This window comes from Diceros bicornis, chromosome 32 (genome assembly GCF_020826845.1).
Source record: "Diceros bicornis minor isolate mBicDic1 chromosome 32, mDicBic1.mat.cur, whole genome shotgun sequence".
NCBI lineage: Eukaryota > Metazoa > Chordata > Mammalia > Perissodactyla > Rhinocerotidae > Diceros > Diceros bicornis.
Window position 1 is genome coordinate 36,279,549 of NC_080771.1, and position 60,948 is coordinate 36,340,496.

The window sequence follows — 60,948 nt, forward strand, 5'->3', positions numbered from 1 at the left end:
CCTCGTCCCTCACCAGATGCCGATGTTTTGTGGTAACACATCTGGGCCCAGCGTGGCCATGCTGGCCTCAAATGCCCACCCAGCTGTGGTGCTGGGGGGCCTTGGGCAAGTGACCAGGACTCTCTGAGTCTCCATTTCCTCCGTGTAATAATAACAATAGAGCACTAACATGATGCCCGCCGCACCGCAGCAAAGACCCTCTCCTTGACCAAACTCTAGTCAGGCTCTTCTGACCACTTTTTCAACTAGGCCTCATCCTTAGGCCTTGTGCTAAAGAACCCAGTTTTAGCCAGAACCCTGCTGAATCAGTTTAGCCGGACCCCCACATTCACTATCTGGTTACCCTTGATATGGATCGGGTCCTCATCCCCCACTGCCCCCAGCTGGTGTCTGCCCACCTGGCCTGCCTGCAGCTAGAGTCCTGTCAGGTCGGGTAGGCCAGGACCCTCCCTCACCCCTGAGGTTTCTTCCTATTAATTTTCCACCCAGGGACCCCCACCTGCTCCTTGACTGTCAAGTCCGCGTGCCCATGTTGTATTCAGAGTCGAGCCCAGTCTCTCTCCCCTCCCGCAAAATCTCACTGCAGTGGTCCCCTCACCCGTGGTGAGGTCCTGAATAAAGTAGGCCTCACCATCTCTCACGAGTGTGAGGAATAGTGTTTTCACAGCTGTAGTTCACTCAGGTGCAAGTGAAGGGGAGCAGCACGTGGTGCCCCCACGTGGTGCCCACGCAGGACGGGAGGAAGCGGGGCTTCTGTCCCTCCTTTCTTAGGAGGATAAATGTCCTGACTTTTGAGGGGGGATGACTGTGTTCTGGACACCTGAGAAGGTGCTTCTCACCCGGCCCGGGGGTCCTCTCAGCAGACCTCTGAGAAGACCACGATGAACCAGCCTGGCCTTGAAGCTCTGTCTTCACACTGGACGAGTCGGGTGTGGCTTCCCTGGCTCCTGTGGACATGTTGGCAGGAGCCCTTCCCAGGATCCCGACCCAGAGGAGGGCAGCAGCAGCTGAGGTAGAGGCCCACCACCCCCAAAGAGGCCAAGAAACCTCAGGGCACAGGGAGCTGTGGGCGTGGCGGGCGGAGTCAGAGCAGGAGGCTGGAGGGACAGGAGGCTCAGCTGGCGGAAGGAGGAAGAACCGTTTCTGGGAATCCGCTCAGCTCAGGGCCCCAGGGCTGGTACTCAGCGCTCAGCACGGGTCAATTGTGCCCCCCAGGGGACACTGGCCGTGTTCGGTGACATTTTTGGTTCTCAATACTGGGGTGGAGTGTGCGATGGCATTTAGTGGTGACCAGGGATGCTGCTCAACATCCTCCGATGCCCAAGACAGCCCCCACAGAGAATTACTTGGCCTGAATGTTGTTTGTGTTGGGAACAAACCCCTGTGACAAAGGGGCACAGCTTCCTGACTCCTGCCCATCACCTTTCCTCTTCATTCTAGCGATGTGACACCAAGGGTAGCAGACGTGCACCAGGCCCCCAAAGGTGCCCCCTGCCACGAATAGCTAAGTAAAGACGTGTGTGTGCCCCGCAAACGCAGCTGCGAGGCCACTCACCCTGGGTCCCTTTTTCTGCAGCCAGGATGCTACCTACGTCACTCTTCCCGAAAGCCCCCAGTGCATTCCAGGGCCTCTGCGCCTCGCCCGGAGTCCCTGGAACAAATCTCTGGCACTCAGCCCTGCCGAGGAATAAGATGGCGTTTCTGTTCCTCTGGGGGTAGTTTCCCCAGGCCTCCCCACCCCCGCTCAGACAGGGTCTTCTGTCTTGGGAGATGCATGTATGGTCACTCCTATTTCTCCTCTGTGAGGGCTCCAGGGGAGGGAGGGACCCATTTCTGTGGGTCTCTTTCAAGTTCCTCTTCCTTGGCCTCTGAACGAGCAGCCTGCACTGGCGGTGGCGGGGATCTCACTCACACTTCCCACTTGAATTGCAGCCCCGGGGAAGGGTGCAATCCTGCAGCCTCTTACATCAGCCGACAGCCTCTGCAAGAGGGGGCAGGGCGGGGCCCCTAGGAGCCTCCACCTGGCTCCTGGGTTCACTGATGTGGGGAAATGGATGTGTCCCCGGGGTTTTCTTTAACAGAACACGCCCCACGTGCTATGCACCGGCTGACCCTCTGCAACTGGAGAGGATGGGTTTATAATGGGCCCAGAGCTGCTCTGACATGCGCCTGCCCTCACCTGGCTCTGTGAGTCACTGCCTCCGTAAGGAAGGGTGGAGGAGGGCAGCGAGCAGGACACTGGGAGACAAGTGCGGCTATCTACACGTTCATAAGATGCCACAGAGGTTCTGGAAGGGTTCACTGTGCTAGAGCTCGAATATGCAAACCAGGACATTCCATACCCAGCAAGGTTGGCAAAGAGGCTCCCCCCGGGCAGCTCTAATCAACTGCTGTGGACTGTCTAGGCCCCTGAGCGGTATTGGGGCTTAGCTCTCATCCAGGGGGACACTTGGCAGTGTCTGGAGACATTTTTGGTTGTCACAACTTGCAAGGGGGTTCTACTGGCATCTAGCAGGTCCAGGTCAGGGATGCTGGACAGCCCCTCCCACCCACCCGTATAAAATGATTTGGCTCCAAATGTCCGTAGCCAAGACTGAGAAACGCCGGCTTAGAGAGAAAGAGTGCTGTAATCCATTGCTTATGTCTGCCATTGGCACAGCAGAGGGAAGTGGCGATGCCCATGCTGTTTAGTTGTAATCCCAGGTCCACCTGGAAAACTGTCCTGAATGAAAGCGATTAATGCAGTTCACCTCCCCCAGTTTCTCTCTGGGACCTGTACACTTACAGTCTCTTTGTGCTGCAGATCCTGGAGGGGCCCAGGTTAAGGAGAGGAGTTTGGCCCTGGGCCACCATTTGCACAACTGCAGGGGTTCAAAACACGGTGGCCTTATGTGGCTGTTTTCCTGGGGACGGTTTTTATATGGGCCAGAAGTTGAGATCTCAGATGACTCAAGGGGCCATACCTGGAAGAGAAATGAGTTGAGTGGGCAAGGGGAGGCAATGATTAAAGGCCAGGGCACACTGTGACAAAGGGGCCACTGCTGGTCAGCTCCAGCCACTTCTAGTCCCTGGGGACTGGGAGCCTTAAACTGTAGATCCTTGATTTTCGTTTTAAGAAAAAGTCAGAAATTTTTTTTTAATACAAAATTTTCCAATTTTTAAATGTTAATGCAAAATATTTGAAAATACTGTGTAGGTCCCCTTCCGCCCCCAGCAGGCCCTGGTGCAGCCTCTGCCGCTCATCAGGCAGGTCCCAGCTCCCTGAGTGACTGCGAATGTGTGCCTGCCCAAATGATAGCAACCCTCACGTGCTCCAGCCCCAGAGGCTGTGAGGGGTTATACCATCCACCGGCTGGTCGACGCACACTCGAGGGCTGGGGACAGGACAGAGCATGGCGTGCGAGAAGGAGGGATGGCACCCCGGAATAAGTCAACGGTTGGGCTGGTGGATCCTGACCCCAGACCAGCACCCCCCAATGGCGTCGCCACAGCACCCTTCTGGAACCCCTTAAACTACGGACCCCTGGCCTCCACCTAAGACCTGCCAAACCAGAATTGTGCTGGTGTGACCAGGCATCTGCTTTCTAAAAACCTTCTCAGTGATGTTCTATAACGTGATGGGGGTGGGTTACCGAGTGTATGTGTGGGTCCAAATTCATCGGGTGACGCACTGAAGATAACGCACTTGGTTGTATGTGATTTTATAAAAAGAAGAAAGAAGGAAAGGAAGGAAGAGAGAGAGAGCCCTGAGGCAATGTCTAAACACAAGTAGGGCCTGAGTCCCCTGCTTCCTGGTCCAATGGGACTGATTTCCTGGGGGTCCCCAAACCCCAGTCATCCTGTGACTCATCGACCATCTTCCCTTCTCCCTACCACTTGTCCGCTTACTGGCTTCACATTTTTCTGTAGATCAACTCATTTTATGTACTTACATGGAAAACCAACCATAAATAGAAAGTAACTGTAAAAGCAGATACAATGTAAACAGGACGTTGACGTTAGATTCTAGGTTTTGGCTGTTTGCCAAAGGATGGGCCCCCGAGGTCTGCTAGAAAGGAAAATCCCAAGTGTCGAGATGGGTTCAAGGCCCGTTGGCACCTTCCTGGGACTTTCTTGATGCCACCAGAAGGGCTGGGATGATAAGGGCAGAGGTCCTCACAATAGGATTCAGTGTTGTTTCACACAGCGTCCTCAGGCCCCTGAGTCACTCTGGGAACGGCCTCCGGGGCACTGGCCCTGCTTTGGGGAAAATGCCCTGCACCCTGACACCTGGCTCAGCTGGCTGAAGTGTGTGAATGAGGCCCCCTTCCTCTCCACGCCAGGCGGCCAAGGGCTCTTGAGGGGCTCAGGGTAAGCTGGCACTGAGAGCGGGGCCAGAACCTCCGGCCGGAGCAGAGGACGGTCAGGTGACCTGGCGATTCCACTCCCAGGAATGCACCCTGAAGAAATGAGAGCAGCTGTTCCAATCTTTGGACACGCCTGTTCACAGCAGCGTTACTCACGATAGCCCAAAGGTGGAAGCCACCCAAATGTCCATCCACTGATGATGGATCAACAACATGCGGCAAATCCGAATGGCGGAAAGGGATGCAGCCGTCAAAAGGAGTGAAGTGCTGACACGGGCTACAGCACGGATGGACCTTGACAGCGTGATGCTCAGCAGGAGAAAGGACCACATAGTACATGACTCCATGTATACAAAACGTCCAGAATAGGCGAATCCATAGAGACGGAATGTGGATGCTTGTTTACCAGGGGCTGAAAGGAGAGGGGGACGGGAGGTGACTGTTAACGGCTGTGAGGTTCCCTTTAGGGGATGAAAATGTTCTGGGCTGCACAGAGTGGGTGGTTGCACAACACTGTGACTGAATTGCCAACTCTATAATGGTTGACTTTATGTTACGTAGATTACACCTCAATAAAAAAATCCTTTAAAAATAAATTTAAGAAAAAAAGAGAACTCTGGGAAAGAAGGACTGAGATGGTTTAACGCCCAAGGCTGAACTCAGAAAACTGAGCCACATGCAGCTGAAACTGAGCAGTGGGCACCCTGAACCCCTTCCCTGGGCCCTGTGCTGCCCGGGAGGACACAGGGAGTGGGCACAAACAGGAGACAAGTGGACCCTGAGGCCCAAGGCCCTGCATTTGGTGGAGAATACCCCTTCTGCATCCCCACTTGCCCTGCCCCCGTCCCCCACACCCTGGGGAGATGAGTGAGGGCCCCAGGACCAGGAAATCTCTGCACCTTCCCACCTTTTCCTACTCTGGGCAGAGGTCAGCGAGTCTCCAGCTGAGACAGGGATGTGTCTGCCACCAGCAACTCTCTACAGAGACTCCTGGACGCCTGCTAAACCCGCTGGATATCAGCGAAGCGATGTGCCGTCTGCTGTCTCATCAGAATACAGGAGCACACTTAATCCTCCTGCGGATGGGAATATTATCCCCATGAGAAAAAGTCACCCGCACAGAAATGAGGAGGAGGCCAGGCCCCAGGAGGTCAGGGGCTGCCCTACTCCAAGGCTGGCTTCTGGCAGGGCGGTGCTCTCCAGGCTGACCTGGTGTTCCCCAGCAAGCTGTCGGGACCACCTACACCAGGCATGCCAGGAGCTGGTTACAAATGTGAGTTGTAGCGCCCTTTTGTAGGTGGAACAGTGACCCCCCAAAATTCATCTCCACCCGGAGATGTGACCTCATTTAGAAATAGGGTCTTTGCAGATGTAACTAGTTTAGAAGTGGTCATTCTGAATTAGGGTGGCCCTAAATCCAATGACTGTTGTCCTTATATTTGAGTCACAGACACAGACACAGAGAAGAAGGCCATGTGAGGACAGAGGCAGAGATTGGAGTCATGTGGCCACAGCCAAGGGACGCCTGGGGCCATCAAAAGCTGGAAGAGGCAGGAAGGATCCCACCCTAGAGCCTCCAGAGGGAGCGTGGCCCTGCTGACACCTGGATTTCAGACTCCTGGCCTCCAGAACTGTGAGGGAATGAATTGCTGTTGTCCTAAGCCCCCCAGGAAGGCTGATGCTGAGGCCTGCTCCATGCTCACCCACAGCTCTCTCATTTCCCCAAGGGAGCAACAGGTGCTGTCTCCATCCCACAGTGGCCACAGCCCGGCGCGCACATGGCTTCACTGAACAGTGACTCACGGAGCTGGTTGACTCGGGGAGAAACATCCTTTTTACACCACAGAGGCAGCTGGAGCTCTCCTAAGGCCACACAGCCGTGATGGGGACAACCCTTGGGAACAGCTAAGCACAGCACCTCACAGGAGACCCAGGGTACACGTCCCCTCGCAGAGCAGTTAGAGCATGGACAGGGTCCAGGGGACTGGGGAGGGGCAGGGAGGCACCCTCCAACCCGCAGGGATGCTGCGGCCAGTGGGGAGACAGTTTTCCAGAAGCTGGTGAGAGGCGTGGTAGGAGTGTCCTGGGGCCGCTGTAACAAAGGACCAAGACTGGGAGGCGTAAACAACAGAAATTTGTCCTCTCCCAGTTCTGGAGGCCAAAGTCTGGAATCAAGGCGTCGCAGGGCCAGGTTCCCTCCAGAGGCCTAGAGGAGGATCCTTCCCACCTCTTCCAGCTTCTGGTGGCCCTAGGCATCCCTTGGCTGTGGCCATATCCCTCCATCTCTGCCTCTGTCATCACATAGCTTCTCCTCTGTGTTTACATCTAAATTCTTCTTTTCTTATAAGGACACCGGTCATTGGATTCAGGGCCCATCCTAGTCTAGCATGAGGTCATCTGAACCTGATGATGTCAGCAAGGACCCTATTTCCAGACAAGGCCACATCCACAGGTATCGGGGGTTAGGACGTGGACATATCTTTTGGGGGACACAATTCAGCCCACAGTAGCTACAGGGGAGCGCAGCCAGTCCCAAAGCTGTGGGCAGGGCAGTGGGATTGGAACTGCACCCATTTCTCTTCCTCCTATGCAGCCTCCCATCAGCAGCCTCTCCCGGAAGCCCCACATCAGCCCCCAGGCCAAGAGATGGCCAGGCAGGACCTGGACGGGCAAACAGAGCCACGGGCCAGGCCCGACGGCCCTGAGGGAAGGGGGCAGCCACAGCCCCTCGCACCAGCCCCCCACTGGAGCCAGGATGAATCAGCTCTCTCCTCCAATACTGGGCCCTCGAAGCAGCTGGACGCGGGTGACTCCCACCACAGACTAGCTGCCTGGAGGGTCCCTGGAGACGGGACTTCTTCTCCGAGCCAAGCCCTCAGCTCCGCCTGGCCCAGCCATGGCAAAGGGTCCGAATGTCCCAATGGACTGAATCCTTGGAGAGGAAGCTGCCCGAAGTGGGAAGTGGTTCTTCCGGGTGCCAGGCACCTGGGCCCAGACAAACCAGGACAGAGCAACAGGTATGGCTGGATGGCCCCTGCATCGTCAGGGGTGAACCCCAGGCTCAGAACTCATCGGTGTGACTTCGAATCACCCCAGAACTCTTGTGTTGCTGGAGAGAGTTGGGTCCATCCGCTCCACACCACCATGCACTAGCGCCCTTCCAGCGCTGGGTGTAAATGAGGAAACAGCGCAAGGCGCGCCTCCTTTGATGGAACTCTGTACTCTAGTGTTTATTCTAGAGACAAAACAAGGAAACTACCTGCACGAGATAATCTTGCTCGGTGACAAAAGTGGTGAGGACGATTCACCGGGATTAGAAAGTGGTCTGGAAAGGCCTCGCTGAGCATGTGATGTGTGACCATCCCCGAGTGGCCAGGAGGTGGCAGACACAGGCAGATTTGGGGCCAAGCCCCCAGCTGAGCCTGCTCTGCCCGCACCTGCTGGGAGCTCACAGGACGGGGAAGCAGGGACTTGGAGAATGAGCGGGGCACGGAGGGGCAGACCACCTAGGCCATTTATTAAATGTGACAGGAATCAGCAGTGTCCTTATAAGGAAAAGGACCGCTCGCAGAGACACAGTGACACAAGAGAGAGGCCATGTGAGGACGAGGCAGAGGCTGGAGCGATGTGGCCTCAAGCCAAGGGTTGCCAGAGCCACCACAGCTGAAAGTGGCAGGAAGGACCTTCTCCTAGGGCTTCTGAAGGGGGCGCGGCCTCCTGACACCTGGATTTCAGACTTCTGCCTCCAGAACCGGAGAGGAGAAACGTCTGTTGCGTAAGCCGCATCTGTGGTCCTTTTTACGGCGGCCCCACGACACCCATACAGAGACCTTTGGAGCCTATATGCTTTCTTCACTGAGAGCAGAAAAAGCATCTTAAGATGGTCTTACTGATCGGCCTGATCACATTAAGAAAACCCTGAACGTAACTCCTGAAGGGAACAAAGTATTTTGTGGGCAAGGGTTTGTCTGCCGAGCTTCTCCCTGGAGGGCCCATTGCACAGGAGGAAAACGCCACCCCCGGGGGCTCCCCTTTCAAGCAAAGAGTCTGTTTACGATGGATTCATTTGCCAGCGTTTTCCAGCAGGCCGACTTCACCCACCACTGTGATGAGGGGGAGGCCCGGACCTCCTGGGTCAAGATGTGTCCAAGGCCCCATTCCAATGAAGGGAGTTATTTATGAGGTGATAATACTGACTGTTCTTGCTGTCACATCCAACTCACATTATCTTCACATTTTGCACAGAGAATGTTTAAACGTTTTGCAGTCACTTGAATCCAAACTCACAGCTTCCATCAGTGCCTGCGCTTCATGCTCTAACATCACCTGAGTGTCCCTCGGCCCTGTCCAGGCGTGAGCAGACGTCCCACGAGCTCCTGCAGAGGCTGCTCTCTGGCCCTGTGCACACACCCACTGGGCAGTGGGGCCAGTGCTGACTGACTAACCATCCACGCGAAGGCCTCGAGGGAGAAAGTGATGGATCAGCCACTGACATTTTGCTGGAGCCTTCAGAGCAAGATCTGGCAGAAACCGGGTGATGAGTGAGTTGGGGAAACACCGATGTGTCTAAGAGGAATTTGCTTCCTGGAGGACAGCTCAACACGTTGGGCCTAAGGTGCTAAAAAGAGTGTCTCTTTACCAAGAGTCCTGATGACACAGCCGTGGTGGCGTATCCCCTGCGACCTGAGGGCAGCTGCCAGACATCTGTTAGGGTGGGAGGCACTGAGTCCCTGTTGAAGGCCGGCTTGAGCCGTGTTGGTGGAGAAGTCAGGGGCCCAGAGAGTTTTCTAGAACTTGAGACCTCAAATAGCATGCTAATCTATCTCTCTTTTCACTGGATCCTGGACTCCCAGGCTGCAGAGCTGTGCAGACATCTAATCAAAACTCCTGGCTGCACCGAACGTTTGAATCTGTTCTGCAATTGTCACCAAGTGCCATGCTCCGTCCAGTGTTTAAAGCCCCTGAGGGCACGGCCCTTTCAGTCTAACTCGGGGTCATGTGTCCCCACCTCAAGAGCCACCCAGCAGGGAGATAGGTTTGGCTCAGGTGCAGCCCACCTGTCCAGACTCCCCTTCTCTCTCGGGCCTCATGGTAGGTAAGAGGTCAGCAGAATCACAGCCCCCAAGACGTCACCATCTGAATCACCCTAATTCCCAGAACCTGTGACCATGATAGATTACAGGGCAAAAGGGACTTTGCAGATGGGATTAAGCTCAGGATTCTGAGATGGGAGATGATCCTCGAGTACCCAGGTGGGTCCAGTGTCATCATAGGATCCTTACAAGAGGGAGGCAGGAGGCCAGACAGGAGAGAAGACGCCCCACTGTTGGCTTTGCAGATGGAGGGCGGGGCCACAAGCCAAGGAATGCAGGCACCTCTAGAAGCTGGAAAAGGCAAAGAAATGGGTCCTACCCAGAGCCTCCAGAAGGAACCAGCTCTGTGGGCACCCTGATTTTAGCCCCGTGAGACCAGTGTTGGGCTTCTGGCCTCCAGACTGTGAGATAATAAGTCTGTGTTTCAGCCACAAGGTTTGTGGTCATCTGTTACAGCAGCCCCAGGAAACTATATTTTGAATACATATTTGTGGAATGAGCAGATTTGTGTTTTCTTTGAGCTTGATTTTTTGTGACCCTCTTCAATGTCCACTTTTTATTGAATAATGTAACAGACAGACAGTAAAGTGCTCATGTCTAAAGTATCCACAGCTTGAATATTCACAGGGGCCACTGCCACAGAACCAGAGCCAGAACACGGCCAGCACGATGCAGAAGGCCCTCCGGGACTTGGCTGTCACAACCTCCTTCAAGCAGGTCCCGGGTGGAATAGCATCCCCCCCAAATTCACATCCACTTGGAGCCTCAGAGTGGGACCTTGTGTGGAAACAGGGTCTTTGCAGATGTAGCTAAGATGAGGTCATGCTGGGGTAAGGTGGGCCCTAAATCCAATGACTGGCGTCCTTACAAGGAGAGGGAGGTTAGGACCCAGACACACAGAAGAGAGGAGGCTGTGTGAAGACGGAGGCAGAGATGGAGGGATGCGGCCACAAACCCAGGGACACCTGGAGCCCCCAGGAGCTAGAAGAGGCAGGAAGGATCCTTCACTAGAGCCTCCAGAGGGAGCACAGCCCTGCGACACCTGGATTTCAGACTTCTGGCCTCTGGAACTGTGGAGGGGTATATTTCAGATGTGTAAGCCCCCAATTTGAGGTCATTTGTTGCAGCAGCCCCAGGACACTGACACCAAGCACCACTTCCACCCGCCGTGGAGCCCCACTGGTGGTCCCCAGGTTCTGAGACTCCTGGGAACAGGATCACAGGGGCAGCAGCCTCGGTGCAGGTTTTCTCACCCAGCACTGGGTTTGTGGACCTCTTCCACCGGGCCATGCGCGGCTAGTTCATCATCCTTATCACTGTTTGTTGTCCCAATGGGTGACCACACCACAAGTTCTCCTTTCTACGATTTATGGACACCTATGCAGTTCCCGGTTGGGCTGTTATGACCTGAACGCCTGTGAACGTTCTCGCACATGCCCTGGGTGCGTGAGCACACGCCCCTCGGGAGCATGCATACCTCAGGGGTGGAATTGCTGAGTCACAGACTCTTGTAAGTGCTGCCTGCCTAACTGTTTCCAAAAGGGCTGAACTCATGTCCACCCCCTCTCCAAGCAGGGTGTGAAAACTCAGAACTCTGTGTCAATACTGGCCACCTCACATTCTCATCACCAAAAGCAATGAGCATCATTTGGAGAAAAAGGGATGGGAGAGGTGAGGGGACTGAGAAACACAGGGACCTAGGGGGATTTATCCCACTGGACTTTTTGCCACCTAAGGAGTTCTGCAACTGTGTGCAGAGCTGGACTAAGCCGGTCCAGATTGTTGGGATCAAAGAGTTCAGTTCCTCTTAGAAGAATCAATGATCCCCACCGTGCCCTAGCTTGCGGGCCTGCAGGTACTCTCAGGATAAATGTGTCGGGGGTGGGGGGCCAGCCCGGTGGCGTAGTGGTTAAGTTTGCGCACTCTCCTTCGGCAGCCTGGGGTTCGCAGGTTTGGATCCCGGGCGTGGACCTACGCACTGCTCATCAAGCCATGTGTGGCGGCGTCCCATATAAAGTAGAGGAAGATGGGCACAGATGTTAGCTCAGGGCTAATCTTCCTCACCAAAAAAAAAAGTGTCAGGATGTTGGCAGAAGCAGGCTTGACACCTGTGAGGTCTCCCGCGAGGGTCCTGAACAGCTCACAGGTGATGAGAGATACAGATTTTCCCCTTGGAAGGAGCCAAGGAAAGGAAGCAGGCATGGACAGAAATGGCTGAGAGGCCTGAATGCTGTGACTCTCCAGAACTGAGACGGGCCGCGCCCTGAGGCTAGGATGGGACACTCCTGTTTTACCAGCCCCCATGTCCCCTAGGTTTCCCCCGACATCCAATGTGAACCATGGTACAGGTATTCTAGCGAAGACAGAGGGGAGAAGGGCAGGCGGAGAGACCAGTCCTCCTTGCTCCTGAGGTCTCGAGTGAGGCCAGCGTGGCCTCTCTTGGGTGGGCTCCCAGGAGGCACTCTGACATCAAGATGTGATGTGAGGGCTGTGTACTGGGGTGGCCTGGGGGAAGCGGCCACCCAGGGAAGGTGAGGCCCAGTCCTGATGGGGCATCTGGGCCACCCCTGACAGCTTCCATTCCAGCTGCGCTCAGCCATGTCCAGAGAAAGAAAACCATCCCTTCCAGGAGCTTCCCCCAGGAGCCCCCAGCAAACACCCCCAGGTCTCAGAGAGCCACGCACTTGTACTCAGGAAGCAGGCACTGGGAAGAAGGTAGTGCCAATCTGTGCCCCTGGAGTGGCCAGTGAGCTTGGGACCCCAGAAGGCAAGGCAGATCCTGGAGTGATATTGCCTTGGGGAGAGAGGAGGAGGCCACATCTCTTAACCTTCACCCACCTAGGGGAGGGGTATGTCCTCTTACCATACCCACTTCCCAGGTGGGAAGATTGAGGCTTAAACGGGGGAACAACTTGCTCAGATGTTCATAGCTGGAGAGTGGTGAGTCGGGTTCCACACAGAAACAACCCTCTCAGATCCCAGGAGGACTAACAGGATAGCTCATCCCCTATTCTCTGGCTTCCACCTAAATGTTTCCAGGGATCCCCAGCATCCAAAATGTTCTTTTGGATGAGCAAGGAAAAGAAAAGCCAATGGGCCATTCATAACATCACAATAAACCTCTAGGTCCAGAGAAGTACCGTGCTTTCCAGTGCCCAGAGAGGGAGAACAGCCTCGATGCAGGCTGCAGGAGAGGAGGCAAGTGGGAGCTAGCAGGCAAGGAGGCAGGGAAAGAGCAGCTCAATGAGGAAGCAGCATTTGCAAAGGCCCTTGGGTGTGTCCCAGGCATGGAACGTTCTAGCAACTAAAAGAAGGCCATCATGGGCTGGGGTGCAGAGGGAGGGTGGTTCAACAAAGGTTGGAAAAGTTGGCAAGGGGCGGAAGTGCAAGGCCCTGGGAACATTTAAGGAGTTGGGTCATCATCTCAAAAGCAATAGGTGTTGCATTAAGTCCTTCAAATGTTTGCTCCTGGCACCTCGCTCATGTTTGCCCAAGTCAAGGACGGAAATGGTGAACAAACATGGCTCAGGACAAACACTGTGTCCTATCACCAGGTAACCCCCCGAAATGGACAACAATTCGTTTGTCAGCTCCTCTGGGGAGGGACAGTCCTGTGGCTCCCACACCAGCCTGAATGGAAGATCCTGCAGCCGGCCTGTCTGTCTTCGGAGAACAAGGACCCGGGAAACCATCCCACATGCCTTCCTGTAGCCCGTGTGCCTCCCTCCGGCTGCGTTTCTCTGGATCTGCCAATCTAGCACATCCTACCCGCGCCCTAGAAAGATCTAGCGAGCCACTGGCCTCAGTGATCATCACCACACACATTGTCCTTCCATTAATCTGTTTTGGATTTTTCCCTGGCCCGAAACACCCCATGTGGTGGTTTATTTAGCCTCTTCCTTCCCTTTGCAAAGAGCAGCTCCAGTGGCTCCTGGCTAGCTCCTTCCCCCTTCCTAGGGGATGGCATTTCTATTTCTTTCTGTTTGCACCCTAGAATGTAACTTGCCGGAGCCCCGTGCTTAAGCTCATTACAATCATTTCATTATCGTGCCCTCTGTGCTCTGCATCCTCTGAACAGGCCACAGGGACCCTGGGACCCCGGGAAGAGAGCTGGGGATCAGGGCGAGCAGGAACCTGTGGTCTGTGAGCCTTTTGAATGTTGTACCATGTGTCTATGTTACCTATTCAAAAATATATAACTAATGAAAACAATGAGATCATTCTGTCCGATGAAGAAGAGGTCCCAACAGGAGCTCACACATGGCCCTGTGGTATCTCATCCTCTGCTCAAGTACTGCTTACCCCGAACTGAAAGTCTCTCTCTGGGCCTCGCTTTCTCCTTCTGTAGAATGAAGGCCCAGGCCCTGATGACCCCGGTGCAACTGTCTGACTTGCCCAGTTTGCGAGTCTCGTGCATCGTAGCCTGGAGACGCGGCTGATGCCTTGGCATCCCTTCGTCACTGGCAGCGCGTCAAATCCTGTGAGTGAGCCTTCCCAGCACAAGCCTGGTCAGGGCCCAGCGCCACTCAGCAAGAGGGTGGAGGAGTCCAGGCCACTGCCCGGGCAGCGAGGCCGAGCCCTGAAGGCAAACCCAGCGTGGGCTCCAGAACCCTCTCTCGGGGCAGTATGAGGTCCTGAGAGGTCCTGTGAGGCCTCCATCCCAAGGAGGCCTCGTCAAGATGGAAGCAGAGGGACAGAGTCAATGAACCTGGGCTTCAGTGAATTAACGGGTCTGGGCTTGCTGGTATCGCAGAGGCACCCGGTCCCTACAGTGCTCTCACCACTTGTACTCGAGGCTCCAGCCCTGAGAAGGCGGGAAACAGGAAGCGGAATAACTGCCAGGTCCGTGTGAGTGCCCTGCTGCCGCCCCACATTCCCTACCAGCATGGGAGTCTGCCGAGACCAGCGAGTCCCTCTTCCCTCCTCGTTCTGCTACAGCAGGGACTCCTGGGGCTCACATGTAGCTCCTGACGAGCCAGGGCTCCTGGGGCTGGAGAGGAAGGGATGTCAACACCCCCGTCTTCAGATGGGCAGGGTTCTGGGGTCTGCAGGGCACATCCGAAATGCTCAGCAAGATCCAGGTGAAGGCCAGGCAGCAGACCATCAAGGGCACCCTTTAAACACCTGCCTGGGAGAGTGCGCGAGCCTTCCGTGCACGGCACAGCTAACGCCCACCGGCCTAGATCACTCAGGCCAGTGTGCCAGCATCCCAGAGAGCCTGCTGACTTCTGAAACCTAATTTCAAAAGTACTGTTTTTGTGAATGGGTGAACCATCCAAGTGATTCAAAATTCAAAAGGAACAAAAGGGAAGAAGATGAAAATGCTTTTCCTGCCCCATCCCCAGGTAATCCAGGCCCCTACCTGGAGGTACCCGAGGTCACCAGTTTCTGCGAGGCTTTCCCGGAGATCTTCCACACTCAGACAGGGAAATGTTTTGTAGCTCTTTTTTTCCTCTTCTTTAATAAAAATGGTGGCCTGCTATGTCCACCATTCTGCACCTTGCTGTATACACTGTCCATAAGGTGGGTCTTCCCTTTTTCTCTAGTTTTTGGGTAACAGCTTTGTTGAGACATAACTTGCTGTGCAATTCACCCACATCAAGTGTACAAGTCAACGGTTTCCAGTATATTGTGCAACCATCACCACGGTCAATTTTAGAACGTTCTCACACTTCTGTCTATTTTTAGTGCTGCATTCATTCCAGTGTCTAATTTCAAATCTGAACACTCATTACACCAGGAAGCCCCGCACACGCGTGGGAGTATTGGGTGAATATCTGTCTCCCCGACTGGACAGGAAGCTCCAGGCAGAGCAGAGGGGCATCTGTTTCATCTCGCCCTAATCACAGGGTGTGTGGTCAGCAGGAGCTCACAATGAACAGAGGGAAGCAAGGCCAGGATCTCCTGTCTGGAGCCCCAGGAGGGGTGTCGGCAGCAGGTACGACTAGAGGACACTCACGATGCCCCGTCCGCCTGTGACAAGGCCGGACTCAGACCCTCAAATTCCCTCTGTGCCTCTGCAATGATGGGCTGACTGCTCGACCCCACCAACCCATTGGAACAAGATGCTCGTTAGCCAAACTCTGGGTCAGCCTCTCTCCTTCCCCAGACCCCTGACCTTTGCCCCTCACCCTGAGCCAGCAGATAGCCCCCCGGAATATGCAGGACTCGGGGAAAACTTTGTCACCCACTGCCCCACTGGCTACCCTCACACCACACCCACCCCTGGTCCTTTCCCTCAGCTTTGAGGGGGTCTGAAGGAAGACCCCAGGGCCTGTGACATGTGGGTGCAACTGTGCTCTCCCTACAGAAGGGACACCCTTTGCTCGACCCCCGAGACACTGGCACATCTCACGTCAGAGCCAAGATCTCCTGACAGCGATGGCCCAGCCCCTCCAAAATAATTCTTTCCAATAAAGTCTCTCCTTACTCAGTGCAGATTTGGTTTATATGGGACAAGTCCCTCCCTGTGGAATTCGCAGCCCAACTCAAGGGACCAAGCCAAGCCCAGAAATAAAACAGAAGAAGCTTTAATGGAACAAATGGAGTCTCAGGACTCCCACCCCCGTGGTTCTTTGAGAACTTGGCAGAACTGTCCCTGAGGGTGTCAGGAGCCTGGAGAAATGTCACCGCAGCTAGAGGAATGGGGTGGTGGTAGCAGTCATGTCCAGGAACCTGTCCCACACCCCTGGTGGCCCAGGTGGACAGAGTGTGGCCCTGTGGAAATGCAGGGAAAACATTCACTAACTGGAGAAATCAGCTCATAGATTGTGTGAGAAGGTGGGTGTGGCAGAACTCTCATCCAGATGAGAGCAGCCCAGGCTGCACTCTTGGGTGGGGAGACCCAGTACAGCCGTGACCTGCTCCTTGCCCTGGACTTGCCCACACACCTCTCCCCCAACCTCGAGTCTGGAGCTGTCTAAGGGATTAAGGGAGACTCTCTGGGATCAGGGGAGCAGCGGAATTGCCTGGGGCTCCAGCGAACATGGGGTGGCCAGCACCTGTCAGAGCTTGTAGGGGTTGTGAGCTCCAGGTGGGCAGGGCCAGACCCACGCCTCGACTTTGGGCCCCAGAGGCCTCCTTCAAGGGGTAAGAGCCGTTCTCTAGCCAGCCTGCACAGAGGTCAACACGGGAGAGGGAACTTCTGGAATCTTCCATCCTCCTCTTTGACCCAGAGAGGATTTGTTCTCCAGTGAAATGGGTAGAGACTGGTTTTGTGAACAGTCTGTTCACCCAGAGCATTTCGTGTGTGGTTTAAGTGTTTGATGTAATCATACAGCTGAGTTCCTACTTGCAGGATAGAAATTACTCTTTGGCTGGAGGGAAAGAACTGGGTCTTGCCAGAACCGGATTCCAAGAAGTGAAAAGGGCAGCACGCAGCCTGTTTGGTGTGGCCATGTGCAGAGGAGGACTTGAGAAGTTTCTGGCAGGACGGTGGAGGGTGCTCGGGCCCCAAAGGAATGTCAAGCCTGGGACAGCGGGTAGCCCACGTGGGCACAGGAGAGCACCTGTGGAGCCAGGATCTGCCTGCGGTGACAATGACTTGGGCTTAGGGCCCCTCCCACCTTCGCCATCTCTGCAGGAGGCTGTTTGGTGGACGTCGAGGACTTAAGGACTCTCTAGAGGCCAGAGAAATGCCAAGTGTTCAGGACGCACGAAAGGGGTCCTGTCCGGAGGAGGGGGCAGGACCAGAGGGAGCTCGAGGGGGAAGCACCATTTCCTCCCCGGGGTCCTCGAGACATCCTGAGGTTCCCGAGCTTTCCCACTTGGCTTGGAACCCCAGTTCCACTTGCCTGACCCCCATCCCCACATCCTGTCAAAATCCTACACTCTCATGGTGGTCTGGCTAACCACACAGGCAAGGGGGCTGCGATGTCAGAGGTCCTGCCTCGCTGCTGAGGGCAGGACCCCTTTGCCAGTTCCACACACAGACAAGGAGAATCTGGCGAGCCTGGTGGGATTTTCTAGGAATTTGGGGATCACGGGGAGCAGTCTTCTCCTGTAGCAGGTGGCATCCCACTGGCTTCTTGCCTCCTCTCCTCCTCCTCCTTCTCCCTCTCCAAACATAAACGCACTCCTCTCTACGCAAGGCGTTGAGTAACTGTAGGTGGTTGTGTGAATGTATCCCTGGTCCCCCACCCCCATGACCTCTCTCTCTCTCCCTCCCTCCTTTTCCCCCGTCTCTGTCTCAATCTTTCTCTCACCCCACCTTCTCTCTCCCCTTTCCTAAAGGAAGAGCTGGACTGGACAGCTCCGCTCTGACCACACGCGTGGGACAAGTTTGTTTGGGCTGGTTCGAGAGCCGTCCTTTCAAGTGTCAAGATCCTTTTCCATCAGCCACAGTGAATGGAGAGCCCGTCCCTGGACTGGGGTCAGGGCCAGCTGCCGGGGCCAGCGAGGGCCTCGGGACAGCCTTGACGAGGTTCCCAATCTTCACGCCGGCCTCTCTCCACCACGTTTCTCACCTGCATCCACACAGATGGAAGTGGGATCTTAATGCGCCTCTTGATGCATCACAATCTGCGCCTCACACAAAGCTGCCCCTGGAGTAAAAGTTCTAGCAGGAAGTGGAGCCCGGCCAGGAGCGGCAACCACGTGGGCATCTGACTGCTGAGGGCAGGGCAGGAGGGCGTCCAGCTTGGGGTGCGGGCACAGCCAGGCAGGCAAGTGCCGAGTCAGCTTGTGCAGGCAGCCCCTCACCCACTCGGGCTTTGCAATCCTGTCTCCTACCTGTACGCTGCAAACCTCACTACCCCCTCCCAGCCTGCAGGGAGGGGAGAATTCCTCCAACATGTGCTTATTTGGGGGGCCTGTTGGAGCCCCAGCCTGCCTGGCTGTGGGGTCCAGTATGCAGGGATACACTCGTGTAACCAGGATGTGGTGGACCCCGGTGTTTTCACCAGTGGCAGCAGCACAGGGGACCTGGCACTCAGTGGGGCACCTGCCCACTGCGGTGGCTCTGGGCAGCACTCCCTGGCTCCAGCCCGTCTGGGGGTCCTGCTGCCTGTGGGGTGGAGTGGAAGCCCCTTTGGTGAGCACCCGAGGCCCCCAGTCCCAGCCGTTTGGGCCCCCGCGCCCCTGGCCTGGCCTCACCTGGAGCTGCGGTGGATGGTCCTTCTGCCCTCACCGTGGTTCAGGCTGTGGCTGCCCCACACATCCTTCCCATCCTGGCATACCCACAGCCCTCCCGTCCTCAAGGCCCCATTCAGACCCCAGCGTGAGGAATGGAGTTTGCCTGAGCTGAGTGAGTGCTGTCCGTGGCTCTCAGCCCTGCTCTCCCCGCAGCTGTGACGAGATTCTCAGAGACATCGTGGAAATGAGGAGCCGTGCGTGTCCCTTCCCTCCCTCCCCAAGCTGGCACGTGCCTCCTCCCTGATCAGTCGCCTGAAGGCTGGAGTTACTGCTGGCCCCACGAGGCCAAGCTCTTCCCACCTTGGGCCCCGGAACATTTTCTCCACTCTCCCCTTGGTCTCACCTTCAAAGCCCTGCCTGAGAGGTAGATCTGAATTCCCGCTCAGCCCCCTTGACTCCCTTCGGCCTCTTCACCCCTCGAGCGTGTATCCATCCCCAGAGGCAGGGGCTGAGGCCAGCTTGTCTGGCCTCCCACACCTTGAGGAAGCTGTCAGTGAACGAATGAATGAATGAGGCAGGACAAGAGGCACACGATCAACCCCCTCTGGGGGAGGCATCCCCGGGAACATTCCTACACCCCGAAGTCGGCGCTGAAGAAAAGAACACAGCAGACCACAAGCAGTACTTATAATTTGATACTTTTTCTTTAAAAACAAACAAAAAACCCCACAGAAAAAAACAGAAGTCCCCACCTCAACCAGCCAAGTGTAACAGGTTAGCCATTAATAGGACGCTCGAGAGAGACATTGAAGCCACACACGTCATTACACGGTGGAAGCACCCCGTGGGCACTGCCCTCACAGCGCGCAGCACTGATGTGGCACGAACACCCCGGGAAGCGCAGGGCTGGACACAGACCCCGCAAATAAATAACCATGGTGCCGACAGCATCCTTTAAATTAGTGAGATGTTAGGACAAAACAAAACACCAGAACAACTGAACAAACGCTAGCTTGTTGTGCCCTGCAGGGTTTGGTTTAACAAAAAATCTAAACCCCACAAAGTGAACGCTCAGGACACGTCAGTAGAGTGGTCAGAAAAAGCAAGTCTCTGCCTCCCCAGAACGCCGACACAGCAGGGCCGCAGGGCACACGTGGGCAAGCTGCCTGACTCAGCACCGCAGACGCAGCCCCAGGTGGCCCTTTCCTTCTGAGGCGTCCCTGGGCTAGGTGGGAGTCACAGCCCCCAGAATCACAGACCCGGCCCCCGGACCCCCCCTTTACAGCAGAAGTCCCAGCATCTGGGAGAAGTGGAGAGCCACTTCAGAGCTGCCTTTGACCTCTCAGCGCCCCCTCCAGCCCCCAGCCTCAGTTTGAAAAGGGAACCCCAGGACCCCAATCCACCCTGCAGGGGTGACACCGCCCTAGTCCCCCATGATGCACACTGTGGGTCCCCACGCCCATCTACAGGCTGCTGAAGTGGGCCACTGCAGTCTGCACAGGGCCACCAGGCTCCGTGCATCCTGCAAGGCAGTGTCCACCCTCCCAGAGCCAGCCGTTTGAATCACGATGGCTTCCCAAGTATCCTCCCCAGGCCCAGGAGGGAAAAGGCCGACATTCTGCTGAGATGCAGCCACACCCTGTGGACACGCAGGTGGGCAGTGCACGACACCGGGGCTGCAGGTACAGCTGTGGTCATACCAGGTTCAGTCTCCTGGATGTGCACAGGCCCACCGGCAGAAGACCACTGGCTCCTGCCCCCACTGCAGATGAGAAAACGGGGGTCCAGGGCAGGGGTTCTGCCCAGCACAGAGTTTGAAATCAGGTCTTCTCTCAGATATTGGGCCGCACCCCTAGATGAGTGGAATATGGCCCCGGGAGGATTTAGGTGACATGAGGAGACTTTCGTACTAGTCGGTCCTCGCACATCAGGAGCCATAGGGTGGCACAGGTTTCCTGACCAGCCCGCCTCCTCCTCCAGCACAAAGTGGGAAGGATGGACAGCTGGGCCACTCCTTTTCGGCCTCAATGCCCAGCCCAGGCCCCGAAGCTGCTTGTCAGGTTTCTCTGGGCCCCTCGGACCACGTGGGGGTCCCGGAACCCAGGTGGGCGGCGGCAGGCTGGTCTGGCCATTCGGAGCTCAGGCAGCACCCTGCAGATTGCAGCAGATCCTCCGGCCAGAGCTGAGCTGTGAGGCCTGAGGCCCGAGGGCTCAGCTGAACTGCCCCGTTGGTGGTAAGGTCAGCAGTCAGCGGCCACGGGAGAGCCACCAGTCCCTAACACTGGGGCTTGGAGGGAGATGATCTGACCTTAGATGACATTGCTCCTCAAGCTGGCTCCTGGGATGTAGTGACTGCTCAGGAAAGCCAGCGGGTGGCCGGACACGCTGGCCAGGCTTCAGCTGCCTCCCCCGGGGAGAGTGCCATGGGAACCGCAGAAACAAAAGCCTGCTAGCATAGTCTCTCTAGGGAGGGGGGTGGGCGTGCTGCACTGGGCAGCTCTCTCACCGGGAGTCAGACCCCAGGAGAGTCAGGGTGGCCTCCGGAGCAGGTGCGGAGTCAGGCAGTGAAGAAGGCTCCAGCTTCCTGACAGCTGGAATCGAGCCTGGGACAGGCCGAGGAGGTGGCAGAGGAGGAGGTGGTGGTGCCTCGGCCAGAAGCCAGGAGCCTGCCCCAGGCAGTCTGCCGGGGCTGCCGTCCAGCCAGCAAGGCCAATTCTTCAGACCCTGGGAGAGGGCTGCCTGCAGGCCCTAGATGAGAAGCCCATTAGGGGCCGAGGCGTCTGCCTTTCTTGTAGTGTTTGTTTCTAGAAGATTTCAAGTAGAGGACTTTGAAAAAACTAGAACTCGGCTCCCAAACTTGACGCAGATGGGCCAGGCCTGGCATGCTGCCCACCTGCCCGCCTGTAGGAGGTGCCCCATCCTCCTGCCTTTGTGCCTTTGCACAGGCTGACGTCCAGGGTGGGATGTACAAAGTCAGAGCCCAACGGCGTCCTGAGCGACCGAGGTCTAGCCCAGAAGCCCACTCTGCTCTGCACATCCCGGGCAGCAGTGCTGGCCAGAGCTCTGGGATCGCCCAGCTGCCAGTGCGTGACCTCTGCTCAGACTCTGACCTCTGCTAGGATCCTACCCGCCCCCCCGCCCCCCACAAGAGCAGCAGCAGACACTAGGCATAGGAACTGGCTCTCTGCAAAGCCGGCCCAGCATCAGCATCAGCCCCAGTCCTTTGTTCGAAGATGGCCATTTCCTTGAGATTTTCCTTCTCTCCTCTGGGGCCGGGGGAGAGGTCTACCTCGGGTCTTTAAGGCAGAAAGACACAAGCCCCGGGGCTGGTTTTCACTAAAGTCACTACATCTACAACAACAAAATACGAGGGCGCCCAGTGCACGTGGTGGGCCACTATCCGTGGTCAGGGCGAGTCCAAAGTCCACACTGCGAGGCCCAGTCTCAGTAGCTCTGCTGGGGGCTGGCGCATTTGCTCTCAGAATCCCTCTCCTCCCGGGTCATGATGCAGGAATCTGGCCCCAGGAGTCATGCCAGTGACAGGACCTGGTCCCTCTGAGGCACATGGGGCTGTGGGGGTGTCAGGCGAAAAAAGACTCTCCTCCTGTTTCCCTGCACCATTTCTTTAAAAAATAATCATCTTGTGGCGTCGACTTGACCCAAAACTTAAGTTAAAAAAAATAATACAAATATATGAAGGTGGGAAGGGAGAGGGCCCAACTGGCAAAAAGTCCGTGGTCGATTGAAGCCGTGTTGCTTCTTGTGTAGCAGTCACACCTGGCACACTCACGCCTCGCACACTTGCGGAGGTATCGATGGGCATCCGTCTTCTGGGACTACACTCGTACCAGTGTTCACAGTGGCCCCCGCCGCCCGACCTGGTGGAAGGACGGAGCGGGGCGCTCAGCTGAGCTGCCTGGATGATGGGACCGGGGTCGCTTTTCAAGTGGGTGAGTTGTTTTAAAACGATCTTGGTGCATTTCTTTCTGGCAGCGTCTCGGCTCTCCTGGCTATGTCTCCTGGGGGACCACGTACAAGAGCTTCTGGCAGAGGACTGTCGTGGAAACTGAGGGGAGAGGAGAATGGAGTTATCAGGAGTCACGTGCCTGGGGGCCAGGGCACCAGCTAGTGATGTGAGCTTCGGCTCACCCAGCCTCTTATCACACACCTTCCAAAGTTGTAAGAGAAGCCAGAAACCCAGAATTTTATGTAAAACCTCCGGATTTGTGCACTTGTACACTGAGCCCAAGGGCCTCCCTGCTGGTGGGCACCAGCCTCCACTCCTGGTTAGAAGAGAGAAAGGCTGCGTGCCTGCCCAGGACTCTGTAAGTCACCTGGGGGGTGTGGCCGAGGAACCTGGCAACAGGCAGGCGCTGGCTCCACCCCCACCCTGTTTTAGAACCCCGGGATCATTGGGAACAGTAATGGGGTAACGGGTCCTGCTGCTGGAGGACCGTTTGACAGGCTCTTCTCGTGGGTCCACACCTGGACCCGCCTGGCAGACACCCAGGATGGTGGCGAGCGCGCCCACTGCTGGATGCCGGCTGCACGCCTGCGGTCCTGCAGAGGGTTGGAGCAGGTGGGTCTGTGCAAGGGGCCCAGGTGAACACCCATCCTCCACGGTTCTCTGCAAGCACTCCCTCTAGGAGCTGACTTGAGGACTGGAGGGCTCCTGCCCTAGGCCTGGGTATGTTCTGAAAGGGGATGAAAAGGGAGCCTATGGTCTGGGCTGGGGGCAAAGTCCTACCAAGACGACTGAGTTTCCTAGTCACTGGGCAGGTGCCAATGAGAATTTGAGGACAGCCACCCTGGGAATTTTAAAAGCCACCTGGGACAAGGTGATCAGGGTACAGGCCTGCAGAAACTGTTGACTTTTCCAGGAGCCTGTCACATTAACAGTGGTCTCAGTACAGGGTCCTAACTTGGTTTGTAAATTGACCCTGTGACAGAGGTGTGGGCATCCTGTTTTCTCCCTCTCTGCCTTTCTAGGTCAGCTGGCTGTGTTTAAACTGGCGACAGATGGTGGGATTTTGTTACTTGGCAAAAGCAGCCTGGCTTTCTGGAATCCCTTGTTCTGAGATTAGCTGGGGCCAAGCTCAGCATTTTATCCTTAAAATACGTGGGCCAGACGCCACTACCAGACACGCCAAGTGCCCGGACCCTTGGCCAACGCTGTAAACCCCCGCCATTCCTGGCTGGGGGGAGTAGATTAGAGCAGCAGACAGCCCTGTTCTGGGGAGAGGCGCTGGAGGGCCCTGGGGCAGGGAGGGAGGGAGACCCCGGCTGCCGGGCTGCTGGGCTGCGGCCGAGGAGATACTCACAGATGCCCTGGAGAAGCCACTTGGGCTTGTTTTTCCACCAGACCCCAAAGAAGTAGATAGGCAGGCCGCTGAGGATTATGGTGAAGCCAATGCCACACTCCACAGGGGTCTTCCAGAAGGAGACAGCGATCAGGAACAGGCAGGCCAAGATGAAGAACACCGGGAGGACCAGGTTCACCTGGGGATGAAGGGCAGAGTGATGGTCATTGGCCAGGAGCTAATACTGGGCCGTCGGTCATCTATCACCCCTTCCCACATCTCCCATGTCCTGTCAGTCACAATCCCGCCCACTGCTGACAGCACTGCATCCCCACCACCCTTCTGCCCTCACTGCAGTCACCCTCCCCCTCGGGCCCACCTCTGGCCCTGGCTCTGAGCCCACTCCTGCCCCTGCCTGATCCAGGAACGGCGCTGACCTCCTGGGCCGTCACATCGCCTGGCACTCTCCCAGCATTTACCAGGATCTGACCTGCGCTGGTCTTCTCTGAGTCTGCCTCACCCGAGGCCAGGGGCCTTGTGAGAATGGGGACCTCGCCCTGCTCTCCGTTTCCCTCACTCAGCAGTCGGCGTGGGCAATAATTACCCAAAGCACAGACGGTGCTGATGGGTGAACGAGACCACCAGGTTGGTCCCTCGAGGCTTCCCGAGGGAAGGTTGGCCTCTCTGGTTCCCACAACAGACGGCAGAAACCCCGGCCCAGCACGCTACCCGCGGCCACCCAAAGGCGGGGTCGGTGCTTCTGGGAAGACCGTGGCCTCCCACTAATAAGCGAGGAGCACTCGCCTTCTCAGAGAGCCGTTTGTGGACAGGCCGACTATAGTTTGCACAACCACAGGGCAGACAGGCCCACCCGCAGAGTTCAAGGCAGACGAGCCACAGCGGGGCCCACAGCCAGCCCGGGTTGGGCTCCAAGGATGCTCGATCCACTGCTACATCCACTGTGCCTCATGTGGGGCGAGCCTGTCCTCACACAGAACCAACCCTCTGTCTACACACCGGCAAGACACCCCGGGAGATGAAGGATGAGGAAGGATCCCACCTGGTCAGCCCAGACTGCGCACCCCCACCCCACAAGGATATGGCCCACCACGCGCCCAGGCCAACGTGGGGACAGGGCCCACCACGTGCTCAAAATGACAAAGGGACAGAGCCCACAACGTGCTCAAGATGACACAGGGACCGGGCCCACCAAAAGCAGGGAGCAAGGTGGTCCAGGGCACTGAGGTCGCCCTGGGCCCCCCAGGAGACCCTCTCCAAGGCAGAGAGCTGGGCCCCACTATCCTCTGTGCGACCACTGGGTCAGGGAGACACGTGGATGGGTGCTGGCTGTGACAGCCACATGCCACTGGAGACGGGACAAGGGACAGGAGCTGCTGGCCAGCAGCCAACACAGGCTCCACGCTCTCACTCCCCCAATATGAGCGTCGGGGTCACAGCCAACGTGCTCACCAGCCTCTCCAGCAGGAGCGTGACCTTTATCACCCCCTTTTTTCCGAGAAACAAGGTTACCCTCGGGCAGCTGTCCCCCAGTCCTGAGTTGATGAGGAAAGGGCAAGCCCATGTAGGCCAGGCTCGGCCGGCACCTCAGCTTTCTCCAGGCGGGCACAGTCTAGTCCTAGAATGCCTTATTCTCTCAAACAAAGCCAGTCCCTGATGCGCCCACAGGCTCAGACGTCATTCCCACCCCGCCCCACACGCTCCCCTCCCACCCGCACCCCCCCCCCAGAGCACGCAGCCCCTCACCTCTGCCCACGTGCCACCTTCTCATGGCCACCCCGGCTGTCCTGCTCAATGTCCTGCTCACCCTGCCCGCCTGCCCCCACATCTCCCGCCCACCCAGTGCTGCAGGTTTCTTATTTACTGCTTCTCACCTCTTGCTAGAATATAACCTCTAGACAGGCAGGGATCTGGGGAGGTCTATTGTGTCCTTTGATGAACCCCAGCACCTGGAACCACACGCTTGGCACTCAAGAGATTCCCAATACGTAGTCATCAACAGAATCACCAACCCTCCACAGCTAGCTCAGACGCACACTCACATGTGTATCCCACTCAGTTCTCACCAGCACCCTCTGGAGAACCCACCAGAACTCCCCTGGTTTGCAGAAGGGAGACGGTGCTCAGAGAGGGACGGGGGCTTGCCCAAGGCCCATGCTGGAAGGGGCAGAACCAAGAGGCGTGTGGGCATTGGCTCTTGACCTACGGCCCTGAGGGACACCAGGAACCTGTTTCCCAAGCGCGACCCCACGAGCCCCTGACCGCCTGGGCGTGACCACCACTGACCAGGCCCTCACCTTGATGGGCCGCTCCAGGTCGGGCTTCTTGTAGCGGAGCCACAGCATCCCAGTGATGGCCAGGGCCACACAGAGCCAGTTGAAGAAGCTGAAGAAGTTGATGACGGAGAAGAGGTCTCTAGAGAAGGCGTAGAGCAGGGTCATGACACACTGCAAGCAGAGAAACGGGAGCCGGCTGAGCCCTCGGGGGCCGCCTGACGCTGGGGACGTCCGCTGGGGCAGCCGACCACCCTGCTCACTGTTGCTTCAGAGGAAGACCTGGTCTGAGAAAATGCGAGTTCTGGGAGAGCAGAGGCAAGTGCAAATGGGAAAATGGTGAAGGCAGCCAGATCTCAAGGAGGTAAAGGCACCACTGACAGCGGGAGCATCATCGGGAAGCAGCCCAAGAGCTTATCATGGGATTGCTGAAATGAGCCACTGCACATCGGGGCCATGAGTACCATGGTTTCAAAACTGAGATTAAACCCTGCAGGGGTTTTCAACTTGTCCAAATATTATTCAACGTGCTCCTTTCACAAGGTGGAGCCTAGCCTCTCTCCCTGAGTCAGGCTGTACTTATCGACTTGCTCCCAACAAACAGAGCGAGACAGAGGTGATGGAGTGTGACTTCCGAGGCTAGGTCGCAGAAGACACGTGGCTTTCTCCCTGCTGTCCCCCTTGGCTCTCTCGCCCTGGGCAGCCAGCCTCCACGTCCTGAGGAACCGAGGCCTCTTGGCCTGAAAGTGGCTCCTCCAGCCCCAGTTGAGCCCTCAGAAGGGACAGCAGCCCTGACACCACCTCATGAGGGACCCTGAACTGGGGCCACCCGAGACCCAAATTCCCGACTCTCAGAAGTTGTGAGACAATAAGTGTTTTCCATTTAGGCCGCTACGTTCTGGGGTGATTTGTTACATAGCAACAGAGAACTAAGAAAATCGCAGGCACAGGCATGAAAAGGCGTGAGGCAAGCTGAGGAAAAGCGCACATAGTGAGAACTCACAAGCAACCCCACGTGTGTCACACCTGTACACACACCTGAGGCTCCAGAGAGGCACAGAGCAAATGAGGCTGCCGGCACACAGCAGTTCCCTTGGGGAGTGGAGCCCTGGCCTCGCACACTTCCAGACTGTTTGAAGTTGCTTTACAATAACTATGTATTATTTTTAGAATTAAAAACTTGAAAAAAAACAAACCTAGTGCTCTCTGGTGTTCAGTGGAGTGGCAGTGAAGGCCACAACATGAGGAAACGCTCCTGTTCACTTACCTGCAGCTCAGTCTCCGCCTTTGGTCTGCAGCCCAGTTGACACCAGGCACAGGATGGGTGTCGTGCAGACGGGACATGCAGCCTCCTTCCCCTGCCTCCCCGCCCCCTCCCTCTGGGGAGCCCCCAGATGATCCCCGAGGACACTCCAGTCTCCACCTCAATCCGCTTGTGATCCCCCAGGGAACGGAGGGCGCCCAACAGCACTGCAGACGTACCGTGAACAGGAGGGAGGGCAGGGGCGTCAGGAGCCGCGGGTGGATCATGGAGAGGACGGAGGGCAGGTGGCCCTCCCTGGACCCCACGAAGAACAGCCTGCGGACAGAGGAGCAGGCGGTCAGCCTCGTCCCCGCGCAACCCCAGGCAGGGCGGGAGTAGAGAGGGCCTGTGCCCAAGGGCTGGGGTCCCCACTGTGGCCTCTCGGCGACTTTGATGACTTGGCTGGCAAGGGGAGAACTCAGGGGCCTTCCTTACCTCCAGGCCCCTGGGCAGGGTTCGAAATGAACGGAAGAAAGAATCTAGAAGGACACAGCATGTGTGTTACCTCTGGGCAGGGGACTGGAGTGGCGGGGAGAGTTCACAGTCATTTATTTCTGTATCACTCGAACGTTTGACAGCTACATCTTACTCAACGTAACAAAACCACACTTTCAGAGCATGTGCTAAAGAGCCGTGCATGGCAGCCACCCACCCCGCCAGCTCACCCAGCTGCCCGGCTCTGTTCCTGCTCCGGCAGAGCCTGGGTGACAGAAGGGCGGTCCCGGGCCAAGGCTCACCTGGAGGATGTGAAGAGGGACCCGTTGACGGAGCCGAAGCAGGACAGGCCCACAAAGACGGGGATGATCCAGGACATGACACCCAGATGATAGTTCCCGAAGTCCTAGACAGACAGTGAGCGTGAGCGACCGGCTCTTGGCTCCGACTTTGGAGGCCTCGACTTGTCTCCCTGGACAGCAGCTGTCCTCAGGGCCTGGCCTGACCCCGCCCGGCCCACTTCTGTCTGCATGGCCTTCCCGCCCGCTCCTCACGAGGCTTCGGCACGCACAGTGACCCCTTGGGGTCTGGACTTCAAGGTGTCCCAGGGACAGGACTTTCTTGGGAGCACACCCTGAGCCACACTCCCCGCCCCACGTTCTGGCACTCTCCTCGGGCCCTTCTCCCCCAGCATCACACCAGGTCAACTGTGTGCGCGGCCCTTCTCCCCACGGGCATGTCTGCCCCACGAGGACACGTGGCTCTGTCTCGGGCTGGGTCCCAGCGCCTGGCCCAGAGCAAGACTAGTGAGTATTTACTCAGAAGCTGGAACTGGCGGGCGCCGGCCTCACGCGCCGACGTGAGAAGGCGAGGGCACCGAGGGAGGTGAGCCCACTGGGTCCGGGCGGGGCATTCGAAAGCCCGCTGGTTCTATTTGGGGCCCCACCTGCTTGGTTTGGGAGTCTGGCGCCCTTCCTCTGAACCTCGTGTCCACACCGCCCAGAGGTGGCTCAGGGTGTATCCGGGCAGCAGGCGGAAGGCTGCCCAGCCCCCAGCTTCAAAAGCAACTGATGCCAGGACCACCGTAGACACGCTGATTTAAAACTGGCCCAGGGTGCGGCCAGGGCATCAGCACTTTAGAACCCCCTTGATTGTCACTAGTGCAGCCAGGGTGGGGACCAGCCCTATACTTCTGGCCGGCCTGGCAAAGCACAGCTCAACCCCTCTGAGTGGAAATGTGGCTATGACAGATGAGGGGCCCGGAGGCAGCAGGGCCGGCCTCTAAGAGACCTGGGTAGATGCTGGCAGGTGGCGTCTTACCACGGCCACGGCCTCCGACGTCAGCATCTGTTCAGTGGACAGCGTGGTGAAGTAGGCCAGGTTTGTCAGCACATACACCAGGGTGACGATGGGGAGGGAGATGATGATGGCCAGGGGCAGGTTTCTGGAAGGAACCAGAAGGGAAGGGCACATCATGAAAGTGCGGACCAGGAAGAAGTGGACCCATCAGGCTTCCAACACTCGGTGGCCGAGTCCTGAGCCTCGCTGTGCAGGGAAGGTGGCAAGAGGCAAGACCGTCACCAGCATGGGTCACTGTCACTAGCACAGGTCACCAGCATGGGCAAGTGGCTGGGAGCCAGTGCTGGGGATTGGGCAGCTGTGGAACCTGGGCTGGCGACTCAACCCTGCCGGCCTCGGCTGCCCGTCTGTGAAACGGGGGTTCCTGCCCATTGTGAAGGGGACTCTTGACCAAGGTCACCGGCCACCATGCGGCCGGTGTCAGCCCAGAAACCAGCCCCCCAGCATGATTCTAACCCCATGGCCCCTCCCGCAGGCCCTGCGCTGCTCCTGCCCAAGGCTGGGCTGGGCCCCCGGCCGGGCTCTCAGCCCCAGGCCTCTTCCTCCTCTCACATTACAGTAACAGAACCTCTGCGTGCACACGCGTACCTGTAGGGGTTGATCATCTCCTCCGTGACAAAATTCAAGTAATTCCTAGAAATTAGAGAGCAGAGGTTACTTATACATTCCTCCTAGGCATTAGGGGACAAAGGACACAGAGTCCTTGGGAAGCCCCTCCTGGCAGCTCTGGGCTGGTGGAGAGAAGACCCCACCCACCCACCACCTGGCCCCTGGTGAGCAGAGGGCACAGTCCTGCTCCCACAGGAAATCTGTGCCCCCTCGATCTCTTCTGTCCCGAGGTGGATGTGAAGCCCAGTCTAGCGGACTCATCCGCCCCCTCTGCCCTCACAGACCTGTTTCACGTGTGGCTCATACGTCCACACCAAGTGCTGAAGGTCGGGGTTAAGAGGCTACAAGGGGAAAGACTCCAAGGGCAGCCCTTAGGGATTCAGTATCCACATTGATGGCACCACCCCTGCCAAGCAGGCTCCAGGGCATCCCTGTCTACCATGTGATCCACCTTCCAGGACCTTCCCTGCCCGCCCGCCCACCATGTGGCAGCCCTTCTCATGGTCCTATGCAGCCCGGCCAGAGAGCAGGGCCACAGCTAGGGACCAGGGTGACAGAAGGTGCCAGCAGAGAGCTGCAGGCAGGCACCCTGCTCCCAGGGGGAGGCTGAGAACCACCAGGCCCAGCTTTTTGAGCCCAGATGCTTTCCACCTGTCAGCCAAGGTTTATCTACAGGGCCCTCTCCTCAGGGGCCGAGGCACAGCTGAGGAAAGTGCTCCTATGTGTCCTGTCTGTGCTTTTTCAGGATGTGTGGGGCTCAGAGCAGCTCCCAGAGGGTCTCCTGCCACTCTCTAAAACCGCCTATGGATGGCCGAGAGTCAGATTTCTGACACTTGGGGGCCCGGCCTGTGTGTCCCAAGGCCCAGGGACCCAGACATTCTGGAACCTACCATCCCCCATAGGCGAAGAGGCCGCTGTACAGCGCCAACACGATATTCCCCACGTCCAGGTTGGTGCCTTCAAAGGAGAACCTGGGGTCCAGATGGGACACATCACCTGGCAGACGCCAAACAGACAGAAAGGAATGCGGGTTAGAGAATGCTGCACAGAGGGCACGCCCCAAGTTTCGGAATGTTCCTGGAGCAAAATACGGTAACAAACAAAAATGTTGGGGTGAAGGCTTTCCACTGCAACTAATTAAAGGCACCTGCTGAGCCACCTGATGCACACATTTCCCAAACTTACCCCGGGGCCGGGAATGAGCAGAGTGAGCATGATTCTGCCGTGACCTGGATGAATGTGGCCCCCAAGAGGCCCCCAGTCCACCTGAGAGGGGACGTCAGCTCTGCCAACCCTCAGCCATTCTGAGTGCCAGCCGCCCGTCTATACACTGAGAGATGGGAGCCTGGGACGGGCGGATGCAGGTGTGGGTCTGCAAGTCAGCAGGGAGGGGCCCATCAGCAGTGGTCACCCCAGAGAATGTTCCCTGCAGGCCCTGCGACATGCCCTTCAGATCGGAGGGACGTGGGTTTTAGCTTCGCTGTGGCCCTTAGTGCAGGAGAATCCAGAGCTGCTAAACCTGACCCGGGCTTCCCTCTTGTGCCATGCAGCTCAGAATACCACCTCCCTCGTCGGCCGCTGTAAGCACAAAATGACCCAAAGCCGACTCAGATCTGTCCCAGGACCACGGCAGCACGGATACCCTGCGGGAATGAGGGATCGGTCTGGCTGACAGTGCCCTGACTCCAGGACACACTCCGCCCCCAGGGACCGTGCAGTGAGCGCCTTCTGGGGGTGTCTCAGCCTTAGTCCTTAACCCAGATGGACAAGGTACTCCTGGACACAGTGGGTGGGGTCTGGACGGTTCAGTCCACTTCTCTGCTGACCGTTTCTCCCTGCAATGGGCAGGACCCAGCACCCCCTGGGACTGTAGTCTCACTGTTTTGGAGCCTGTGGACAGACAAGCTTGTTGGAGCTGTGCTGTGGCTCAGTGAGGTCCATGTGTTAACGTCCTGGGGCTGCCCCAACAGGTAACCACAGACTGGGCGGCTTAGACAACAGAGACATCTTCTCTCACGGTTCTGGAGGCCAGAAGTCCAAAATCCAGGTGTCGCAGGGCCATGCTCGCTCCTGAGGCTCCAGGGGAGGATCCTTCCTGCTTCTTCCAGCTCCTCGTGCCCCCAGACGCCCCTTGGCTGTGGCCACATCACTCCAGTCTCTGCTCCGTCTTCACATGGCCGCTTCACTGTGTCTCCTCTTCTGTCTCTCATAGGGACCTCGCAGGATTTAGAGCTCACTTGAATCCAGGATGATCTCATCTCCATCCTCACCTTAATTACATCTGCACAGACCCTTTTTCCAAATAAGGTCACATTCACAGGTTCTGGTGGACATGTGTTTTGGGGGCCACCATTCAGCTCAGTACAGTAGACACCATGAAATGTGAGTGTCTCAGAGGGTCCCTGGCTACTAGGACAGTTTCTGGCCCTTCCTAAAGCTCAGTTACATCATCTGTAAAATGGTCCAGTAATGCTCCCAGGCCAGGGGTTGGGTGGGCTGGCTCTTGGCTCTCGCTCTCCACTGATGAGGGTCACCTGCCCGGTGGGTTTCTAGTTCCTGGCTCCCTCGGCTCTGGGGGTGGCCATGGCACAGACACGCACCTCACAGGTGACTACTTTGCAGGAAGGAGGGCTTGAAACAAAAGCAAAGACTCCAACGGGAACGAAGGTGCCTGGGTCACCTCCCATCCACCCGACAGTGATTGGCCTGCCAGGCACACACAGAGCTGAAGGAGCTGGACTCTCGGTCAGACGGGGACTGCTCGTTAGTTCGGGGACCGTTTCTAACTGAGTCCTTGTGGCTCTGGATGCCACAGTGTCTGTGCCCTCGTGCTGCTGAGAAGCCGCTGGCCCAGGTCCCACACGCCAGGCTGGGATGTGACCCCAGGGCTGCTACACTGGTCAATGCTGCCCACAGCCGGTGGGTCTGAGGCCCCTCGGGGGACAGCGGATGGAGGACCCCCAAGGATTCCATGCCTTTCACAAGGATAACAGCCTCGGTCACCCCAGGAATGGGACAGGTGATAGTACGTGTGGAGGCTTGCAAAGGGGACCCGTGAAAGGGAGCTTCCCGTAAAACTTTGTCATTTTACCCAGTTGAAGCCTGCATTTCAAAGGCAGCAGAGGATTTCCCATGGCAAACGCCACGGGGGCGGGGGGGACCCCAAGTTCCTGTTTCTCGTCCATCGTCTTATTCTGGACGCCTGGACTCTGTGGGGCTTAAGTCCTGACCCTGCAGGTGTGCTTGGACCTTTGATCTCTGGCCTGAGCCAGATCCCCCCGCCCCTGCCCCCTGACAGAGGCCACAGTCTTGTGTTGAGAACAGGCTCCAGGATGGCTGGCACCTCACCCCACCTGCTGCCCGCATGTGATTTGTCTTGGAGGCGCAGGGCCCAGCACCGTCTGGTCACAGGGTGGTCAGCAGGCCGGGCGGGTGGGGGCAGTGCAGAGAGCTGGCCCAGGATGGCACACCTTTCAACAGCCCCTCAGCAGAGCACTCCCTCCCAGCTGCTCCCCCGTGGAATGTTCTGGAATGTGCATTCCTCTACATCCAAAGAGCCCTGCACATCCCAGGGCCTTGCCCACGTACTTCTGCTGTGGGGAATGGGAAGGAGCATCTGTTCTACTTGGGGAAACTGAGGCTCAGGCCACCTGCCCAGGAATGTGGGGACCTGCTGGCACACAGCAGGGACCACGAGGATGGCCTCTGTGAAGGTCAGGGCCAGCGCCTCTCACCTCTGGGTCCTGCGTGCATGAGCCCAAGTCCTCGCCACCCCAGGCCTGCCGTTCTCCTGGGACGCTGCGGGTGCCCCTGAGAGTCCAGGGGAGGCCACCTAGGACTGGTCCCGCTACCGGGATCTCCAAAAGATCAAGATCCCCACGGGGTGCTGCCAGGTCAGGGTCTTGCAACCACTGGAACATTAAAAGTCTTTCTTGGAAAAGTTCCTTCCAAGTAATGCAGGCTTGCCTTGAATTTTAATTTTCTCATTAATCTGCCCCATTTACATCAGGATATACTTTTATATCTCCTGTTTATTATTCAAATTGAATTTCTCTTCACATGTGCTGGGTTATGAGTTTTGGTGCAGCTGTTAAAACTGGCTCCATCTCAAGCACAATCCCAAATTAGTGACACAGGGTGTGTGTGTGCGCGCACATGTGGGTCGGAGACATTGCTATGCAGGGGGATGGCTAGTACTCCTGCTGACGATAAAATTCGAGGCTTGAAATACAGCCTGGGGTTTTCAGGTAAGAATAGACGTTTCCGGCCCCAAGGCCTAGGTAGCTTCAATATTCTCATCAAGGGGTCCCTTTGCTCTGTGGTCACCAGCTCAGAGTTCTGATACGTCAATGCAGTCAGCTCCCTGAGATGGTCATGCGGGGGGTGGAATTCCTGCCACAGAAAAGTATTTCCTGGACTGACAGCTCAATTTCACAGCCTCTGAAACCCCAAGAAAATAGTAGCAGCTCTGACCAAGCGCGGATTGAAGAATCTCACTGTCCTGCCGGGACCTCCCCCAGTTGTCTGGGGCGTCACTCCGTATGTCCCCCGGAGGAAAGCGGACATCCAGGAGCACAGAGGGACAGCACCTCCAGACCTGTGGCCTTGAGAGCAGCCAGCAGACCTCCCGCTTCTCTCCTGACAGGGGGTGGGGTGGAGTGGGGGAGGGCAGGCAAAGCTTGGCCAAGGATTTGGCTGCTTTGGGCCCCAATCAACCGGCCACAAGTTCCTCTGAGCTGTCCCCCTGCCCCATCACCTCACTCTGTTTCCTGCCTCTCATAGACAGTGTGCCCCACTGCGGACCAGTGGGAGGGAGGGATCTGAGAGTGAACCACCCCGAGAGTGGGTGGCACACATGCACCCCCATGGCAGAGCTCCTGGGTTTCCTTGGCCTCAGCCTGTGCTGGACACGGGCCCAGACTAGAAACCCGAAGCTCCACTAGGCAGCCGACCAAACGCTGGCTGAGTGCACTGCCCCTTCTCTTGATGGGCGCCACGACGCGGGCACCAGGTCTGCTGGCTCTGTGCAGCACCCGGCCTGGCCCCCACAGGGCTGGCGCAGCCTGAAGGAGCTCAGGGGTGACCACTTGGGGCAGTGGCTCTGTCTGGCCGTCCTGACAGGGCTGGAGCCCTAACAGCAGGTGGGCTCTAGGGAGGTTTGGAGGGCCAGTGGGAGGGCCTGCCTGCCTGTCTCCAGGGCAGCAAGAAGCCAGGGAGGCAGTCACGCCTCTATCTACTGAGAAGCATCAGCAGCTACCCCGCGCCTGGCGGCCACCATGGGACAAAGATGGGAGATGTGCCCCCTCCTGGGAGAAGGGCAGATTCTAGACTCCACAAGGGTGGTTCTCAACACCCGCCCCCAGCACCAGCAGACGTGTGGTGACGTCTGGAGACACTTGGGATTGTTACAGCTGGGGTGGGAGTTATCTAGTGGGTGGAGGCCAGAGGTGCTGCCCCACAACCTACAACGCATGGGGCGGTCCCCAGAGCAGACGGTCCCAGATGGCAACAGTGCTGGGCAGAGACCCTCCTCTCGAGGGCGGGTGACAGATGCCTGGCCCATGTGCCACCACTCTCCACGGCCAGGGCAGACACACTGCCTGCTCTCGGCCTTCTCTCCCATGGACTCCAAGCCAGGGCTCCATCACTGTTTCAGCACAGAAATCCAGGCACTGGGTGGACACGGGATGGGGGCTGCAACAGCCCAATGACCACCAAGCTCCCCACTCAGGCTCCATCCTCACAGGGGCCCATCCCCTAGGAAGGCAGCCGGAAAGTGGTCATGATAAACAACGGAGAAGTGCAGGCCCTCCCGCGGGGACCAGGGGCAGGGCCCCACAGTAGGATGCTGTCGGTTCCCGTCGCACTGTGGGGTCCCCTGTGCTGTCACCCCTTCTCTGGGGCTTTTCTGCAGATCTCAAAGCCGATTCTAACCTGCTGCCCAGATGGAAGGTGGCAGGCCACTTCAGGGTGGGTCCCAGCCCTTGGGGCATGTGCGGTGCGCCCTCGGGCAGGCCCCTAAGCCCCTTCCCCTTGCAGGCTGCCTTTCTTCGCCTGGCCCTAAAATGCAGCCACCAACAGCACCTCCTGAGGGGCCACCGAGAACAAGAAAGCTAACGCACAGCCAGAGACCAGGCCCTCTGGCAAATCGCAATGTCACAGCAGCCTTGAGAACAGGCAGAACCTGCTTCCTGCCTGCCGGGATCCCCTCAAGAACCGGGGTAATTGGGGCCGGAGTGTTCAAAAGGCCCTGGGGAGCTGATTTCAGGGAAAAGCAGCCCAAATCTCTGGTTCACACAGACACAGCCATGGGAACCATCTACCCCGGGGTGACTCCCACCCCAGAGAAGCTTCCTCATTGACAGAAGCCTGGGAGGGCACCCAGCGGCCATGTGCACACAGGGACAGGACCAGGAGGGGTCCTTCCTCCCAGCCCTCTGGCTCCTGAACCAGAGGACAGGGGCTCCCCAAGGTCCCTGCGTCCCGAGACCTTGCCAGGCCTCTGCGTGGAGGAAGTCCTGGTCAAACGCTCAGTGGGGCTTTGCCTGGGCCCAGGACATGGGAACCGCAGCCTGTTGATCCCCCATCTGGAGATGGTGGTGGGGAGGGAGCTAGAGGAAATCCCAGAGCCTCGGGGCTGACCAGGCCGCCTGCCCAGCGCCTTCCCTCCTGTGACAGCCCATGGGCACCCCTCCCAGAACGGGACACAGAACGCTGACAAGGAGAAAGTCATTCCCCAAATTGGGGGAGCATCCACTGTGCCGGAACCTTCCGCCTTCTGTCCCACTTTAACCCTCTGGGGTTGCACATAACAGTCATTTACGTCATGGAGTGCACTGAATAGTGTCCCCCCAAATTCATGTCCACTAGAACCTCAGGATATGACCTGATTTGGAAAAGGATCTTTGCAGATGGAATTGAGATAAAGACCTTGAGATGAGATCACGGAGGGGGAGGCCCTAAATCCCTTGAGTGTCCTTATAAAACACAGAAAAGGAGAGAGACAGTCACAGGGAGCGGCCACTCGAGGATGGAGGCAGAGACCAGTGACGCCGCCACAAGCCAAGGAACCATCGGAAGCTGGACAAGGCAGGAAGGATCCTCTCCTACAGGTTTCAGAGGGAGTGCGGCCCTGGTTCTGGACTTCTGGCCTCCAGCATTGTGGGAGGACACATTTCTGTTGTTTTAAGCCCCCCGTTTGTGTCATTTGCTATGGCAACCACAGGATACTCCCTGCAGACAGAGACCAACTGGGACTCACCCTGTACGGGTCAGACCTCCCTGGTTTCCACTCTGTGCCTCACAGACATGGAGGGACATGGAACAGCCGTGGCCTTGGATCTCGCCTCACAATCATGGGCCAAGAGAGCAAGTGCTTAGCCTCAGGCTCCTGCTCTGTGAAATGGGCTGACCATGCCACGGGGCCACAGGGCTCTGAGTCTTGTCTGGTCAGTGGGTTCTGCGTGACCATGCCCTTAGCGGGCTCAGGGAGAAAGTACAGTGACGGCTCCCCTGCTCCATTCAGAGATCCGGCATCCTCAGAGGGGCTGCATCCCGCGGCCAGCTCACGGGGTCCCGCATCCTGTCTCCCGGCCTGTTCCACTCTGGCTATGCCTGACGTCCGGGAACAGTGACGAGGCAGGAATCTGGGCTGGGGGCTGAGAGGAAGCTGCTGCTCACTCACATGGCCAGCGTCTGTCTGTGGTGTCGTCTGTCTCCTGAACTCCTGGAGGAGCCAGCCCCTTGGCCTCAAGATCAGCTGCAAACCTCTAGTCCCGGTGGAAAGGGCCCTCTCCCCACTGCCCCGGCTGCAAGAGACCCCTGAGCACTAAGGACGCCCACACAGGGCTTTGTGGCGGCCACCCCCATTCCTGCTACAGCCCTGGCCTGACTGCTCTGTCCATGCGTGACCCCCCAGGGCGGCGGTGGGAAAGAGCCCGACATCCAGGCCTTCCATCTCAGAGGGGTGGGCGGCTCACGCAGAGCCCAAGATGTCAATTCTGTTAACAATGCTGGACACATGGTTAGCACAGAGCCCTGCAGGCCCAGTGGAAAGGACTCAATTAAAATTATCGAAGAACACCCACAGGAAATACCAACCAACACTCCCTCCACCGTGCTTCACCACCACAGTCCTTCCGAATGGCCAAAGGGGCTCCTGTGTCTGCTGCACGACCCACCGCTCTGGGTGTTCTCAAGGAGCAGACCAGCCACAGGGCATTGGCCACCCGGCAATGGGCCTGCCCTGCTGGCCCCATCCCTGTCTCCAGGGGCACAGGTGATCGCTGTGGAGAACTGAACCCCATCCCTGGTCGGCCCCCGGTTTACAGCGTCCTGTGGACCCTGAGCCCCTCTGAGACGGGCTCTGTCACAGGTGCCCTGAAGTCCTCCATAAAGGGGTGGCTGGGCCTGGGAGCACGCCATATGCCTGTCCCCTCCCTACGATGGACACAGCTCTTCTCAGGGCCTCTCTGAGGGGCCTGGCAACATTCTGAAGACAGTGAGAGATGGCCCCAAGGGCCCTGAGTGGCTGCTGCCATTATCACCATTTCACAGATGAGGAAACTGAGGCTCTAGGAGGCGAAGGGACCTGCCCAAGGAGAGCTGACCTGGAGACCCAGACCCTGCCAGGACAAGTATCTCCTCTCTGCCCTGCCTGGACGCCCCTGTGTGGGCATCCTTAGTGCTCAGGAGTGTCTTGCAGCCGGGGAAGTGGGGAGAGGGCCCTTTCAGACCGGAACAACTGGAGGTTTGCAGCTGATCTTGAGGCCAAGGGGCCGGCTCCCCCAGGAGTTTAGAAAACAGATGAGACCACAGACACGCTATGGCTGTGTGGGGCCTTTCCCACCACCTCCCCTGTGACGCCCAACACCCCGCCGCCGGGAAGGATGGAGGGGTGGGCCTTCCCCTAAGGGAGCTCACGTCCCCGCACACAGTGCCCCCCATTGCAGCGGACTGGCCACCTCTTCTCTGAGCCCCACTAACCTAAGAACCAATGTAAACTGTAAAGTGACTCAGAGACCAGTCTCCAGCCCTGGGGGCACGTGGTCACTCACAGCCCTGCTGGGCCTTCCCCACTGCAAGGCCGTTCCTTCCAGCCCAGGGGCATCTCCCACGCTTCCTCCATCTCCTGATCCCCCTAGTCACGTGGGGACAGTGCCCAGACATAAGAGATAATCAACTTGGAGCCTAAGAGTCTCCACTTGTGGTGCAAACCACACTCAGGTCCCTGGCAATTGGGGCTAATGTCCCAGCAGCTGGGTGAGCTGGTGTGAGCTACTGCGGAGGCTGGGGGGCAGAGGGGCTGCGGCCGGGCCTGCCCTGGGGCAGAGGAGCCTTCTCCTCCTCCCACGACCTCCGAAGCGGAGGCTGTCCTGCGCAAATGCAACACTGGGGAGGAAGGACGTGTTTTTGCGTATTTTATCTGCACAACTATGCAATCCATTCTGCAACTGCTCAAGGAGATCCGAGTTCTTCTCCCACAGGACGCCACAGCCCGAGCAAAACCACAAGGGTCCCATTGTGTGTCCTCTGGGAGGGACCCTGGGCACGAGGGACAAGGCTCCCACACCCTACTCCCACCCTCCGGTCTTGGACACACCCTCTCAGCTTTGGGAATGGCCTGACCTTGGTACTGTGGCCCCAGCGGGGTGTCGCAGGTAAGGCGCCAACAGACAAAAGAACAAGGACAAAAGCTGGCGGGCACGTCCTAAGCTGAGAAGCGCCCTCTGCCCACCATGCCTGCCTGCTTCTCTCTGTGGCTGCCTTGGCCCAGCCGCCCCCACCCACACCTCGTGCGACTGGCCACTCTGGTGTGAAATGCCCACCAGAGCTTGGGCTCCCCTTCGGAAAACGCTGGGAGTCAATCCAGACACTTCCAACGGTGCCCCCAGTCCCAGGGACAGCCCGAGCCCCTCCCACACCCGAGGTCCCAGCCCCAGGCCCTGTGAAGCTGTCCCTCTGTCACACTAACTCTGTGCCTTCATCCAGATGACCCCTCTCGCCCTCAGAAGGGCCTTCCTGGTCTGGGCTGCAGCCCCATCTGTGACTCTCCTGTTCGTGAGTCTCAGCTGTCTGATGTGCCCCCACATGATTGTGAGCTCTGGACAGCAGGGCCGTGTCCTCACTGGGTCTTGGCACAGAGCCCCACTCGGGGCCTCGGAAAGTTCTGGCGAAGGACGTCAGGAAGAACGAGGGCAGGGCTGTTCACAGGTCTCAAGGCAACGAGGAAACGTGGCCAACAGAGGCCTGGGACTGCCGAACGGCCCACGCCCAAGCCCCTTCTGCAGCCCCCGGCCCACATGGGTGCCGGTCAGGCTGAGGAGGAAGACCACTCACTGCAGGTGGAGCAGCGGGCACCGAGGGTGAAGCAAAGAAGCGTACGCGGGCCACTCTGCGAGATGGCGGGTCACATCCTCCAGACGCGGGAGGCCAGCAGCCAATCTGGGCACAATCAAGCTGAGCCCCTGCCTGAAGGCCCCGGGCCCGCCCGCCAGCCATCACACGGGGTCCATGGGATAGGGCAGGCTGCCCAAGGTCTTTGCGCTCGAGGGGGAAATGGAGTCAGACAACGGTTGTGGGAGACAGGGGTCAACGTTTTCAACAATGTGTCCTCCAGAAGGGAGGGCATTCATTTGGGAACAAAATACATCTCTTGAAGGAAACAGGAGGCAGGAATTTTGCAGACGCTGCACTGTATCCCAAGCTCAGAGAGGAAGTGCTTCGGGGGAGGGTGTCTGCGACAGCAAAGGAATTACAAACATAGTATGTATTCAAGCGGAACAAAAGCTCTTTGCTATCCCGACTTAAATCTGTTTTTACAAAAGTCAGGTCCCTCTATACATTCCTCATCCGTCTGCATCTGACACACCAGCCAAGCAAATGCCTTCACGAGCAAATCTTCTTTCAAAGGACACACTTCCTGGCTGGACAAAGTCTGGTGGGCACAGGACGGAATTCTCCTTCTGCCCATCAGTCTTCCCCGGCCGAACTTTCTTTGAGCCTGGGGAGTCACTCAGCCCTGACCAGGGTCCTCAAGACCCGAGGAATAAGGGAGAAGATAAAGTCCTGTGTGCAGGAAGATGCTGAAACCTGAAGTCCCAGGAAGGCTCTTGGAGCAGGTGGGAGCACCAGGAGCAGCAGAGGCAGGGATTAAAGGCAGCCCCTGGCCCATCCCAGCCCTGCCTGGTGGGCTCACCCACCAGTGGTGTTTCAAGGACCTCCAGGGTGATCTGACTCACTAAGGCTGACAATTACTGGCCAGACACATGCTCCCACGATGAAGCACAGTTCCCGCAGCAGTGACCTGGGCCACCTTCCGTAGAGAGTGATCTGGAAATCAGGTGGATTCTCCTCCAGCGATGATGACTGTAGCTAATAGATGCTAGGTTCCTTCTAGGGGCCAGCCGCCGTGCTAAAGGCTTCACACACATTAATGTATTTAATAAAGAGAGACTGCCCGAATTATCTGGCTTTTTGCTTCCACTTTACTAGGTCAGTGTAGATCAGCACTGTGGGCTTCTCTCTACCTGAGAGAGGGCTGGTGAGGGCCGGCACCATGGCAGCCACTGCAGCCCCACGTGCATCCAAGTCTCCTGAATTGTGAGTGCCTCCTGCACAGTCCCATGTCTGCAGATGCCGGATTCCTGTAGAGTGCGGTGCCCTGTGTGGCCAGTGGGGGGGCAAGGGAGCAGGAGAGGCCAGAACTGCAAGGATGGGTTTCTGGGCATCGCAGGCAGAAGCCCCAAGGACATGCCAGGGTTGGGGCCATTAGGGGTTTTCCACCCACTCAATTCACCCCTGGCCGGCCCCAAAGTATGTGAGGAGGCTGGGCTACGACAAGACGACAGCCACCCACCGCCCAGGGTTTCACACCGCATGCAAGCCCTGTGCCTCTCGGGACTTTGGATGTGGCAATGCAGACTCAGCCCAAATCCTGCCTTTCTCCACGAAAGCTGCCTGCAGGACCAGCCGAATCAGCCAGCAATGCCCTGGCATGTGACGGGACACAGTTGCTGGCCTCCCACGCCACCAGCTCTCTAACAGCACTGAGACACGGAACAAGGCCCAGGGTCCCATCTGCCCCCATACACGGGGCTGTGGGGGCTTCCTGTGTGTCCTCATGGTGACCTTCTCTGCAGGGGTTCTCAGAACCTGCCTTGGACCAGCCACCGCAGGATCGCTGATCTGCGAAAGCCACGTAGATACCCACCTGGGCCTACCATCCACCCCGTCCTGGAGAAACCAGGACTTCCGTTTGCCGAGAGACGCCCAGGAGAACATTCCTGACAGCATCTTCCATAGTCGCCAGAAATGGGGGGACGACTCCATCTCTGCCCACATAATGATAAATCATGGCACATCCCCGAGGAACATGGCCCCATGCTGAGAGGACGCACTGCCACCAAATGCCACGGCATGGGTGACCCATACGTGACAGGACACAGTGGCTGATTACAATGGGAGAGGTCAGTATGGCAGATGCTGGCGGGGTGGGGGCATCCATGGGCACGAGGGCCCCGCTGGGGGCTGGGGTGTTCTACGTCCTCCCCTGAGGGGCGGCTACAGTTCACCCATCGGCACTTACGATTTGTGTACGATCCCATGTGCAAGATCTACCTCAATAAACACAAAACTAGCCATAGCTCCTCTCCTCGCACCCACTATGTGCCAGGCACAGCGCTCAGCTCTCTCCACGAACCCCTGAGTCATCGTCCTCCCCCCAACCCCAACGTGTGGGTAGGAGGCGGGGTTTGGAGCAGACAGGGCGGATCCCTTCAATCAGCTGTGGGATGGCTGTTGTACGGTGATGTTCAGTCTAACTCTGTGTCGGCTTCTCCCGGGACGGTGTGACCCGGCCGATTCAAGTGAACGCCTTCATGCTAGTGTGGGGGATCTGTGGGCTGGGGGCATTCAGAGATGGGGACCCCCCTGTTTAGGGTGAGGGTACAAGTGGGTGACGTGTGACATGTCAGAGCACAGCGGATCTGCGGGCTGGGGATATTCAGAGATGAGGACCCCACGCCCCGGCACAGCAGGGCCTCACAGGACAGCTGTTGGGGGCCCCAAGGCCGCACTCACCTTTCCCGATCTGGATGAAGCCAAGGAGAATGACGAGGGCCAGTGCCAGAAGCTTGGCGGCAGCGAAGGCGTCCTGCACCCGGGTGGCAGCCTTCACACTGTAGCAGTTCACGGCCGTGAGCAGCACTGCAGAGACAGGGCAGCGAGTGAGTCCTGGGACTTGTTTTGACATACTAGACAGTTCTCAGGCCTAAGATCAAAGGTTGAGAACCACATGTTCCTGACCCTCACAAGAGCTACAACCCCAGGTGCCCCTGGGCTGTCATAAAGGACTTTTTTTAATGAATGGATTTCAACCTCCAGAGGGACTGACCATCAAAACAGCCACCTTTCCTCCTCTCCCTACCACTGCACACCTGACAGTCCCTCCTGAAAAGAGTAGGGGCTTTGAGCCAAGTGCTGTCTTCAGGGCCGAGATCGAGAAAGCACATCTGCCGTTTGCAGGATGACTGCGTTCACCCTTCTGCATCCACTCAACATCTTAGCAGAATTCATTGCGTTCACGCACGGGGGCTACCAAACTTCTTGAAGGTGGGAAACCTTTATTCAAAGAGAATCTTCTAGAATCCCACAGAGGAAACAGGAAGGTGAGGTATCCTGTTAGCACAAATCCATTTGACAAGCCAAGTGGTGGGACCATGGGGGCAATTTCGCTGCCTGAAATGGGGACTAGAGGTGAGCGCCACGGCCGGGGGTCCACAAGCAGGGATGCCCAGGTGGTCCCAACTGGTAAAGAAAACACACAAGCTCCCCCTCAACTGCAGCTTTTCCAGCACACACTGGAAACTGAACATCGCCCCAGTCACAGTGGGCTCCCTGGACGGGAGCAGAGACGGGGGCTCAGGTGGGCAGCTAAGCCAGGCCCCACAAACGTGCCCTGAGACCACAGCCCTGAGCCATGGGCAGTCTGTCAAGACATTCAGGTGTGCGGGAGCTGCCCACAAGTGTCCAGGGATCCAGTGAACTGGCTGTTAACACAGCCACTCTGCAAACAATGAGATAAAATTATATTGAAACAAAGGCAGCGACCACTAAACACTGACCCCTGCCCACGTCACTGCTTTTAACTCACACACAGTCTCAGGTGGTCTGTGCTGCGGAATGGCTATGGTGGGAGCACCCAGGAGGGCGAGCTTGCACGCGCTTGTCCCAGCTCCCGCTCACTGCTCACGCTGGTGCCTGAAATCGGCTGCCCATGGCGGGTTCACACCAGGACATGAGCAAGGGCATGGGCGGGGCTTTTCTGGAGGGCTGGTGGTGAAACATTAACCAGCACACCTGCACCCATGTAGAGTGCCTCTGGCCACTGGGCCCCCTGCACACATCCACCGCTTCTCCAGAGGCCTGCATAAGGTAAGAAAGTCTGGAAAGTTCTGCTCATTGCTTCTCTTTTCCAGACAGAACTAACCCAGGTCTGGCAGACCCCAGGTGGCTTCTTTCCCCAGCTAAATTAATGACATGTAATTTTACAATTTGAGGAATGGGCCCCAAAGAAATAAATGCCAGCTGATTAACTTGATGAGATCTAGCAGATCAGGGAGAATAAAAGCCGGAACGCTCCCCTATGTGCTCTGGATAGGATTAAGGGCCTTGCTGTACCCTGCTGCCTGCTTATCTCTTTCAGAAATTAACTGACACCTTAATTGCTTCCTCCTCCCCCTCACGGTCTCTTTACTGCTGCGGCTGATGCAATGGCTGACCGAGGCGGTGTGCCACGCACTAAGAAGGCTCAGGTTGAAAACATCTGCTTTTGGCTGCTGTTCCTACACTGACATACTCAGAAGTTCCCCTGCACCGAGTGTGAGAGCAAAGAGCTGTGACACATGGACCGGCGTGGCCCTCACCCAGGGGCCCCTGGCTGAGCCCTCTAGGCTGTGGTTCCACACCTGTCAGAGACTGTACTAAAAGGAGCTGCCTCGGGGTGGATGGGGATTTAAATGAGCCTGTGGCAACATGGGGCCCACGAGAAAATGTCCTTGTCAAGGTACTGAAGCCACCGTGCACAGCAGGAGCTGAGTCTGGGCTGGGAAAGGCTCAGATGAGGGGGCCGATGTGTGCACGGGGCAAACAGCACCGCTGACCTTCGCTGTGTGGCTCTGGGGTGAGCACACACTCAGTCCAGGCCCTCAGGCCCCATGGGGAGACAGCTGTCCGGTATTAAGCATGTCAGCACCACCATTCCGGGCACAGAAGAGGAAACAGAGAGGCCCCCCTCCCCAAGGTGAGACCCGGGTCTCTGGGGCCTCCACCATCCCCCACAGCACTGACGCGAAGGGTGGAGAGAGGAGGATACGCATGGAATTCCCTTTCACGGGCTTCAGGGAAGTCGACAATAGAGAAGCAAGCGCCTCGGGCCCCTCCTCCCCGAGGCACACGCCTACCCGGTAGTAGCCAGCCTCAGGCTGATGTAAAGTTGCATCATGCCTCCATTCATACCCCCAGGGAGGCGGGGGCGGGGAGGTGTGGAGGCACAGGGCAGCTTTTCTGGGCTGTGGCATCCGGCAGACAGGCTAGTCCCTCCTATCCTTGCAGTGGCCTGCTGCCATCAGGCTCCACAAAACAGAGTGGTGCTGCTGACGCTGGGCAGAGCCAGCTCTGGCTGTCACCTCTGCTCGAATCACCCCATATCGGGTCTCCCCACCCCACAATGAGCAGGGGCACCTCTCCTCTCTCACGGATGAGGACTCTGAGGCTCCTCCAGCCCGTGGGCTGTCCTACTGTGGCGCTCACTCACACCGTGCTGGTCTCAGTTGTCACTGGGGTGGACAGAGGCCCAGGGTCCGTCCGTGCTACCCCAACACCCCTTCATCAGGAACAAAGGACCCACACCCTGCCCATGCCAAGATCCAACCCAGCTGTTCCCTGCCAAAAAGCCCTGAGCCCTGCCCAGCAGGTGTCAGAGCCACTCTGGACTGAGGCTCTTTTTACACTCATACAGCTTATCTCACGACAGTTAAAATAATCAGATAATGGACAGGTCAGGCAGGCTGGCAGTCCGCAGTCTGGCGGGGACTGGACCGGATCACAGGACAAAGGTGACTTTATAATATTTATTTCTATATAAAAAGAAGAACTGAAACATATGGCGGAATTCTAATCTTCCTCAACTTTGGCTGATGAGTGAACTGTATTCTCCATAGTGTTCCTTTTTTTTACAAATTTCAAAATGAAATGCAATCTTAAGTAAACAAACTAATTCATTTGGACCCAACGTCTTTCACCTTCAACAAAGCAGTCCTGGGAGGAGAGCCCGTGGCTGGGGCTGCATCTCAGCCGCCCCCAACCGTGACAAGGTGTCCTGCTCGTCTGAGTGGCGGGCTCCACACCTGCAAGACGGGGCGACGCTGCATTTCTGACGGGGCCGTCAGGAGGTGCTGGGTGCCCCAAGATGTAACGTGAGGGTTTGCTGCTGCCACACCATCACGTCACCTCGCAGCCCCTCCACGGAAGGGAGCTGAGGACAAACCACCTGTGTTGCAGGAGCAGGGAGAGGATGGGGACACGGCAGGGCGCCGGCCTGGCAGGCTGGCTGATAAAGGCTGTGTGCTGTCAGGGGGGTACCCCAGCTGGAAGCCGGCCCTCTCCAGGGTTCCGTGTGTCAGCAGCCCCAAATAAGCATGGTCGTGCTCCCGATCGGCGACAGCTGGGGTGAGGAGATAAGCCCAGCGCCCCTGGGAAAGGAGCCGGCTCTGGGCTGCATGCAGATGGTCATGAGCAGGCTGGGCCTCGTGGCTCATCCCACAGGCTAAGCTAGGAGCCTGTCCTGCTTCAGGTTTGTGTCTGTCCCCACCCTCATCCTGCCGTATCATGGCCCGCCTAGCTAGGTGGTGCCCAGGGGTGGGCCAGCTCAACCTCAGCAAATGAGCTTAGGTCCTGGAGTGCGCTGGGGGGTCCACCTGGCTCCTGCAAAGTCACTGTCCCTCTGCCAAGGGGCTCACGCCCTCCACCTCCCAGGGGGCTCCACTGCACCCCCATCCTCATGTCTAGGTGCGCCTCAATGGTGGGAAGTGCTGCTCAGTGAAGGAAGACCCCTCAACTGGGCCACCTGGGCTGCTCTCGCCCTGTGGCCTCGGGGGACACCCGGTCACCCTGGCCGTGAGCTCAACTCCAGTTCTCGGCCTTGGGTTCAGAGTCCTGCCTGCAGACGCTAGGGCAGCAGATCCCCAGAGGGCCACATGGGCCAAGGAAAAGGGCTGGGCACAAGTTCCACGACGCATAGCTGCTCCCCACCTCCATCTGCTACTTCTCAGGACCCCCTCGGGCAGCGCAGGGTGTCCTGGGGGGACTGCCACCGCTGGTGCTTGATGTTGGGGGCTCCGCCCACCAGCATGACTCAGGACACCCCTCGCTGTCTCTGCTTCCCCATGTCAGCCCGGCCACGCATAACGCCAACTTCACCGTGGCACAGGGGGTACCTGACGAGGTGCTCTGAGTGGGAAGCCATGTTCACCGCTGACACACACGAGTCCCCAGCCTCCTCCTGGCCTTGGCCTCTGCCTCGGGGAGGGTGGTTATCTGGCAGCACCCAAAGGCTCCTTCCCCAGCCTGACCTGACCTGACAGCTCCCCCCCAGCTTGACACCAGCTATCTCTGTCTCCAGGCCCCCAGCCGCGCACTCCCTGATAATTCCACACAGGCCCAGGGCTGTCCGCTGTCGGGGATCTGCCCCTAGACCTGACTTCTCAAGACAGCGACTTCATTCTATTTTCTGCTAGTTTTACAGCCTCGTGTTAAATGCAGTGCTGGCTCACTTGGCTGTCTCCCTCACAAGGGAGGGCTTGAAATGCAAGCGGAGCCTGTTTTCATTTAAAAACACAGAAAAAAAAACCCACAAAAAAAATAACACACCCAAATCCATTTCCCTCCCCCACTCAGGGTAAAACCCTAATGAGATTTATCAGCCTGGTGACCAGGGCTCTGCTCCCTTGGGATTTTGTGGATGCTGATAAAATCAGCACCGATCCTGGCAACAAGAGCAATATATGAGCACCTGCTGTATACTCAGACTCATTCTATTGTTCAGTGCTCTCGGTGCACCTGGGAGCGGCAGGCCGCCTCTAAGCTCCCCACTCCCACTCCCTGACTCAAGGTCAAATACGTCAGAGGATGGTCGTGAGTAAGCCCAAAAGAACCACAGCATCTGGGTACCAGCTAGTCCCTACTCAGAAAATCCATCCAGTGTTCCCATGTCTCCAATGAAGTGAGCCCCCAGGGGCTGTGGCAATGGACCCTACCCCTCCCCACTGAGGCTCTGATTGATGGAATGACAGGGGTGCAGGGAGACGTGGGTAACACCTGGGTTGACGCAGGGCCTATAGTAGAGCCCAGACCAGGAACCTCACTCCTAAGTGAGTCCTACTAAGAAGCCGCTCGTGGTTCCTCAGAGTCTCTTTAAAAAAGAAGGCGCGGGAGACCGACCCCGTGGCTTAGTGGTTAAGTGTGCGTGCTCTGCTATTGGCGGCCCAGGTTCGGATCCCGGGCGCGCACCGTCACACCGCTTGTCCGGCCACGCTGAGGCGGCGTCCCACATACGGCAACTAGAAGGATGTGCAACTATGACATACAACTATCTACTGGGGTTTTGGGGAGAAAAAGGGGAAAAAAAAAAGGAGGAGGATTGGCAATAGATGTTAGCTCAGAGCCGGTCTTCCTCAGCAAAAAGAGGAGGATTGGCATGGATGTTAGCTCAGGGCTGATCTTCCTCACAAAAAAAAAAAAAACAAAGAAGGTGCTTTCTGCACATGGTTTTAGGGCCTTCCACAAAAACGATCGATCCTTGGGGCAAAGACAGGCTGAGGCCCATGAGGAATGCTGCCTCCCACAGGTGGGGCCCAGCTGTTGGAAACTGACCGGGAGGGGCCGAGACGCCAGGCAAACGAGTGACCAGTGACGTTTTACCCAGAGCTCGGCCAGCAGGTCCCGAAAATGGGAGAGGGAGTGGCCGGCAGGCTGAACCGGTTGCAGGAAGCTCAGCCAGCCTGGTCTCCCGCGTGCACCCGAGACAGCAGCTGGCACTGGGCCAGACAGCAGCGCCAGCTGACCACTGTGACCAAGGCTGGCCCGAGACCCAGGCCCAGGCAGTCAATCAGCCTGCTGACTTGGAGCCTGGCCCTCACCTGTCAAACATCAAGGCTTTCACTGGGCATTTGGACCCTGAGCCCTGGCTGCAGGTAGGCAGGCTCCTAGGATGGCAGCCAGTGACCACGGGCTTGCTCAGGCACCATGAGCACTGGCTGGTGTGCCCCAGGCAGCTGAGAGAGTGGCCACCAATAGGGTTGACCACCCAAGGGCCGCTCTGCGGGTTCCATCCAAACCCCAGCACAGACGGGCGCCCAGATGGTGGGTGCTCAGCGGACACGGGGCTTGTTGGTCAGCACCCTCCTCCCTGACCCCTGAAGTCCAGATGTCCTCTGGGCTCACTAGGAGCCCCTCCCCACATTAGCCCCCCGCCAGGCACAGTCTCCCACGATCGCCTGCACCCCTCTGCCCCGCCAGCATCTCTTCATTTCTTGCCTCAACTCTCTCATCCCTCCTGATGCGACAGGGTCTCACACTCCAGGGTGGACCAGAGTCCCCTGGGGCCTTGTGAAACAGAGGGCCGGGCCCCACCCCAGAGCGTCTGATTTGCAGACCTGGGTGGGGCCGAGAATCTTCATTTCTAGCACGTTTCCAGGAATGCTGATGCTGCAGGTCCGGGGACCCCACTGAGAACTGGAGGGTAACTTCAGGACCTACAATCCACCTTTACTGGGCTCTAAGAAAATGAAGGTGCGAAGCCCAACGACACCCCAAACCATCTGAGCTGGCCGACCTCACTTCTAGAACATGCTAGAACACTGAGCCAGCCTAGGTCAATGCCTGGCTCCCGACCCACCCACATCCCCACCACTGGCCACTAATCAAGGACGAGACCTCCAAATAGTCTGGAAAACCGAAGGAAAACGAAGCAATTCCCAGGGCAAGGAGTTGTTCAAGGGGGACCCAAGGGTCATGAGAGCAAAGGGAGTGGCTCGGCTCCAGTGCCCGGTGTCCAGTGCCGACGGCAGAGGCCACCGCCCAGGACAGATTGGACAGGGAATCTCAGGCCAAGCAGGGACACCAGCCCTCAACCCCCGCCCCGCTGCTTCACTGATTTCTGTGAAACGAATTACTAACAGGCCAGCCTCACATTCTCACAGGTTCCTGGGACCAGCCCTGGAATATGCGTTCCCATATTTTTTCCATTTTTAACTGGGCCTGGTTACGCCCGACCACACAGTGTTCAGCCGGCCCGAGTGTCTGGATGGGGCTGACACATTCATTTCCAAACATGTCAGGAAGAAGCAGATTTAGACAACTCTGAATCTGCCAACACCTCGAGTCCTGGGTAAGCAGGAAACCCCGCAAACAGTGACTTCTCACTTTACTGGGCTCTTCTGAAGCAAGAGCCCTGGAAGATGGGGAGGCTCCTGAAGGGCCCCTGGCCCCCAGAACAGCCAGGATGGAGGGAGGCACCCCCAGTTCTGACATGCTGTGACCTTGGGCAGGTTACTTAGTGTCTCTGAGCCTCTGTTTCCTCATCTGCTAAATAGAATATTGCTGCCCGCTCTCTGGGTGAATTAACATGCAAACACGCCGCCTGGCTCTCTATCAAGGATTATTATTAATCTGACTGGTCACTGCGGAGTGTGAAGATCTGCTGAGGACAGATGAGGCTGTGTGCGCTGGGGATTCAGTGGTTAGAAATTTCCATCGCTGGCTAAATGCAGGGACACACTAGCACATTTGTGGCCTGGAAAATCCCACCCCCATTCCAAACCCTCTGTTCCTCCAGCAGTTATGCTAATAAAGAAGGAAAAAGAGAAAACCTGCAGCCTCAGTACCTGAGGGGTGAGACGATGAGTACAGCATCCAACCCAACACTCTCATTTGGCAGGCGCGGTAAATGGAGCTCAGAGAGGTTGTCCAACTTGCTGAAAGTCACATAGCAGTCGCCAAGGGAGTGTGATGGGGACGCCCAGGTCTCCTAAGTTCCACTCCCATGCTCTGGTCATACAACCAGGGTCTTCAACCCTGGCTGCCCAAGAGAAGCTCCACCCCACCTCCCCCGACACTATGCTTCCACCTTGCTAGGTCTGTGGGGGACCTGGGCATCAGTCCTAACCAAACAGGTGATTCTGAGGGGCAAATCCTGTAGCGCCCCCCACCATGAGCATGCCTGAGATGCATGTCTACTGGGCACCCTCAAAGGGGAGGAGACGGGTGGGTGGGGGACACTGTCCTGCACGCCTGAACCAGGCTGTTGCTTCAAGTGGGGGATGTGCAGGGAGCAGTGTCCATGAGTGCCTGCCCTGAGCACCCGGGCCCCTGCCTGCATGCCCCCATGTGTCCACATGTGTCTCCCTCCTACCGGGCGGGGCCGCCCCAGGACAAGGCCCAGTTCCCGTGTCCCCATTCTGCACCCTAGCCCCCAGCCCTGACACCCTAAATGGGGTCTTTACAGAGACCCGAGGGCGCTGCACCTGACTGAGTCCCACCACCCCAGAAAAGAGCCAAGGCTGAGAACTCCTCCTTCGAGTTTTGCACATGGCTCACTGCACAACTCGCCCTGCCCCTACACGACTAGAGGACACTCACGATGCCCTGTCCGCCTGTGACAAGGCCAGACTCAGACCCTCAAATTCCTTCTGTGCCTCAGCAATGATTGGCTGACTGCTCGACCCCACCAACCCATTGGAACAAGATGCTTGTTAGCCAAACTCTGGGTCGGCCTCTCTCTTTCCCCAGACCCCTGACCTTGGCCCCTCACCCCAAGCCAGGAGACAGGCCCCCAGAACAGGCGGGCCTTGGGGAAAACCTTGTCACCCACTGCCCCACTGGCCTCCCTCACCCCACACCCACCCCTGGTCCTTTCGCTCAGCTCTGAGGGGGTCTGAAGGAAGACCCCAGGGCCTGTGACACACGCGTGCAACAGCGAAGGGCACCCAGACCGACCAGCGGGGGCTCCAGCCAGGCCTGTCTACCATTCCCCTTGACACCTGCTCTGTCATGTTTGATTCCTGGACAGTCCCTCTGACACTCGACCCCTTCCGTGATGGGATGGCTGACTCACACACCCTCTGCAGGCACAACCCGCCCACCGCCACCTGCTCCGCACTCTGAAACACAGGCCCAGAGAAGCCAAGCACTGGGGCCCGGGTCACACAGCCCGAGGAACTCACAGAGCTGGAGGGACAGAGTCAGGGCCCTCTCAGGCCTTCTGCAGCGGCCTGGGCCTTTAGCTGACTCCGGCTGAAAGTGTCCTCTAGACGAGTACCAGGTGAAGACACAGCCTGGCAGCCCATGTGCCTGCCAAGGGCTGAATCCCGTGCCAGCCTTGGGCAGCTCATACAGACAGGGACAAAATGCTGGGCTGGCCACAGGGTCACAGTGGGACGAGTACCTGAGCAGTGGCCTCGGTTCTGTATTGGCTACACTTTAGCAGACTCACAGACCATTGGGTCTCAGCAGTGACAGATGTCAGCCAGTAAGGAAGGTCAGGGTGACTCAGCATGGATCGTGCTCCAAGATCCCGACGGGAAGTCAGTGCTAATTCCTCACGTAACAGGCAAACCTCACCAGGGGATGGGTGGCTGAGGCCCAGCGAAATGCCACTGCCTGGAGGCAGGTCTGGATGGACAGGAGTGTGGGGGAAGATACCTCTCACACTCTGAGCCCCTCTACACACACAGCCCACCCTCCCCAGCAAGAATTCAGGAGCCTGCCGGGATCAAGGAAAGAGCTGAGTGGGGGCCTCCTGCCGGGATATAGATAGGACCCCGACCATCAGAGCCAAGACGCTGCTGGACTAGGCAGCTGTCCCGTTATGGAAACAGGATGGGGCACAGCCTGGGGGTGGGAACAGGTGCGCTCTGCGCATCTCCCCAGGCCAACAATGCAGACAGGGGCCTGGGAAGGTCACACCAACTGGGGGTGCAGAATCACATGACCCCTTGGTCCCCGGGACCTGCTATGAGCCACAGAAAGAGCAGACAGGAACTGGAGGCCAGCGTGGGCATGAGACAGGGCCTGTGGCCCCTGGGCAGCTGGAACCAACAGCATGGCTGTTGGCCCACCTCGCCCTGGAAGCTCGTTTGCAAAGTGAAGACTTCAATAGAAAGACGGAAGCTTTCCTATTCTGCTCCGTGTAAGGAGTCTGGCTCTCCATAGTCATGAGGGGAAGTGCTTTCCAAGGAGTCTGGGACACGAACGGACCTTGTGTGTCCAGATGTGATCCTTGCCCGGGCTGACCAGACACCTGGACGTGGTGACCAACGTCACCCCAGACCCCTGGCACCTGTCACCCTCCCCACAGATGTGGCCATGTGTCCCCACATGCCTGATGACAAAAGGTGGTTCAGCTTGGAAGACAGTGCCACAGCCCTGGGCTCCCAGCCCACCTCTGCCTCAGTTTCCTTAGCCGTAAATGGGGGATGACAACACTGATTTCAAAGGCTGGGGCAGAGAGCATGTGAGAAGAGGTGTGAGTATAAGCGTGTGCCAGCTAGAAAATATCCCATCTGTTTCTGCCGTGACGGGGACACTACTCTCGGGGCGGGGGGTGGCTCCCAGCCTGGGCCGGAGCCTCAGGGGGTCTAAGAACCCCATGACGACACACAGTTCGGAGTGAATGCTCCTGATACACATTTCTGGGCAGATAGTCTCTACATTCCATGGGATTACCAAAAGGGTCTGTGACCCAGGGAAAAAGGGTTAGAAATGCCCGCCCAGCACCTCCGGCCTCCCTGGGGGTCACGCGCTTCTGCGAAGTACCCCTGACAGGCCTCAGCCCCCGTCCCGTGACTCGGCGTGACTTGCTCAGCGGCCGGAACACTTTCATGTCTGGCTGGGAAAGTTGGGTTTCAGTGCTAATTACAGGGCTGTCGTCTGCACTCAGCTCACGGCTCAAGATTCTGGGGTCGTCAGCTCCTTGGAAACACCCAGAAGCCTTTGCCTCAAACAGCGAGGGGCCCAGCCCTGGCGGCTGGCAGGTGTCCAGACACCTGAACTGGGCATGGGTTGTACACAGGCCTGCTGTGACAGGCCTGGTTTGTGGCTCAGAGATACAGTGGTGGACACATCACGGAGGGTCCCACACCCCAGGGTGGGGGGTCACAGGTGCTGATGGAGACAAGCCAGGCAGCTAAAAGACTGAGGGGGTGCTGCCATGGCATCCCCTCCACTTCCCGGTCATTACTCCCACTGACCAACTGACCCTCAAGTCAGCTGGCCACGGCTCACCCCACAGCCGCCAAACCCACACCTTACCTGTGTCTTTTACCTACACGGAGCAGGTCTCCTGACCCAACACCCCGGGGAAGAGCTGAGGGCAGGCCTGCATTTCTTCTCCCCCTATGTCCCTGCGGCAGAGCCGGCGGGCTAACCCCTGTGCGGTGGGTACCTCGTCAGCTCAGGCCCCACCCCAGAGAGGGAAACACCAGCATTCACCTCTGGCTTTTCCCTTCCTTCTCTCCACTCTCTCTCCTTCCTTCTTTTCGTTAAACCAGAAGAGAGCAAGTTCCAGGGCAGCTCAAGATGCTAATTAAAGGTGAACACCAGACAGAGGGCAGTGTCGAGAATAAGTCACAGCCATCACAGGACCGGTCCCCATGTGCCACACTCATTAAATACCCCATGGCCTAGAGGCCTCACAAACACCCATGAGGGCTGTGAGGAATCCCCATTCCACAGATGCAGACACCGAGGCCGGAGGTCCCAATGAATTTCTCAAAACAGAACCCAGGTCTGTCCATGTGCTCAGTGCAGGCTCTTTACCTGACACCAGGTGGAAAATATCTCAGGTCACGGGTCCCCGGAGGAATGACAGCTGAGGACGACTGCACCCGCACCCCACGCGGATCTGCACAGTGGGGAACTACCTCGCCCTAGGAGGGCCTTGGCAACCCCGTCTATCTCCCGTGAGAAAGCCGAAAGTGCTTTCTAGACCCCAGGAAGGGCCACCACACTGGAAAGGGACCCAGAGCCCCAGAGTCCCGTTCTCGGCCACCAGCAGACCACCCTGAGTTCTGCAAGTAACTAGCGAGCCTGAGTCCTGGTGGCTGTCCCAGCAGGCACGGCCTCACTCTCCACCGAACTGAGAGAGGGAGAGAGGAGGGCAGGCTCCTGACACCTACGCGACCTGGGTAAGAGTGACCGGGACTCAGACAGGCTCCAAATCTTTTCCACGACTCAGCAGAGGGAGAAGTGGGCCCATCCAGACCCTTTCTTCTAAGAGCTTCTTCCTTGAGATAAAGGACCCACTGAGGTCACAGCTAGGTTTCTGAACCACAAGAACTCCCACGTAGGAGACCCTGCCTGGGCCGGCAGCGATGGCAGTGTTGGCAAGGGCCTCTCTAGCATCCATCCTGAGGCTTTATCCACTTAAATCCAAAAGCTTAAGAAAGTAAGGGATCCATTTTTAAAGACAAGAGAGCAGGCCCTTTAAAGATGACATCTGTGTCATTGTCGGCTGAAACATTAAATCGTATCTAGCAATAATGGAAATTGGACAATTAAAATTCTCTTAATGACAATAGAAGCCAACAAGTCATCTTGCCTTGAGAGGAGCTTTTCCTCACTCAGCCCAACGTGTCATCCCATAACAACCTCATCTCACAGCCGCCAGAAGCCGCAAGTTTGCCTGTCCTTGGGCAGATGGATCATTGCTATTACTAGTCCTAGATTTGGACCAAAGTTTTTTTTTGGTCCATCACATCACTGTGACATCACTAAGATTCTCCAAAAAGGCCAATAAGGAGGAAGGTTCACTGCCCACGCAGAATTTTATTACTACAGTTTGAGTCAGCCTCTGCTGATTTCCTCATAGGCCAGTTTGGAGAATGGAAATGAATTTTTTTTAGCCACAATTTCTCTTCCAAGCTCAGACAGGAAATTAGCTGTCAGAGACTCCACGTGGAGACCATGCAATAAGTAGAGAATATTACTCAGCTCTAACCGGCCTGAATGGAGGAAGTGGGAAGCAGAACGCCTCCCTGAGGCTCAGGGCAGGAACCCTGCTCAGTCTCACTGGGTAATTCCCAAGGAGATGTGTACACGAATGAATGAAACGACTGCGGGTTCTGGGCCCCGCGACCCTACTCTAGAACTGCGGAGATGGTCCGGGGGATGCGTGGCGGGGCCCGGGGCTGGTACTTACGCACGCAGAGGCAGGCCACGAGCTTGGCAGCTTCTTCCGGCACCGGGCAGGTGGGGAAGAGCGGCTTGAGCAGGTAGGTGGCGAAGACGAATGCTACTATGTACTGAGAGGAGGGTCGGATGATAAGAAGCTCAATCCATAGCTTAAGGAAGGCGGGCAGCGAGCCGTAGACCTCGAGCATGTATGCGTAGTCGCCCCCCGACTTGGAAATGGTGGTGCCAAGTTCTGCGTAGCAGAGGGCCCCCACGATGGAGAAGATGCCGCACACGGTCCACACGACTAGCGCCAGTCCCGGCGAGCCCGCCTCCTTGAGCACGCCCGTGGGGGTCACGAAAATGCCCGAACCGATAATCGTCCCTACTATTATCGCCACGCCGTTGACCAGGGTGATGCTCCGCTGCAGGGTCACGCCCTCGCCCCCCGCCGCCAGCATCCGCTCCCGTGCCTGCTCCTCCTCCTCCTTGGCCGCCGCTGGGGCCCCGCGCCGCTTCGGGCCGGCGCCTGCCATGCTGTCCCGCCGCCGCCTGGGCAAAGCCGGGACACGAAGCGCGCGGCCGACCACAAACGAACCGCTGGCCCCGCCGGGCCTCCACCCTCTGCTACACGCTGAGCACCGGCAGCGCCGCCTTTTACAGGCCCTGCCCCGCCTCCGCCCCAGGCCCCGCCCTCGGGCCCCGCCCCCGCCGTCACTGCCGGGCCCCGCCCCCGCCGTCACTGCCGGGCCCCGCCCTCCGCGCCCCGCCTGCCCACACGTGGAGCTCTCTGCGTGCCCCCGCGTGGTCCCGGCCGTCCTCCCGGGGTGGTCCGTAACGTCGCCGGTGGGGGCCCGAACGGGACCCGGTCGTCGGGGCATCCCCCCAGCCAGGCTGGGAGCCGACGGTGCAGCAAGGCCGGCCTGGGGCCACAGCGCAGGAAGCGTGGGATTTGGGGTGATCTTGGGGCTCAGAAAAGGTCTGCCTGCCCCTTGGAGGGCGCCCAGGTCTGGTGGGGGCCAGGCGTCCGTCCCCGATGGGCTGAGTTGGTAGAGAACCCCGTAGTCTGCTCATCCCCGGTACCCGGGAGTTATGAAGATAATCAGAACCGCTCCTCCTGGGGGAAGCTCGTGGTCCAGCTTGGGCCTGGCGTAGGAATCACAGGGCTGAGTGAGTGGGAGCTCAGAGAAGAGGGGAACCCAGAGGCCACATTCTGAACTCATTCCTGGGCTCAGAAATTCCCATTTTATCCCAAGGGAAATCTCCGTGCCAAAGAGCAGCCTTCAGGGGCACACAGCTTTGAGAAGCAGTGACACAGGCTTTGGGAAACCAGGAATGTGCGTAAGCTCAGTTAAATGGACAAAATTGGGGATTCTCGGAAGCAGTGCCCTGAGAACTCCGCCCCAAGTGTAGCTTGAGAGTTCAGAGGCAGGCTGCACGGGAAAGAAATCAGCCTTTGTTGGTGAAGAATGCCAGAGGCACCTTAGGTAAGAAGGGCCACGTGGTGGCTAGTGGTCAGAAGTCAGAAGACGGAGTGCAGGATGGCCAGCCATCCGGGCCTGGACGCAGGAAAGAATCTGAAACACTTGCTGAGTAAACTGACATGTGAAAAGGGAGAGAACTTCAAGACCCATCTCCGGGAGTCAGTTAGCCAAGGCAGGTCTTTCTGGACCTTCCTCGCCCCCATCAAACCCCACCCAGCGTGCCAGGCAGCCATCTGCAGTGTTAGAACCGACTGAAATCTCAGCAGCCGAAAGTTCACACAAGTATTAACTTGCAGGATGTTGTCGAAATCGGTGGTTTAGGGAGAATAGGAAACGGTCCCTCCGCTCTGGTGCTTCCCGCTGCCCTTTCAGAGTGTGCTGCTTGGCAGGAAACGAGACTGCCGGGGGCGGAAGAAACTTATGGAGCCCTGTTTAGGCTCCAGCCATTGTGCTGATGCCCCGTATGCAAATTCTTATGAAATAGAGGAAGTGCCCTTATTAGAGCCTCGTTATAGATGAGGAAGCTGAGGCTTAGCAGAGTGATATAACTTGTCTGACCAGTAAGCGGCCTGGAACCCTATCCTTCTGCCGACCCCTGAACCTACAGGTACTTTTCATCATTCTGCCACCCTTCTTGTGATTTATTTCCATGTAGACTGTTTCTGTTTCTGTCATTCACAGCAGCTAAGACTTGACAGATTTTGATTTCGCGAGAAAGGCGATCATGTGGCAAAGCTCTAAGGCAAGGTCCCCAGCACCTCTACCTGGATTCTGGCTGCAAACACCTGCAGATCTGTCCCCTCTGCTAGCCACTGCACTGGGCTCCAGGCACACAACAGTGAGTGCCTCCTTCATCGACAGAGAGAGGCGATCAATAATCGCACATGGAAACGTAAAATGAAAATTGTGATAAGCCGATGGCACTACAAGGGCCGGGACAGCCAGTGAGAAGGAACCAGGCTGGTCTAGTCCAGCTTTCCTGGGGTGAGAATTAACAAGGGAGGCAGAGGTGCACACGGAGTGTTGGTGCCTCCCCTGCAGGGCTCTTGAGAAGCTGCAGGGGGACCTTAATAGTTGGAAGGGTGACAACATCTCCGGAGTGTTTTCAAGATCCCACTGTTATCCCACCACTGTGGTTTGGTTTCCATATGATAACGTCCTAGGTTTCCTCCTGCAAATTTACTTTGGTGAATATGTATCTCAGACTTCCCTAATGCCAGTTGAATAAAGTCCTAAATCTCCATACATGAAATCCACGACTCTAAAGTCTTAGCAAGGAGTGCCATCTGCTGGTGGAATGAACAAAAGGAGCTTTTTATTCCTAACAGATTCAATTCAACTGCTCACTCAACAGTGTCTTTTCAGTGATAGCCGATTTAAATTTATTAAATGTTGTGTCATTTATTCTCACAAGGGCTGGTGGGGAGAATATCCTGAACGTTTCTATAGGGGGAAGTTTGGGAGTGTCCATCAAAAGCCTTAAAACCGTGTGTCCCCTCTGACCCAGTAATTCCACTTGTAAGAATTTCTCTAAGGAAATAAACAGTGTGCTGTATTTTGGCTACATAGTTGTTTGTTATAGCTTTAAAACATAATAACGTCCAACAATAAAACAATGAAATGTCCAACAGATTCGCTTTGGTATACATTGCTATATCCATATGGTGGAATCCAGCATAACCATGAAAAATCAGGACATAAAAGAATCTTTTCTGGCACCATATGTTCTTGGTATACTGATGAGCGAAACAATGGGGTGTAACATTCCAAGGCCCCATTTGGTGGACTCTCGGGTGCTCTGGCTGAGCTGGGACCTCATGTCCATTTTGGGGGATCGGGGGAGCTGCCATTTTGAAGGAACGAGCAGTTCCTGTTTCTCAGGTGCAGGGTGTAACTTGGCCTCAAGGCCGCTGCCTCTTCTGGGGAGGAACATTTCCCAGGGCCTCTTGGAACAGGGAAGATTGGCCTCGGAGAAGCTGCACTGCCATGGAGGAAAACGTACTCGGCTAAGTCAGTCAGAGCTGCAGCTCTTGTAGGGGTGGTGGGTTATAACTCCTTTTAGGAAGCCTCTTTCTCCTGTTTGGGGTCTCAGAGGCTCTGGGGCCAATCTTGGAAGAGAAGAGCCCGTCACAGGCGCTGCCGCTGCCGGAAGGTAAGCTGGACATTGGGCTGATATAGTAGCTGCTCCTCAAGGCTTTTCTGCCCAATTTCTGAACTCTCTTCTGTCATCCCCAAGCCTCCAGTGATTTCAGATTCCTGCTGGCAAAGTGTGGGTGGCGGAAAACAGAGAGGGAGAGATGGGTGAAAGTATAAAGTCCCAGTTACAAGACAATAAGTCCTGGGATGTAATGTGCAGCGTGGCGATGGTAGTTAACAATACTGTATCATATATGTGAAAGCTGCTAAGAGAATAGATCTTAAATGTTCTCATCATAGGAAAAAAATGGCAACTATGGGAAGTGATGGATGTCAACTAAACTAGTGTGGTGATCGTTTTGCAATATATACAAATATCAAATCATTATGTTGCACACCTGAAATGTATACAATGTTATACATCAATTATATCTCAATAAAACTGGGGGGAAAGGAAAATGTGGAGGGGCATTTCATGGCAGCAGTATAAACCATGGGCTCGGGGGTCAGACTTCCTGAGTCCCCGCCTGGGCCCCACTGTGTACCAGCTAGAGGCACGTGGGTGGCCCTACCCCTGTCTTTGCCTTGGTTTCACGTGCTATAAAATGGGAACAATAGTAGCTATACATGTGAACTGATAGATGTAAAGCACTTAGAACAGTGTCCCACACAAAAGACCCAAAACAATAGCCACTAGTAGTAGTAATAGTGTCTGTAAGATGGCTGGAAAATTGATGAAATACACACCAATGTGGTAACAGCAGCCATCTCCAGGCAGAGGGGGGTTTATATATGACTTTTTTCTTTCTTTATATTTCCCTGCTGTCTCTAAACTTTCTGCAGTGACCATATACTCCCTCTACATGGTTAATCTTTTTAAAAAGTTCCATTTCGCAGATCCCCAAAGTTGAAGAAAATTTAGCCACGGAACACATGAGCAGCCTCCTGGTTCTGCCTCTTTCTCCAAACCGAACTGCACGTTCCTCTCCTGACCCTGGTTTGCGTCTTCCTTGGGGACATAGGAGTCTCTCTGTCTCCCTCCTGCTCATCTGGCCTGGTCTCCCACTGCTGTTTGTAGGGAGGGACAAGCTGATGTTTTCCGCCCTGGGGAAGAAAATGTTTGTTCCCTCGCCCAGGGAGAGTTGAATGGCTTTAAAAATCTTTCCTCAGCGCAGTGGATTCAACGTCTGTTACAAATGTTCCAAGCAAAAGTCATCACCAGGCGGTTTCACTTAAAGCAAGTCTATTGTTTCTGTAGGTAAATAAAACTCACCAAACATACATTGAGAGTGAT

The 60,948-nt window shown here is 57.1% G+C and overlaps 1 protein-coding gene across 1 annotated transcript; it reads right to left on the reverse strand.

The window, feature by feature from the left end:
• Window positions 1–19,193: 19,193 nt before the first annotated feature.
• On the reverse strand, window positions 19,194–56,612 carry SLC7A5 (solute carrier family 7 member 5). The gene is made up of 10 exons (XM_058528440.1): window positions 56,063–56,612; window positions 42,889–43,014; window positions 30,699–30,804; window positions 29,788–29,832; window positions 29,161–29,284; window positions 28,143–28,246; window positions 27,585–27,681; window positions 26,127–26,276; window positions 23,833–24,010; window positions 19,194–22,577 (listed from the first exon to the last, which is right to left on the reverse strand). Exons 1-10 carry the CDS (start codon window positions 56,568–56,570, stop codon window positions 22,522–22,524), a joined length of 1,494 nt encoding a protein of 497 aa, XP_058384423.1. The 5' UTR covers window positions 56,571–56,612; the 3' UTR covers window positions 19,194–22,521.
• Between the last annotated feature and the right edge of the window lie 4,336 nt (window positions 56,613–60,948).

What these genes read in the sequence shown, in the direction of transcription:
- SLC7A5 (XM_058528440.1), bottom strand. Translation starts at nt 56,570, where the DNA reads ATGGCAGGCGCCGGCCCGAAGCGGCGCGGGGCCCCAGCGGCGGCCAAG. An exon ending in CTCTTCGCCTATGGGGGATG is followed by an intron (nt 29,833 to 30,698) that starts GTAGGTTCCAGA and finishes TCTAATTTCTAG; the next exon opens with GAATTACTTGAATTTTGTCA. An exon ending in GAGATGATCAACCCCTACAG is followed by an intron (nt 29,285 to 29,787) that starts GTACGCGTGTGC and finishes GGTTCCTTCCAG; the next exon opens with AAACCTGCCCCTGGCCATCA.